Consider the following 55,398-nt stretch of genomic DNA (forward strand, 5'->3'; position numbering starts at 1 on the left):
TCTACTTCTTCTTTTTTGGGATAAGCACCACTTAAAACTATTGTTGATTTTTACTGACCATCTTAAAGTCATTTGGGTAATTTAATCTTCCCTTGTAGTCATTGTTTTAGTTTTAACTTTCGGCTTAATTTATGTACTTGCTTTGGAGGAGATAAGGAAACAGTGACCTGAATAAGGCCCAAGACCACATGTGTCTACATTTTGCGATGCAACCAATAACATGAATGCAACAATAAAATCAAAACCCGAAAAATCGATGGAATCAAATGGTGATCATGGTGATTGCGGCACTCTATATTTGAGACAGATTCGTTCCACCTACGGTACTTAATTACAGTTTGCATGCAGGACATCTCCTTGTATTACTTGATTGAACGCTCCACAGAAGCAGCACTACAATCGATGAGTCTATCATCCAAATTTCTGTATAGTCCCAAGAAGAAAGGAGACACTTCTACTCTACTCATAATAGACGTGTCACGCGTCTGCTAAGGCGAACAAGAGGCATTGAAAAAACATGACTCTGAATGATCAATCCAATTAATATTCACACTGAGAAACAAAATATCATAGTCTAAACATTTTCCAACACCTTTTTAAATTTTCATGAAATTTATAACGTTTTCATTAAATTCACAAATGCATAACATTCTAAAGCCGGATTTTGTTGTGTCAAAGGAAGATTCCTAGAAATATATATCTTATAAAAACCCTCTATGCGGGTTATAGGTTGAAGGGGATTGATTGGTTGTGAGAGAAAAGAATTGAGATTAGTTGTGGAAAAGAATTTGTTGTGAAAGTGGTAGTTTGGTTGGAATAGAGATTGTTACAGAAGGTCTACCCCACCGTTCTGTTTCACTGCTTTCCTCATCGCTCTCAATGTCATCGTTCGAAAGTATTTTGGACAGTCAAATTCTAAAAAAAAAATTCAAGAAACTCTTCCCTAGAAGAATTCTTTTAAAATTCGGATCATTAATTGTTGAGACGGATGATGAGATTGAGCGCTACGGTAAAGAAAGTGGTGAAACAGAGTGGTGGGGGTAGCATCGCTGAGATTGTTATAGTCATGTTTCTTTTGGTTGAGAATGGGAGAATGAGAATGTTGTACCAATTTTAGCTCAATACTCTGAACTAATTACGACCATCCCCTCCTAATCGGTGTGGAAAGACTACCTGTTTGCCCAACCGATCAAATGAATGCTGTGGACCCTACACTCATAGCAGTTCAAACCCATGATTGAAGCTGTCATCAAACAGGTCCTCACGCTATACATGTTGAATGTGAATCATGGAGAAATCAGTGAAAGAAAATGGAAACGGAATTAATAAAAAGTAAGTACAATTTCAATTTTTCTTTAAACTTTGGTCATAAGTAGCGTCAGTGGATTAGTGAGCTAGATAACCATAAGGACTACCTGTCCGCCCAACCAATCAAACGAATGCTATGGGGCCCACACTCATAGCAGTTCAAATCCACGGTTGAAACCGTCATCAAACAGGGCCTTACATTATACATGTTGAATGTGAATCATAAAGAGAACAGTGAAAGAAAACGGAATTAATAAAAATTAAGTACAATTTCAATTTTTCTTTAATCTTTGGTCATAGGTAGCGTCAATGGATTAGTGAGTTAGATTGCCATAAGAGATATCGATGTTGCTTATTAGTTCGAACTTAGAACCTCTCGGCACTTAACTTCTGGTACACCGAAACTTCAATACTGTGATGGAAAATATGTACTAATATCTTTTCTATTCTCTCAATAAAAATGCAGGATCTTCTATGCCGAAAACTCATGTTCCGATAGATTTTTCGGCCATTAAATTTAAAACATAAAAAAAAAAAACCACAAACCAAAAAATTCCTCAGAAGTCCTCTAGAACCACACTGATGAGAACGTGTCCTCTCCTTCGTCGTTTTTCACGTCTATTAATTTATTTCTCGTACTGAGTCTGACAAACTGAGATAGTTTACTCTGGGAAATGGAGGACTTTTGCGTTAGAGGGAGTATTTCGCAATGGCCCTTTGAAAAACTGAGATATTCACTTCTGCTGTACTGGCAGCCAAATGTATACTGTTTCCCGGGCACGCCCAAGCTCCAAATTATTATTATACTTTTCCATTTACCAAAAATTAAAAAAAAGAAAGAAAGAAAGAAAAGGAGGGAAAAAAAAAATCACGTTTGGATTTAGGATGTTATTTAGGATGTTGCAGTTCGAGACGTGCAAAAAATAACCTCTGGTACCTTGCCACTCAGCTGGCTCGACTGTGATACACTAGCCCTTGTGTCATGATGTTGCTCCATGACAATAAAAAAATGGTACAAATTTCAAAAAATGAATCAATAAAAACGGAGGAAAGAGTAATTTACTTTTATGTGTCATGATGTTGCTCCATGACGACAAAGGAGTATGTCTGACACCTCCATTGTCCCCATTCTTTAGGCGAATTTAGGAGAAGTTTTACGGTGCCGGATGGGCAAGGGTCACATTGTCCCCATTATCCAAATTTGTTTAGATAATTTTTTAGTGTAAAATTATCAAAACATCCCCTCAAGCCCAAACAGATTTGGGTCATCCAAAATGCGTTTGGACGGCTCAGATGCGTACTCAGCACCACGTGGCCCGTGTCCACCCGGCACTGAAAAATTTCTCCGAATTTAGGGGTTAGTTTGAGGAAATGTTCCTTTGATCAGTATCAACCTAAAAAAGCAGACGAAAGGGAGCTGCCGAATAGCTCCATGTCGATCCGGCCGTTCGTCTCGGCACGGACTGCTCGGATCAAATCTGAGTGCATACAAATCGCACACAAATTTGAACCATTCATTGCTTGATTAAGATCAAAGCTATCAATTGCCAAGATGATGAGCTGCCGGATCGACTACTTTGCACCGCTTTACAGGATGCTTGGTTGGCAGCATCCTCATCCAAGTGGAAGAGAATTCTCTCCAATCCACCGTCCACATAAGGAACTTTAAGGTGTTGCTAGGGCTATGGGCCGACGATGGGATCCCAATAGTTCGTAGACTTTCTTTGTAAATTATCAATAAACATTTATGTCGATTGGAATGACCACAATTTTATGAAAATCTTATGAACAATTTGAGAAAGAGTAAGAACTTCATTGATAAAAAAGATTACAATCTGTCGTGTGCATCTATGTCATCTAATACTAGTATACAATTGGAAACAGACTAATTGCACATGTGAATGACAAAAAATATATTCAAATCAAATGAAAGATATATTTAGCGATAGATTGATCAAACAGTTAGCTGTTGGAGAAACACATGCAGATTGTCAGTGAGAAACACATGCAGACTGTCAGTGAGCAGTTGTCATGGTAGCTTCGCTGTTGATTGATGTAGATATTTGTAGTACAGCTCTCTACCCACAAATATGCGCACGTACGCATTTCTCTTCTTATCAAGTTGGTCCGGACGGACATCCGGTTGTAAGAAAAAAAGAAAAAAAGGCATTACTTTTCTGGAATGCAGGTGGCCAAAAAAAGACCAATATATATGTATATGCCACGTGGCCTCATCTTCTTATGGAGGTTCAATGGTGGTCCACAGACCCCCCACCTGAATAGTTGAGAGAGTGCCAAATAAGAGCCAGGGCTGCACCCCGGTCCGAGGGAGACAGGGTCCCTCCCACTGAACCATCCATTCCATGTCGGCCTCTTCTCTTTGCCCTCATTGTTAGACCCAGCTGGGATATGTACCTTTTTTTCTCTTATATATGGAAAAATTATTGGGGCCCTTAGGACACTAGCACCGCCACGTACGTGGTTTCCCGAGCAATGTATATTTCAGTGGGGTTTATAATTAAGTGTATAGATTTTGCATGACTACGTGACACGGGAGTTATGGATTGGAATGGTAATGGTTAGTCAGTGTTGAGTGGTGGTGGGTTATGGTTTTAGTATTACTAATATGGACAACACATTTTTCATGTCCAAAAAGTAAAAGATGTTTTTTTTATATAACAAAAATCAAGTTATTTTGACCACGATCTTTTTTCTTTTGGCACGCCAGATGCAAAATACGGTTTTTGGAAAAATGAAATTCGCAAAAAAAAAAAAATGCAACGTGAATAAATATTGGATGCAACGGTCTTACGTGGTATTTTCGAGTAAAAAAACAGTAAGACACTAACCGGTTCAACCAAAAATGAAATAATAATAGATATCTCAAGCATTCGATCTATCGTTAATTTATGATAGCGTCATGAATTATCACCCTTATGCCTAATATTGAAATTTTTTTTTTTTAGTACGTCGGAAATTCGCCTAATATTGATTGGTGCAAAGGACATTGGTGGCAATGATGGAATACCCTTTACGCCAGAATTTCCTTTTACCAAAAATTCTAACAGCAGAGACGATTTGCAGAGAACCACGCAGAGAAAAACGCGTTTGGCCCTATTTCGGGTTCCGAAAAAATCTAGAAAAATATCCATAAATTTTTGACTATTATTTTATGGGGCCCTATAAAAAATCAGCTCCAACGGATATCGGTAAGTATTACTTTTGGATTCGTAGGGGCGAAATTGCTCAATTCGCTCCTACGAATCCAAAAGTAATACTTACCGATATCTACTGGAACTGATTTTTTACAGGACCCCATAAAATAATATTAAAAAATTTATGGATATTTTTCTAGATTTTTTCGAGATCCGAAATGGGGCCAAACGCGTTTTTCTCTGCATGGTTCTCTGCAAGTAAAACTTTCACTTTGTCCCTTTGTTCCCCAAGTCTAGCTCGTCAGTGCAAGTGCATACTTTCACTTTCTCCCTTTGTAGCCGTTTTAGGGTTTAAGATTTTAATCAAAATCTTATTTTTCTTCAATCATTATTTTCATTTTCTCTCTATCTCTCTTCATTCATTATCCATATTTTTAATCATTACTTTATTTCTCTCTAAACTTATTATCTATAAATCCAAATCCAAAATTTCAAAACGAATGGGGCCGGTGTCTTTTCTCTTATCCCCAATCCTTTCCCGAGGGGATGGAGCTCCAGCTTAAAAATCTTTCTATTTTTCAAGTATATCCGTACTGATACTTTTGTGCGTTTTCAATAACCGAGAATACCAGGATACATCTATGCAAAAAAAGAAACAAGTGTTTGAGATTTGAGGAGGCGGAGCTAGAGGTTTCGATAATCATGACATACAAAGTTCCCACCACAGGGCTGTGTGGGGAGGTTTAGATGAAAGATATTCACCATTTTCAGAGTATCAACTCGATGAACTTGTACACATTTATAAGGAGACAAATCACTTGTACCGGATTTGCCTCTTACCCATGTATATATCATTGCAATTTCAATCGCAGAATTGTACAAATATATACTTTTGTGTGATCGATCATTCGACTGGAATAACACGAAAACAAAAGCATAGTGAGATTTCTGTGTACAATGGCCGGATTCTGTAATATAATCCTACTTCCCGATCGAATAACAGGACCACAAGAAGTTATGATAGGCGTGCAGCACCATGTGAAAAAATTTCATTGATCAGAGTCACGATGTGCATATTGTCAATGAGATGCTCTGGAACTACTCCTGGAGATAGTGGTGTCGTATCTCATTACCTTTTCATTTAGGATTGAAACTGTAAGCCAAACAATTTGACAAATTAAAAGGTGTCAAGAAATTCAAATAGCAAGTCTCTCTGATCAGCTTTTGGAACCAAGTTCCCAGGTATGATCACCCACATGGACACGCGACACTCCGATATGGAAATTTGAAAATATTAGTGGACACGACACGTTGCGGACACGTTTTAAATGCATTCGATCATATATAAATAAGAGAGGCTCTAGTTCTAAATGCGTGACAAAATGTGTACTCCAAATCTTCCATAACATCATTCACAAGAGCAATCTAACAAAAGGCGTTTTCTCATCTATGAATTTTTCTATGGTACACAAATCACTTTTTGGTGTATTGTACCTAAAAAATCACTTTCGTGGTAAGTATTCCACATTGAGTTGTAAGTATTCCAGATGTATAATACTTATCACTTAATATGGAATACTCACACTTCATATGAAATAGTTCAACACTAAGTGGTACGTATTTTAAATGTAGTGGTAAGAATTTTACACTTATCACTCTATGTGGGATACTGACCACTTCGATCTTATGAAATACTTACCACTCAATGTTGAATACTTACCACTAAAATGACTTTCTGGGTACCATACAAATTTTTTTTTACTGTGTGTCTTCATAACCAATTAATAATGTATCATGTCACGCAAAGGAAAAAGACTTTTTTAAGCTTTAACACAAGTCTGAACTATTTAATTTCCTTAGAGCATAAGTGTCCGTAGCATTTTCTAGAGTGTCCTCACATTGTCCAAACAAAAAAATTGAGAAAAAAATAAGACACTTGATTAGATTTGAGTGTCAGACACGTATCCGGAGAGTAACGGTGAGTCCGACACCGGTACAGGAACTCCGACGAAGTGTCGATGCTACATTGGAACCAACCCTGGGAAAGCATATAAAAGTAACACAAGATACAAAACATTGCACATGACAAGTTCAATACCTCAGTTACTAGAGTAATCCGTGATCAAACTAGTTTTCACATAATTTCATATGCTTTTTGCACACCCTTTTTTTTTTAATCATCAAAATTTGACCAGAATGACACAACGAATCAATGATTTTTTGCATACCTCGACCACCCTTTAAGCAGTGGTTAGCATTGGCGATGTACATTTTCGGTACAGTCTTGTTTCGGTACCAATGGCCAGGTCCAATATCGAATAAGTAGTTCAAGGGAGACTTTATTGCCCCTAGCTAGGACTCCTAGCCTAGGAAGTTCAAGTTCCACCTACAAAAGTACTACAATTTTGCAGGTTGCGAGAGAGAGAGAAACCAACACATTTGTCCCTCAAAGTTCATTATGGAACTTAAAAGAAACCAACATTTTCAAATGCCCATTTGAGTGCAGTGTCACCTTCATGCCCACAGCCTTTCTGTGATAAGACTATTCCATAGAAAGCCTTTTCTTGCTAAGCTTAAATGTGAACTAGTCCCCCTCCCAATCCTCTTGATACATCCCCCAGGTTATGAATTTATGCCACTTGTAAGAAATTTAGATAACCTGATCTAACAAAAGAAAACATCCTGTGTCCATGATGTAGAACAAGGAGCAGCTATGTCATGGAAGAATCATGGACTTAGAAATTTTTATTTGATGAAAAGTTTTAATACAGGAACGGGAGATGGTGTTGTGCACCATTAGATCTATTCATTCAACTATTCAATGGTCCAAATCTCATCTCCACCGTGCAAGGGTTGTTTTTTACCAAGTGCACACTTGTTTTGGCATAATTTTATTTTCTTCGAGGCGTTCTTGGATTTCATGTAGATTCAAGAGCTGGTAAGCTAGGCCAAGGACCAGCAAAACACATCCATTACATCAATGATTATTTCTGAACTGCAATGAATTTTCATTAATCATAAAGGATCAAAAGATGAAACAACACAATAGGAGAAGAGTGCAACTACTCTTCTATTGTTGCTACTTGCAAAAACTAAACCTACTCTGGCTAGCGCCGATCCCATTTCGGAGCAATTTCATTGACCTGAGCGATTCATAGTATAGAGCTCGTCGAGTACTACAAGCATATTAAAAATGAAGTCAATCGAATACCAACCAATATTTCATTGGAGTGAACGTATTTTGGAAGCGGATCAACAACAACAACAACAAAAAACCCGTATTTTGGAAAAAATAAGTTCCTGAAGTCATAATCCGATGTGACAAAGTCATTTTATTTTTTCATAAAAATGTGTGCTTCGATCGGATAATTTTTGTTATCTGATTTACTTGATTTTTTAAATGACTATAATACTCGACGAGCTGTACAATGCGAACAGATCAGTCAATTGAAATCGATCACCTCGAAATGGGGTCAAGCTAGGCCGGATTGAATTGATTCAGTTCAATCACTAAACGACAGAGAAGCCGTTTACATAAATAAACTGGCAATAAATAGTATTGTTGATAGAAAAAAAGAAAAGCATGGAATAACTTTTGGGAGGTGGGGGTTGCACGTGGTTTGTAGTGAAGGGAGGTCTATTTGGTCATGTGACACCACTACACCCCATCAAGGTATCATTTTCTTCACTTTTTTGGTGACATGTAACATGACTTGCATGTTAGGCCATTCCTCAATCCTCTTTGGGACCTTCGTTCATATTATATGGCTTCCTTCTGGAATTCTTCCCTCAAGGATGTATGCATGTTCAATTCTACAGTCAAGGAAAACTGCATCTACCCACAAGTGAGAGAAAAAGTAGTTTTCACCAAAATGGAATGCTTTTAAGTACCAGAAGAAGGGTAAACTTTTCAAGGTTGCACATAAATGAGTAACTCCAAAATCCAGCACTACTGGCTTTGTAATGCTGTACATGGAGTATGAGTTATGACATATTCAACTACAATCTGCCGCCCTTCGAAGCACAAACAAGACCAACTAGGACTAGCTCAATTGGCTGGGATCTCTGCAGAAGGCAAGAGCATGTGAATCGCATTCAATTGATATTTTCCGCAACATCATCCTTTTTCCGCCAATATGTAGGAGAGTAAAAACAAAATAGAGAAACTTGCGTCTAACTGAACAATCCACCAGATAGGATAGTCCAAGAACATGTCCAATAGAAGAAACCTCCCAATAAATGAAATGACCAACTCAAGAAAGAAATGCAACATTGGAGGAGAAACAAAGGCAAGACTTGACCCTCCCCGCCCGCCACAAAACAACACACACACACCCCCCCCAAATTTCTACTAGTGCCATCGAAGCTGAAACCAAATACATCACAAAGCCTCTTTCTCACCACAAAGTCTTATGACAAAAAACCATATTGTTCATGACACAACAAATACTTGTCACTAGTTCTTTTCTCATAGTAGCTACACCGCAATGGTTCGTAACTTTCACCACAAAATCTCAAAACTTCTTAGGGTACCCTAAAACTCTCCTAAATTCAATACTCCATTTACTTCCTGAAAAAGAGAGAAAATACGAAGTTTCCAGAAAAAGCTGAAACTTAAGCCAATAAATTTGCAAATGACCTTCCAATCCCATCATTCTTGCCTCCCCTTGATGATTTGTCATGCATGAGTTAACAAATAAGAGATCAACTCTATGAAGCCTCTTTTGCAGTCCACACATACCAATACTTAAAATGAAAAAACAACAAACACAACGAGATGAAATAATGTGTACTGCTATTTGCTACTGGGAGCAAGGTTTGACTTATCCGATCAAGATTAGATAAATGTAACAATCAATTCTTCCTCACCCTGTCGAAATAAAACCAATTATTGGAGGTCTCCTTCACGGAAACCAAAAAAGAAAAAGAAACAAGATTCATGTGGTATGTTGAATTGGTTAAGCGACAGTCATATCAAGTCTATTTTCTGATAATGAACGTGCTTAGCATAATAAGAACTCAAAGAAAGGAAATAAGAATCATATGGTATGTTCCATTAGTCAAAGGACAGTCATTTCAGTCCATTTATAAACAAAATGTACTCCTAGGTGTCTAGCATTATATGAACTTTTAACAGGATATTCTAGTATGTAACCTCTGCTTACAAAAAGATACAGGAAGACTGCAGAAGCAGATTTTGCTCGCAAGATTGACATGAAATCGTGTAAGACATAGTCAAATTTTAAGAATAAGCATACTATAGAACACCTGAAATAGAGAAAAAAACTCCGCAAATTCACTTATCTTTATAAGGCTTACAACCATATCTATCATTAAAATAAACAACAAAAACCTTGAATTCTTAAGGAAACTGCTAATTTCAGCTAATCCCTACCTAAGAATAGAGCATTGCCGCAAATAGCTTAATTTAGGCCCAATTTTGGATCTAGGAAGTATGCTAGACTAAACCACATCAAACACTGAATCTTGAACAAACAAAACTTTGCAAGAAGAGAGTTTACTAACACAACAATGTGTACAATAATTTGTACAATATGCTGATGTTGCCTTGCATGATTGGCAACTGGGCAGATAACCACTTACAAATCACCAATCATAGCCACATCCACTTCTTGTGTAAATTGTTGTGCACATTGTTGTGTTGGTAGACTTGCTATTCCAAGAAGATCATATTTGAAAAAGGTAGCCGAAACAAAGCATTTATTGGCTATAAAATTAAGACGTCAGCTAGAAAGAAGACAACTATGATCCCAAAACTTCTTGTTTAGGGGACTTGTGTAAATTAATAGGTATTTTCCAAAGAACCTATTTTTTTTGGTTTGGTTACTCTAAAAGATGAATATGTCCGAGTAAGTTGCTCCTCTGCACATACATCCAGAAGCCAAACAGAGTTTGTCTATGATGAAAAGACTTCTTTTGTCCAAGGTTTGCACATTATCCTGAGTTTGTTCGTCTTTCATGGTGTTTGACATTAACATCTCGGATAATAATGAAAAAAGGCTGAATCCACAAGTACAATAATGGCTCCTTCACAGAAATTGTCGACCTCTAGAGAAGATAAGGACCTTTCTTGTCAATGTGAAATCAAAGTTCAAGTGGCCTTTTTGTTACGAGTCTGAAAATAATGGTCAAGTTGTAATGCCAATCTTGTGTGACTTCTCCATTTTCATCAAAGATCATGCAGAGGAAGACATCTTCCTTATGGTCCAATGTCCATCCAATGAAACTCATTGAACTTAAAATACTGTTTTGTTAGCCTCTCAATATCCACATTTAGTTTTCTATGACATAATTTCAGCGGATGCATATAAGCAGAGATCGTCTTGATACATACTCTCCATCTCATAGAATTTGAACAGTAGAATGTCAAATGGAACATAAATTAACTGGACAGAAGGTGACGAAACTTGTCATGATCAATATTTTGCTAAACTTTCTACATTTCTCTATAAAGAAGATACCTTAGATGAGAGCTGAGCTGTCCAAACTTGTCTGCACTTAGGCTGCTCCGATGCTGATGGAATAATTTCCTATTGAGACATTAATGGTATGACTTGACGTGAAAATTTTGATGGCAGCTTTATTCTTTTCTAGCTTGTCTGAGCAAAATAATGTATTCGCCAAGACTAGCTCCTCTTTTTTTCCTTCAGGCAGGAAAAATCCGTGCAACTGTCATTGTTAGTAAAAATAAGTTCGCTGACATTAAGAGCTGAAAACATACAGCCAGAAAGTTTGATTAGTACAAACACAATAAGCTGACAACCATTAGCTTATTGAGGACAATTAAATTAGATAGCATTCATTCATTAAAACTACTGCAAATGATCATTTCTATCATACCATCGATTTCAAGGACTAAATCTCGGAAGAAAATACCTTCTACAATTTCAGCCTTATAATTTTGACGTCATCTTTTCTATTGGATACTCACACTGTACAGTAGTTGCACGAAGCAGGGGTGCGGGAGCGGAAGGAAGAGCGGGAGCAAGGCAAATAGAACATTGTAAGATTGGGAATGCCAAAAGGAGCATAAATATAGAATTAGGAGATGTGAATATGAGATGTTTAGAAAGTATTATAACATGAGTCACATGACACCAGTAATTCACCAACACTATCACTGGATTGCCCAAAAAAAAAAAATCTTACTTTCCATTGCTAGCTGTAACATAACAACAACAAATTCTCAATTTTCTCTTCATGAAATATGGAAAACAAACAAGGGAATACTCCGCCCTGACTGTATAACTGATGGAAATATATGACGGGAAGCAAAAATTGCGATTAATGAAATCACTTTGGGATGTACTTTGTTCTGGTAATGACTCTTTGAGTTAGATCCACTAGGGCCCGCCTTGATCTTCGCACATCCTCATCGTCACTCTCCGGAAGAGAATCAACTATGGCGGCGGCAAGGGTGGCGTGCTTTGCCACTAGCTCTCGCGTTCTCTGTATCCCCTGGCTCTTTCCGAGGTAATCAAGAGCCTGTATTTCAAATTGAATGTGGTATTCCACTAGTTAAAAAATCTAGTAGGTTAATTTTTGAAAACCACATTGTACATATAAAATAGCGCCAATACAGAAGTGGTTAATTCAAGCCAGGATAAGAGGGAAGGAGACAGTAAACTAGGAATTGCTATGACCGAGCATGTTCATATTTACTGTGGTTAATTAAAACATAAACACATAACCGCCCTGCGTACAATGTTATAAAAATCGACAGGAGCTAGTGAGGCGGAAGAAGGGCACCTAGTGACTAGGACGCGATTAGTTGACGACTAGACATTAGACGGTTTTTCATTTTCTAAAAAAATATTTACTTCCCCAAAATTTGAGTAAGAAATGACGTGATACTAGTAAGAAATGAATTAAGACTACAGTAAACACTAAAAAGCTACACATAATATATATTTCATTTGTTAGTCAATTTAGAGCTTCGATATGTATTAAAATATCTCAAATATTTTTTTTGTTTAAATAGCACATAACACCTTTGTACATTTCCTATTGCACATTTTATCTCAAAATAATTTTGAAATAAATTAAATGTACCCCGCCAACTAATTGCCTCCTAGCCGATTATTACCAGGGTAGCCGATTAATTGGCTAATAATTACCGATTTACTGTAAAAATGCCTAATCACTCCCTAGATCCTAAAATCTAGGCATTGGGGGTCCGCCAAGTGCCTAGAACATTGCTTGTGTACATTTAGTTTGTTGTATCTTTGACGTGTCCATTCCTTGCTACATAGATCATGCATATTATGTTTTGTGTACACTGTACCAAGGAACTTACAAGATCCACATCTGCAGGGTCTTCAAATCCCCGATTAACAACTGCTCGCAATTGCGGGAACTACTCCATGGCAAACAATATAGGAGCTGTTACAATTCCCTGCAAAAGATTTAAAATTTGCTACAGTTATAGTTCGACATTCCCATAGGTATTCTTTATCTATATAGGCTATCACCGTAGGCTAAAGATTACACAGGGAAGCAAGTATAATCATTTGACACATCCATTGCAGCATGTACTGAAAATGGAAACTAGAACCCCCTGTACTTAAAGGGTAGGACAGGACCAAATGCAAACTTATATGCAACAGGAGATCTATTTACCAGTGTGCGCACATGGTAATCTGAAAGATAATGAGGCTTGATCCTGAGTCCAATGTTCTAAAAGTCGCTAGGCGCTAGTCGGGCGGTCGGCCACCTTCGAGCGATTAAACGGAGTAATTGGCAATTAATCGGTGCATATTAATTAGTAATCTGCAATTAATCGTTAGTCGGACCTAATCGGATAGACCCCGCCAGCGATTAATCGGCAATTAACCGCTGATTAATTCCTTTTTTTAGAACACTGCTTGAGTCATGACATAGAAGGTTGGAAGCCCGATCATCAATACGAGACATCTTTGTAATGAGTTCAAAAACATTAATGCATCAACGGCGCATTTTGAAAGCAATGAGATCAAGCGTCAAAACTTAATGACAAAACAATAACCATGACAGGGAAAAAAAAGTCAAAGATATTAACAAATTAGAACTTACATTCGCAATTGATATGATACTAAGATAATAGTGTTTAGACTTATCAGTATCACAATTCCACACAAACAACAAATGCCAACAAAGAGACTTAACCTCAGGACCTTTCATAAACTCCGATGTCATGTTAATCACCACTTGTATCGAAAACTTAAGCTATTATAAAACGGTTCCAACAGTGCGTCTCAAGTTATCTAAGGCAAACTCCTGCGAACCAGACCAACCTGGCTCTCGTTGCTTGGTTTGGGCTTCGGTTTTTGTCCAAAAATCCAAAACCAGCCAGAGTAGTTTCTTATTAGAAAAGTGTGAATGAAAAGTTCCACTATTACAATTTACGAGCAATAATTAGCAATTGTCAGTATAAAGACGAATGTAATTACACATATCACAATAGTCAGGTAAATCAAGGCTGCCCTTGGTCTTGGACAGTCGAAACGCCGAGGGGATCCGAGTGATTGGACGCCAGCCAATACAGCTAACTGCAAACGGGAAATAGAAAACCCATAATAAGAAAAAAGAACCAATTATGTCACCAATTTTCGACAGCTTGTGCTTTTCCAGAAAAGTGATGAACTCTCTAAGAAGTAGTACAAGATGCACTTAAACTATTCTACTTGTTTATTGCAGAACCTGATCAACCAAAGAGAAAGCATAGTTACGGACAAGTACTCCAAGTTTAGCAAATAGATCAACACATTGCTAGACCAACCAAGAATAGAAAAATACACCAACACGCGTGCGCATGCATGCGGACACAAGGAGAGAGAGGGAGAGAGAGAGAGAGCAGCCCCAAAAATAAAAACAGAAAAGCACAACTTTTACATAGTTTACACGAGGATCAGCAGATAATATGGGACTAAGTAATCAAACAGGAACAGAAGCGCAGATTCAACTAATAGAGTTCCTGATGCAGAAGAAGAAAACGAAAACAAGATACCGAAGATAAAAGGGGAAAAAAAAAAGATACCTTATTCCCCATCACAAAGTTTAATGAACCAATGCCACGTCTTGTATCTGCATCATCATGAAGAAGGCAATGGAAACCTTAGCTTCAAAGCATCAACGTACATCTTGAGTTCAACTCAAAGTGGAGTGTCTATCCTCTGATAGGCTAGGGATCAGGTCATTCTTTCTTAAAAGTCATATTGTAAAAAAGAACTCTACCAAAGTAGGAGTCATTAGAACCTCAAACTTGTGTCACAATGTAGGTTTTGTTTCTGGAAAATAGCTTTAAGGGGCATCAGGAGTCGGTCGGTACAAAGGAGGACGGATTTTTTAGGGCAGCTGTTTAGACCGTTAAATAGAGATCTGTTCAAACCAACTTTTTGATGAGCTTGAAAAAACTCTCAAAAGGGAAAATAAAATGGGACAAATCAATCAAAAAGACAGCTGAGTTGGAAATAACCAATTATCCTCTAAAAAAGAAAGCACGATGGTTCTCATAGTCTGGGACTCTGGATATGAGAGGAAAAGATAAGAGAAGGGAAGGAAGGGTGGATTCAGCCTCTTGATGTGAAGTTTTCAAGCTCTGCAAAACTTATTCTTGTGCAAACCATAGAACAAAGCAGAAATTTTTTAAGTTTTGCAAGGAATAACTCTGAACTTTCTCAGTCAAATTGTGAAGTTGATTAACTCATGTTATTTGTCTCGTGCTTGCTTAGCTTTAGGAGTTATTAGCACCTAGTAATTTCTGGATTTCCTTATTAGCAAAAAAAAATAAAAATCCGGATTTCCTCCATGTAGGCCATCATATTTGTCTTTTGTTTTCAATTAGCTCTAGAATGTTCACAGTAATCAAAAAAGTCCAAGTCTCCAATTTTGTATTCTTAGCCCTAGGAGTAGAAATACCAAAAGCTAAAGACACATATATGAAGCTGACACATATATGAAGCTTTCACTACAATTCAACATGTAGCACCAAGATGGACACGTGACATAACACCAACAATTCGATTCGTAAATTTCACGAAAAGTGGAGGACAAGACACGTTGGGCTAAACTTTCCATAAATATGTACATATACTATTATATGGATAAAAAATAAGGCTCTTATTGTCTATATGTCAACACCATATATACTTCAAATCATATTTATCATTACATCATTCACAAAATTATTTCAACAAAAAAGGTTTCATCATTCATGTGTCTGTACACTAAATAAAACATCATCTATCACGCCAAAAAAAAAAAAAACTTCCCTAAGTTATAATTAGAATCTACCATTTCGATTATCACCCCCAACTTGTTTTGCAAGTGTCCAAAAGCGTCCAAAGGGAAACATTGAGAAAAAATCTGACACTTTTGATTTTAGTGTCGGACAATTGTCCAAAGAGTTTCCAGAGAGTGTCCGACAAGTGTATAACACTGGTACATGACCTCCAACAAACTGTCCCTGCTAGTCTGCTACATAGGCCGTCTACTATATCTACAATGTTCACATAAATCGCATTGTTGAATCTCTAATAAGATATGTTTTCTATTCTTAGCCCATCTATCACTCTCCTTTTTTTGTGTGTGTAAGTAAACAAATTGGCGACATTATGTCTAGAATGGTCTTCGGAAACAAATTGTACATTTTGCCCTGCCAGAAGTAGGAAAACTAGAAAACATATGTGCATGATGTTGCTTAACCCTAGAGTAGGTAATGTTGCAGGAACTCTTGGTGAGATTCCTAGGTTATTCTCCTTATTCTTCCCTTCTTTCTCATTTTACGAAGAAACTTGGACGGAAAAAAAAAAAGCAAAAAGAAGGAATATAGAGGCCGGGGAAAACAAGAAAATCCTAAAAGGAGGAAGAAGAAAAAGAACTGACATGGATCATTTCTGTGATTTCAGCTATACGCTGTTATCTTAGACGGATTTCTTCTGATAAAGCATCAACCACCACATCATCAGGAGGCCCAGGTATATGTACATTCAAAGCTGTTCCCATCAATAATAAAACCTGCGCAGACAATAGGTCTGTAATACAGAGTACAGAGTAATTATGAGATCATGGCAGGTAGAGCAGAGTACATAAAGTGTACTGACAGTCTCAGACAAATATCTTCTGATTAAAAAATAACGAGAACTTTCAGGCTGAATCTATTAACCGGTAAAATGAGTCCGATGGATCTACAAGTTGCTAAATGGTTGATAGCGTAGAAGTATGCTATCATGATCCAGGGAAACGTGTGGTCCCTGGACCTTTGCAATAAGACTCTTTAAGTCTTAACAAATCAAAGATATACATGCTTAATATCGTTTGGGCAATCTTTTTGACAGATAAGAGGAATTATTGAAAGCAAAGAACTTGGAAGTTGCACTTCAAGAAAACTAAGTGAACCTATTAGTTTAGACATGAAAATGATACTATCAACTTCATGGACAGTTAACTGACGACTATATCATTGCCACATAAAGGTCTTATTAACCTTATGGCTGCAACATTCCTTGTTGCCCCCAAAGAAAGGACAGGCTACCAAAGCCACCCAAAGATCTATGATGTATGTGGGTGGCAATGAAGCCAAAAGCCCCCATAAGGCGGGACAAGTATGAGACACGGCTGAAAGTATCTATCAATTATTTAAGAAATTCTCGATTTTGGACACAGCAGATACTGCTGAAAAGTATCCATCAATCTTCCCGTTGGTCGAAATCGCTTTCCTTCCACCCCCATTTTGAAGAAGTGCTCGGCAGCTAAGGCAAGCTTTGGGACCTGCAATGCATTAAACCCAAGGATTACCAAAAAGGTTACATCTCCATTCTTTTCATTGATATATTATCCCGAAACAAAAGAAGCGAGAAATAGGTACCTCGGCAACTACCATTGCGCGCAACCTATTTGGAAGGATAGATGGTTCATCTTCAACAAGCAAAAATGGGTCCAATTGATCCTGAAAAGAAAGAAAGGGAAGGGATAAAAAGAATGTGGGTATCCGGAAGAGTGTCGCCAAGTGGTACCAATACCTCCATGGCGAGGCACACAGCTCCTCCGGAATAACAACTCCTCCTGTTCAAGCATAAGACCTCCACATAGGGGCTCCTCTATGGAAGCTCCAAAACCATCGATTCTACGATGCTCATCGACATAGTCAGCCATGTCCATACAATAAATAAGGATCTAATAAGCCTGGCGACTCTTCACAATGTCTTTTCATTGAAATATTATTTTTAAGATCCAAACCAAGTTTATTTCTTTCATTGCTACTTTTTCATTATATAAGTGAAAAATCAAGTCATACCAAATCGACTGCCTTTAGTGTAAAATTATTTTTTTCTCCTGGCCACCACTTGCCACCCCCACCCATACACCTTCGCCCCTGCTGGCTTGCATTCCCGCCCCCAAACCCCCCACCACCCCCACCCCCCCCCCCCCCCCGCCCCCTCGCGTAAATTACCCATTTTAACTGCCTAAAAAAACTGTCAAGGAGGACAAAAAAAACTGCTTTCGTCTCCTCGACTTTCACTAATCAACTTCCGTTAGAGATTAATCTCAATTGGACGTATTAACGTATAAAAGCAAAAAGTGTGAGACTGTTACGATCCTAATGTCTCACATCGGCTAAATATGGGTTTTGCCATGCGCATATAAGCTCTTGGCACCCTCCTCTTGTAAGCGGGTTTTTACTATCCTAATGTCCCACATCGCTAAGGGGCTTGGCCATGTCTTGGGCACCAGGGCCGGGCCGGTGCCTTAAGCCCCCAAGAATGTGTAAAAACTAAGGCCTCCTATTATTTTGGGTACCCATTATATATGTCCAATTTTTTTGGGTATAGCAACACTAGAGGCCCATTTTAATACCCAAACCACTTATTTTACACTTAAGAGACACAGGCCCAATGGTTGGGCCCAACCTGACTTGCTCAATCAAAGGAAACAAAAAAGGAAAAAGAAAATGCAGATTACAGGCCGCTGTCTTCATGTAGAGCCCCTTGGAAAATGATCCCATGTGGTGGATTCCTATATAAGTTTTATGCACATTCTACCATTAACAGCTCTAATCTCCTGAACACACAATAAAATGGAAAAAGATGAATTAGAGATCAAAGAAGAGCAAACAGGATAAGAAATTAGTATTTGTATGGGTTTTTTCCTTGTCGAATACATGCATTTGGCTTTGAAAAAATCATTTAACTACTTGTTATTTTGTTGTCATAAATTTTATTAAGGGCCTCATTGTCTACGTCTGTCTTAGGTCCCCAAAATCTCAGAGCCGGCCCTATTGAGCACCCTCCCCTTGGTCAAGGGTGAGTTCTATACAAACCCTTAGCCAATGAGGGACATTATGATCGTAACAGAGACTTGTACAACTGTAACCTTATCAGTAGAGTCTAGCGGAGAGCGTAAATAGAACAGATGGGACCAGTTGGTGATGCTTGCTGCTTCGAGATGAGAAGACCCGGTGACTAGGGTTCAAGCCCGCTGATCTCGTAATGCGAGAAATTCCCCTTGAAATTAACATCTCAGAGAGAGAGAGAGAGCGAGAGGATCAACCGATCAAAGAGGAAACCCTGGCCCTGGGCACATAAGGGAGACACATGTGAGAAACCCAAATTCGAAGCTAATTTTGGTATATACTACATGCATGGACAGTTATTGGACACGCGTATAATAATGAGAGACAAGCACAGGTGTATATATACGTAGACACAGAGAGGGAGACCTTTATGTGTCTTTTCGACGGTAAAGAGAGAGAGAGAGAGAGAGAGAGTTTTACCATTCTGTGAGAAGAAAACAAGGAGGAGCACCACCCAGTGCACCAACTCCCCTCGCCGGAAATCCAAAACCGCCGCCATCCACCGCGTTTGGAACCTATGGAAAAAGGAAGGGGGGGCGGGGGGCTGGGAGGGAAGACGAAGAAGAAACAATTTTCCGTTACTTGATTTGAAAGGAAAAAAAAAAAAAAAACAGAAGATCCCATCTACCCAAACCCTTCCCGTGTATTACTCCCGTCTCCATTTATACTGTCTCGTTTTATTATAATGGAATAAAATATTAGTTATATTTTTAAATTAGTAATAAATTTTATAACTAATATAAATCTTATTTGATAAATTTCGATTAATTTTATAATAAAATTACATAATACATTATGAATTAAAAGATGGGGTATAAATAATTGAAAAGAGGCACAAGCTCTAGAAAGAAGTCTACAAGACGAATGGGATAAGATGCATATAGAGTTGAAAAAAATGACGTTTCATCGAAAACCGTGCAATGTGAAGAACCAGTCTTCTGACCACATATCTAAACTTTGTGGCCACACGATGGAACCTTGCGGTCTCGTGGTCCAACCTTGCGGCCAATGACGGATGTAGGATTTATGTTTATTTTAATGGGGCCAGAATTACGTGTATTTTTATATTGATAACCAAATATATATTTTACACCTATAGATTGAATGTATTATCCATGCAACTTACAAAAATGATTGATAATTTAAAATTTTGGGAATTTTTACTCCACGCGTAAAATTTTAAGAAATTTTGTTCACGTAAAGGATTTGTACAGGCTAAACCTTGCGGCCACGTACCACCATGGCAAGTGTCTCCAACTCCTCCGAAACGTCGTCGCTTCTCCATCCGTCCTCATCACATCACCGCTTGCCAAAATTTCAAACCCCTTCAAAAAAAAAAAAAAAAAAAACATGCCATCAATTCGGTTCAAATGAGAAATCCGTTGTATATATGTGTTCTTCAACTTGGTTCACATAGGCACCAAATTAAATCATGTCTTTCGTCCTCCTGTGTAATTAGATTTCTTCAGCATCTTTTGCATGGGCTTTGGATTTTGAACAATCTAAGTTTGTTGTCTAACTTGGATACCCACAGATCGAGTATGTAAAAATCCTGAACTCTTTAGCATAGGAGTATATAGTTAGTAAAAATCATGCGTTTCAGATCTGCTATTCAGTACCACTGTGGTTGCTCATCTAGTATCCAATGTGAGTCCATTTAGAGATCTACCATCTTGTAATTTATAATATTTCAAAAAAAATTATTCAATGTACTTCGGGCATGCATTGTCACTGTACCGTTTTGTAATCTATAAGTGTACCTTCTTGTAATTTATAATGCTTCGGAAAAAATTATTCAAAGTACTTGGGGCACCGCCATGAGGTGCCCAGACCATTTTCAACCACACATTGAATGTGGCATGCACATTTGTTTTGGGTCCACACCAAAATGAGAATGTGGCCTACACACTTGTTTTGGGTCCCACACCAAAATTAGCAGTGGAAGGAGGTCTTGGGGCATCACGTAATAGTGCACAAGTGCATTGAATAATTTTTTCCTGTAAGTGTTACACTTTTGAATCTCTTCATGTCACTGAATACAATACAACACAACGCTATTGTAAGAATTAGTTTCACTTTGTTGGTAAAACTAAAATACGAGCTCCTTTTTTTAATAACTCAAAAGACGAGAGCAGGTGACATATTCTTTAAGTAGTTCAACAAACTCATATCAAATCATCCCACACTAAAAGTCTCCCCAAACAAAGCCTTAGCATTTCATAATCGACGAACAAATAACACAAACACACTCACTCACTCACTCTCTCTCTCTCTCTCAATCAAATAGAACGACGGAGTTAAATCAACCATCAACAAACATGAGCGTCGCCTACACAAACAAGTGCCTTCGAGGAATTAACAACGGGGCGGACAAGGGGGCGGGCAAGGGGGCGGACAAGGGGGCGGGCAAGGGGGCGGGCACCAGGACCATGGAAAAATTACTTCTGGACACTTCTTTTCTGTTTTAGGCTCTGGTTTCTTTGGTGGACCAACACTGATGATATTTACTATCTTTCCAGTCTTGCTGATCTGATCTGCGACTCTCCTTGGATCAACCTCTCCAATTACAGTCACAATACCCTTCTCACTGTCCACAGATATCTCATCAATTCCTGTTCGATGATCAAAATCCACTTTTAATAGCATTTGTGCATGGTTATCAAATTCAAAAATTAATATGAAATTGAGTTTTCTTGTATTTGTTATGGGACACTTATCCAGGGGTTAAAGGGTTTTATTTTCCCATACACGTGAATTCGTGAAGTTGGGTTCGGAAGCCCGACTCCATTGCAACTCAAATATCAAAACACAACTTCAATAAACTTCGTTCCGCAATGAGATTTTTGGACCTTCTCACTGATTTTTGCTTATATATGCATTGGCGATATTGTCTGATACATATCCGTGTCACTGATGCTAATACATAAGAGGACTCATCGAAGTTGTGTTTTTACGGTAAAAATCTGAATTAACCTATTTCGAATCTCGTTATGGTCATGTTTTTAAAACATTGCTTCAAACTGAAAACATTGTTTCAAAAAAGACAACTTTAAGAAATCTTGAGTTTGAGCAAATTGAAGTTGAAAATCTCACGTGCTTGAGAAATGAATTCAAAATTAATCACATGTTCTTGACAATGAAAGCAATAATTATAGCTTTCAGAAATTATAAATACTTAATATAATATTACCGTGGGAAATAATTTTCACACTTCCTTGTTAGAAAACTCCAAATTTACCTTTCAACATCTAAAATAATACTAACACAATTTCAAACGACGATAGAAAATAAAATTTGTGGTCCATTTACCAAATAGGGAGATTGTGAAAAATCATTTCCCCTTTTGGAATGAACTCAAATCTTCTGTACCGGAATTGTGCTTGCATCTCTGTTTCCGGTGCATATTCAGCCATCGACTGAACAAAAGACTTGTGTCCCCCGTGGATGAAATTGCACAGGAACAAGAGCCTTTTGTGCAATCTTTTGTCGACATTGTACGGAAATAGATGTACAAGTACAATTGGGTACGGGACTTGAGTTGGTTGGGAATAGGTCAAGATTAACTCAGTTCGTACCTATTAGCTTAGTAGCAGACATGAATACCGTAGTAATGCACTTTTGGCAGTGAATGTCGACCTTCATCTCTGTTTTCTGGAGCATAAATTGTTAAACGATAGAAAAGAAAAGAAAAAAAAAAAACAAATAATTAGTTACATGAACTTGGAAATAAATTAAATCTGGTTGAGACTAACAGAGAGTATTAATTGATTACCAATATCATTGTTTTGCAAAGCAAATCTATGACCAAATTAAGCAAATCTATGACTTGAAAACGAACTCCGTACGTAACTCTTCCCACAATGCAGGAAATGATCATTTAGACAAACATATTTATATAGGACTCAAATGAAGGAAAATAAATTATTTTATTACTAGTAATAAAGAAAGACCTTGACCCATTTAAAATAGGTGGGAAAAGGTGGGTGTGTGTTTGTTCTTAAGAATTTGCACATTGGTGAATTCATTTCAAGGTGGTTGAGCGAATTTAAGGTTTGTGGGTGGAGTATTTTGTTTATTACCGTTCTATACAACTTAGTCGGGATGCTGTAATGATCTGCGCCAACTGACCTGCTAAATTATTAGCCTAACCACGTGGTAAGTTAATCTCAAGTTAACAATAGCTGATCAGCGCTACCCGACATACCATATATAATTTCCTTGAAGTACCGAAGTGGGGCTCCACACCAAAACCAACCTTGAGCAAAGGCGAGCAAGGCTTTCGTTTTGGACTCCCAAAAGTTTGTTATATAGAGGTCTAAACAATTAAAACATTCGTTCAAAATGAGCCCATCAAATAGCCAAGTGGCCTTTGGCCCAATGTAGCACAAGTTGCACTTAAATGCTAGGAGGAGAAAGGTGATCAGGAGTACAATTTCTCATTCATTGTGTTAATTTAACAACAACTCACTTCCGCCGATTAAACACATAAGATAATAAATAAATAAAAGGAGCCCGTGAATTAATAATTAGTATTTTTGCCGTTTAAAATGCAAGAAGAGATCAAACTTTGATGCATAGTTCTGAAGTTTTATCTTTGTTGAATAGTGATCAATACTAATACACCCTCCGTCCTTTTTTAAATGTCCTGCTTCGTAACTCTAACTTATTAAAAAGACATCATCATTACACCTTTCACATCAACTTTTTCCTCAATTTTCCCTACTTACCCATCATCATTACACTTTTACTCACTAACTTTTCAAAATAAAATCTACTTTTAGGGACAAAATAGACAATACACCAACTTTTACCCCCCTAACTTTACAAAATGGACACTTATTAAGGGACAGCCCAAAATGAAATACTGGACACAAAAAAAGGGACGGAGGGAGTAGTTTTTTTTGTAAGTTGACTTATATTTTTATCATTTTGTTAGTGAAATACACAAAAACTTCATCTCTTATGTTCGTCTTGAGCCCCAAAAACACCTGATCGCCGACATTGAGTATTATGTTTCGTCGTAAAATTGTGCACTTGAACTGTTGAACATCGAGATGATTCATTTCTTGCCATGCATACAATGAGATAAAATGGTGATAAAGATGGTCGCATATGTTGAGCGGTTCTCATAACAATAATGGCGAGAGAGAGAGAGAGAGAGAGAGAGAGAGAGAGAGAGAGAGAGAGAGAGAGAGAGAGAGAGTTGGTGTATAAAAGTCAAGTTAGAGAGAGAGAGAGAGAGAGAGAGTTGGTGTATAAAAGTCAAGTTAGAAATTACGTAACTACCAGGGATATGCTAACTAAAGACCCACAAACCAATTATTTGAACGAAGTCCTGACTAATGTACTAGTATATTAGTAGTACATGGCTTAGATTCCCCGGAGTTTGTTGATCTACGTTACTTTATTACTTAAAAAGGAAAACAAAACATGGGTATTTCCGATTCCATAAAACTGATAAAAGGGTTGGCTAATGGTTATTTTTCTCTGAACTCGGTGACAGAGTCGGGATTTTGAATAAGCATATATTCCTTCCGTTTCTATTCTTGTCCCTCGTCCTATCCCAATTGGATAAAAAACTAATTATAACTTTTAATTGGTAATACTATTTATATACAATATGGATCTTGTTTGAGTAGATCTCAATGAACTCTTTTAAACAATGTTTTCAAAATCACCTAAAAAATTATAGATTGCAAGATATAATTAATTGAAAAGTGTCACGGACTCCCAAAAGAGACTAAAGAATGGGAACGGATGGATCGAGTATTTTTTATTGGAATGTATACTTATAGTAGATCATAAAGTTTTTACTTTCCAATATATTATATTTGTACATTGAAATGATTCTAGGCTAATGCATTAAAGATATACCAATCGTTTTATTTTTTTCTTTCAAATACTTCAACAGTCACGTGCTTATTTTTTGTTTATAAAAGAAATAAGAATGTAAAATAACTGATTTTTTATCAAATCAAATCAAATCGAAATTATTAAGATTATAAGTAGAACACGAATAATTATTAATAATATTCAAAATTAGGTCTATACAGAATAAAAAATTTTAAATTCAGGGATCGGGGAGCTTCGGAGCCCCCAGGCCCAACATAGCTCCGCCCCTGCCTGAACCTAATGCTTGGCCAACCTTGTTCTCTTCTCTTCTCAAAAAGAATTTTTCAAAAAATTCCCCCTAAATTCCTCCTAGATTCCTCCTACTTCCACTATTTTTCTCTCTATCTCTCTCCACTTGCTATCCCTACTATTTTTCAAAAAAATTTAAAATTCTGGAATCAGGGAGTGCCGGGTCACGGGGCCAACATACCTCCACCCCTGCCTGAACTACTTAATGCTTGTTTCTGTACAATGTTTCATTGGTTGGAACCAGGTAACAAAGGATACAAGCATATCTATATCTATACAGAAAAAAGAGGCTCAGCCCGTTCCAGAATCGAAATAAGAACTTATTTTTTGTTTAATAATAAGGTGTGTTCCACAAAATGGTGAATAAGTACTTATTTTTTAAAAAGGTAATTTTAAGCTCAAAAATCATGTGCTTACGCAAATAATTTTCCTATCACTATGGATCTTGTTTGATAGATCTCATTGTGATCTTTAATACGGTGCAAAAAAAAATTGAAAATTTGTTTTTCATTTACATTATTTTTAAGTTTGAAAATGTGAAAATAAACTGCTTATTTGGGTTTTGTAGAATAAAGCACCAAAATAAGTACTTATAAAATAAGAAGGTTTCTGGAACGGGCTCTCAAACTTTGTATTGACGCACAGTTTAAAAAAGCAAGTAGAGATCAAAAATTGTATCGATGCACATTTTTTAAATTTTATCTATTTGAGAATACTAATAGTTTTATTTTCTTAAGTGGACTAATCTTTTTATCACTATGTTCGTGAAATGCATAAAAGTTTCATTTTTCCAGTTCGTCTTGTGCCCCCAAAACATTAGGGCCGCCACTGGGTATTATGTTTCGATCGTAACAATTATGCGACTTAATTAGCCAGATGGCGGATCAAAAAAAAATAAAAAATTAGCCAGATGAGTCATAACTTGCGGCCATGCATGCAATATTGAGGTAAAATGGTGGCAAACCCGGTCACATATATAGAGCATTTTTTATAATAGTATATATGGAGAGAGAGAGAGAGAGAGAGAGAGAGAGAGAGAGAGAGAGAGAGAGAGAGAGAGAGAGAGAGAGTACCTGCGTGTGATTTGTCGATCCAACTCTGTGTATAAAAATCAAGTTAGATACTCCGTAGTAACTAACAACTAACTGGAGTATAAGACACATGCTCAGCGGTTCGGGGTGTTCGGGTGGATGCTCAGGTTTTGGGAGTATTTTTCAAAATTTGGGGTTCGATTTTTAAGGTTTGGAGTTCGATTTTTCACAGTGTGATTTTCTTGCAGTAAGTGGAGGGCAGTGACTAATGTGGCCGCGCTAGCTCTCCCGGAAGTTTGGGTTGCGCAGTCAGGTCCATTGAGTGACTTGATCGTAGGGCTGTTTCTCCGTTAAAAAAAAACTGGAAGATAAGTTAACTTTTTTTTGGTCCCAAAAAAAAAAATTTAAACAAGTTAACTGGGATATGGTAAACTAGAGATTAACAAACCAATTCTTCTGAACAAACCCTCACCAAGTATGTAATTTCTTAATTACGAGGTTTAGATTTCCCCAGAGTTTGTTGATCTGCATTTCTGTTAAATTAATTTGTTGGAGCCAGTTAAAAAGGAACAAGCATATATATTTAAAAAGGGCAAAATTGTACTAAACCCCCTCAACTATACCTTTTTAGGAGTTGCCCCTTAAAGTTCAAATTCAGACACTTAATCCCCTCAGGGTCCGTTTAGATGTAGAATAAGGATTGAGAGTATTAGTTATGAATGGGGGATACGATAGTAGGGGATATTATGTAAGAAGGGTAGGCCCACATTGATGCGACAGAGAGATTAAATAGTGCTCCTACTTGGTATGGATGAGGGATAAAATAGGGAAATAAGATTATTTTGTAGTTGAAATGGAAGAAGAGGGGTATTATCCGAGGGTATTATATAATAACACCCCAGAACCTCCACGTAAATAATCCTCTGCTGGGGGTATAGGAGGTACAAAAGAATTCAGAGCTTAGCTAATAACGCCGGCAAAATGTGTTCCCAAACCATGGGCCCACGGTCCTAGGAGAGGATATTACTAATACCCCTTCGATAACCCCCATTCAAACAGGCCCTTAAAGTATAAAAATCAAAAATTAATTCAACTCTGTAAATAGAAAAGTCTAATAGTATCATTTTTACCCTTCAACCATTGCTTTACATGCACATTATCTCTAACACTACCGTATAGTGCTTACCGCTGCATTCCTACCAATTGTAAACCTACACCCCTAGCCACCACCATCGCATACAATCTTCCACGTCGGACGAGATTGCCTAGCACCACATAAGCCAACTCAATGATAAGCAATCAGTGGAAACTGGTCACCGCACTGAAAAAAAGCTTGGGGAAGCTTGCCACAATGGACGGAGGCAAACGTGACCACTGGAAGTAATGGTGGTAATGTGTTATCCTTGAACCTGTTATGATGGGGTTCGGAGGTGAGTTTGTTGTGATGACAATAGAGTGTTGGCAAGGGAGGTCACTCAACGGCTCAAGATTTTCAACGTGGAGTTGGTGGCCAAAAAATAGAGAGTAATAGCATCTCCAACCTTTAACAAACCCTCACCAAGTATGTAATTTCTTAATTATGAGGTTTAGATTTTCCTAGAGTTTGTTGATCTGCATTCCTGTCAAATTAATTTGTTGGAGCCAGTTAAAAAGAAACAAGCGTATATATATTTAAAAAGGGAAAAATTGTACTAAACCCCCTCAACTATATTACCTTTTTAGGAGTTTCCCCTTAAAGTTCAAATCCAGACACTTAATCCCCTTAGGGTCCGTTTAGATGCGGGATAAGGATTAAGAGTATGAATTATGAAGGGGGGATAAGATAGTAGGAGGTATTATGTAAGAAGAGTGGACCCACATTGATGTGACAGGGGGATTAAATAGTACTCCTACTTGGTTTAGATAAGGGATAAAATGGGGGGATAATGTTGTTTTGTAGTTGAAATGGAAGAGAGGGGAGTATTATGTAATAACACCCCAGAACCTTCGCATAAATAATCCTTCCGCTGGGGGTATAGGGGGTACAAGAGAATCCGAGACTTAGCTAATACCACCGGCAAAATTTGTTCCCAAACCATGGCTTAACCATGGGCCCACGGTCTTAGGAGGGGATATTACTAATACCCCTTCGGTAACCCCCGTCCAAACAGGCCCTTAAAGTATAAAGATCAGAAATTAATTCAACTCTGTAAATAGAAAAGTCTAATAGTATCATTTTTTACCCTTCAACCATTGCTTTACATGCACATTATCTCTAACACTACCATATAGTGCTTACCGCAGCATTCCCACCAACTGTCCTAAACCTACACCCCTAGCCGCCGCCACCGTATACAACCTTCCACGCCAGACGAGATTGCCTAGCACCACATAAGCCAACTCAATGATAAGCAATCAATGAAAACTGGTCACCGCATTGAAAAAAGGCTTGGGGAAGCTTGCCACAATGGATGGAGGCAGACGTGACCGCCGGAAGTAATGGTGGTAATGTGTGTATCCTTGGACTTGTTATGATAGGGTTCAGAGGTGTTGCGGTTGTATGAGTTTGTTGTGATGACATTAGAGTGTTGGCAAGGGAGGTTACCAGGGACAGAACCAGGATTTTATTCTAACAGTGACAAAATATATACTAAAAAAATCTAGTGGTGGCGAGACTATATAAGTTGGACATAATTTTTTTGTAACATATAATAATTGTATTTTCTAAAATTCTTGTCGTGGCGGTCGCCGCCACTAGATCCCCCTGATCCCATCCTTGGAGGTCACTCAACAGCTCAAGGTTTTCAGCGTGGAGTTCCCCCCGCCCCACTCTTGCAAAAAAAAAAAATTTTTTTGAGTCAAATACTCAAATTTTGGTTAAAAACCGAATTTTGGGTAATAGCATCTCTGATGCCAAAACACAATTCTTACCCAAAATTATTATTTTAAAATATCCAATGGCATAAATGTAAATAAGAGAGGGGAGCAAATCTCATTTGGAGAGAGAGAGATCAAAGCTCCGGCAACACAAAGCTTCAACGGAAAACACAAAGCTCCGACGAAGAAAGATAACACAAAGCTCTGACAACTCCAACAAAGAAAGCTCACTAACCGTCGGCCAGCTCAGCGACTCCAGCAATAGTTGACCGGCTCTACGAAGCTCAACCATCCCGGCCGCTTCAATAAACATTTTGTATCCTTTTCTCATTACCCTATTCAAAACGAGCTAAACAAAAACAAAAAATTACACGCAAGTACTACGGAAAAAAATACAGAACTACTACTAAATTACGAAGAACTCATCCTAAACGAATTCGAGCACCTTTGAATCTGCAACTTGTCCATCAAACTGGAACCTTTTTCTCCCCATCGCACCTCCACTCCCACACACACCCCGATTCATAATTCCATTTGGTAAAAAGGAATTCCAAATCCTCTGAGGAATAAAAAAAACCTCGAATGCCCAATTCGAAAAACATTGGTCTAGGGCTCATAAATTCAATTCCCACCAACTACTATGCCCGCTCGATGAATAATTTAAGCTCCGAAAGAAACACCCAGATGAGAAACGACGACCACGATGATGACAACCCATTGCCAAACAGCTTTTACTGAAGTTTAATCATAATTTTTTTATGAAGATAGTAAATTTTTATTATTTTTTACTTAGTTTCTCGTTGTAAATTTTGAGATTTATCATTTGTTTTGAAATCCAAAAACATAAAAATAAAAATCAAAGTTGAAAATAGTTTAGATCATAACACTCTAAAGATACCAAAAGAAAACTCTTCAAAAAAAAATGTTAATTTATAGTCAATTTCATTAAAACTTTTGATCCTTTCATCCCAAAAAAAAAATGGACACGTATCTAAATAATACAGTATAACTTATCCAAACACAACCCCCTCTTTTTTTTTTTTGCCACGGTGATATACATCAGTGGAGGTTAGTGGGGGTGTTAAAGTTAGCACAGGGAGACCAGAAGCTATCCATAGCCCTGGTCCCCTAAAGGGCCTGCCCTCTGTGGGGCTCGAACCCAAGACCTTCCACAAAGGGGAGACAATGACTGACCAACTGCATTAAGCAGTGGTTCTCTTTGGGTTATTTCTTAATTATTATTTTAATATTTTTTATGTTTCTCTTTGGGTTATTGATAGAACCATACTATTAAGTTTTTTTGGATTTGCCAGTCATCTCAAGCAGTTAAAAAAATACAATAAAAAAATTATTAAGAATTGTAAAAATACTGAATAATTGTCATTTTTGTTGTTAGTGTCTCTAATAAAAAAATTCAACTTCAATACACATGTTTTTTTTTATCACTTTTTAACTGTTGTAGGCTCTAACGAACGAATAATCTAAAAAATTACTGTGAAAAACTAAAAATAAAATTACAAAGTAATACTGGAAAAAATACACCACAATAAACTACAGCCACGTTCAGGAAAAGTTTTTATTTTTTATTAATTTTTTATTTTTTATTTTACGAGACAAATTATTTATTCATAATATATCATTTTAATTCAAAAAATAATGTGCCTAGCGAGCCTAAAACGAATTCTAGCACCGTTCAATCTGCGAATTGTCAATCAAAACCTGAACCCCTTCTGCCCATCCCACCTCCGCTTCCCCACGCACACGGATTCGTATCTCCTTTGGTAAAATATCATTCCAAGTCCTCTGTGAGGATCAAAAAAAAAAAGTCCTCTGTGGAAAAAAAAAATCGAATACCCAATTGGACAAAGCATTGGTCTAGGGTTTGTAAATTCAATTCCCACCAGCTACTATGCCCACTCGATGAACAATTCAAGCTCCGAAAGAAACACCAAGATGAGAAACAACGACCACGATGATGATAAACCATTGCCAAACAGACCCCGTCAAGAGAAAGCGGAGGATATGAAGCTATGGGGGATTCTCATCTTTGGTTTGATTGGAGCAACCGCCACGACTTTTGCCGTAAGTTGTCGAATACTCCCTGGAATTCGAAACCCATTTCATTTTATTATTGTTTTTCGAGAAAAGTTTTTTGTTTTAGTAGAATTTAGTGAACAGAAGAGTTTGATTTTGTACAAATCATAAGAGCGAGGAGAATTGATGTCAAACTATGGGGAATTCTTGTTTTGGTTCGCCACCGCTAGTGGACGGTGGGTTTGTGGTCCCCAGCATTCGGCAAAAGCTGGCTTGGACACCTGGTTATTGAAAAAAAGAATCTTGTTTTTGGTTTGATTGGAGCAACAGCTACGATTTTCACCGTAAGTTGTTGAAAAGTCCTTGGAATTCAAAACCCATTTCATTTTTTTTTGTTCTTTTTGGAAAAAAAGTGCTGTCTTTTACTAGAATTTAGTGAACATAAGAGTTAATAATCCATAAAACTAGATGCCCGGGCACACACACTGCTTCTGCAAATCATGTTATGCAGAAAGAGGAATATCAACAAATGAGATTATCTGCAATGAAACCTGGGATGTGGAAGTAGAGAAGATGAGAGAAGAAATTTGGAATGACAGGTTTTTTTCTTTCTTCTTGGCAGTTTTTTAGGCAAAAGGGTAGTTTGTGAACAAAAAGTCCTTGGAGTTGGATACCCAATTCATTTTTGAACGTCATGTAGTGTTCCCTTATCAGGTTAATTGATGGATATGATTAGTATGGATTAGTTATAGCCACCTTTAAATATGATAGGATAGTAAAATTGTTGTTAAACAAAAGTACCAAAAGGGGTGCAATCTTGCAGACAAGGAGTATACATCACAACACAACTATATATAAAGATAAGGCAATAAAGATTAGTAAACTGTATGAACTAAAGTATCCTTATCTACTGAGTATAATTATCAAAGCAGTAAAAGCCAATTGATGCTAGATGAACTCAAGAGCCTTGTAGACTTTGAACAGTTTGAACCCATGAATTAGAAGCCGTCTGGATCAATTGGGTACACTTATCGAAGACATTTTCCCCTCTATCGGGTAGGTTTAAAAAGGGGCCAATTTTACACCTGTTATCGTCATGGGCTCATTGCACTCGCAGTTTCCGCTGCTTTATTTACTTTCACAATCGGTGCAATGGTCATCATGGCAAGGCTGCTGCTTTTCGTGGGGAACAAATGGTCTGCATTATTGCTGCTTCATGGAAAAGGAGGAGGCCTTTGCAGCACCCTTTGCACGTGAATTATGCTATGGGGACTTTGTAGTCTCTCTTCCAAGCGATTACTTAAAAACTAGTTATATCGAAGTTATTGGTTACTTGGTTTCTGTGATTTAGTGAATGTAGATCAACTGTTTATTAGAGAAGAGGAAAATGTAAAAGCGCAAAGCACAAGGAAACCTAAAAGATGGGGTTTTGCCAGGGTTTTATTTATTTATTATTGTTTTCTTTTTGGTGTGTGTGTGTGTGGGGGGGGGGGGGGGGGGGGGGGGGGGGGGGGTGGGTGCGGGTTTGGTTGGGGGGAGAAGGGAACAGGAAGAAGTCATAGGGATTAATGCTGATTAGTGCTCTGCACTTCGCCCTTGCTTAGCTGAAAATCTCAGTAGTGTTTGGTGGTATGATCTTTCAGGTTCCTCTTCGTCTTTGGGATCCCATTTCAAAGGTTAGAATATTACTCTAGGATAAAAACCTGCAGAAGTAGATGCTCATCTTATCATTTTTGAAGGCTTAAAGAGTCATGTTAAACTTGAAAGATAAGGTCACCAAACCTACAAGATTGAAAAGTTTAATGAAACTCGAATGAATCCCTTACGATCTTAGAAAGCACGCCACGTTGGATGCATATGCGGCCTTCCTATCTCAAGGTTCTGTAGTTGGTTGGGTTGTAGTTTTATCTTTTTGTAATATATTCGATGGGGCAACTTCTAGTAATTACTTTATTTTTTATCAACAAATCCGGCAGGTGGGACAACTGCGACGGTCGGTTGATTGGTTCTATTCTCAGGTAGTGATTGTTGCCATTTCTTTATCTTTAATCCTTTGTGGTGTTAATGTAGTTTTGACGAGGTCTATCTGCTAATGTCGTGCAATGGCTGATGTTCTCCTTTACAGGATAATGCCATGGAAATTTCATTTTTGTCAATAATTATGTTTGTACAAACGCCTGATGTTTCCATCTTGGAATTGTTTTAATAGTCAGACGGTATTATTATTCAGCCTCCATGAAAAGAAGCCTTACTTGATTTTGGAAATTCTAGATCTCTTTTGCATGATCACGTCTTTTCTCTGCGTACATGCGCTAAAGTTATGGTTGACATAATTATTGGCTTGGTAGCGAGCTGATAGCAGCAACAGTTTTTAGGTTATGGTTTAGCTTGTATAGTAAAACACGTCTTTTTAGGGAGATATAAGATTCTACATTTAGGATTAGAAGCAACATAGTTGGAACCCTTTGACGGTTTGACCAAAGTAAGATGATTAACAGTTTTGTATGGTTATCAATTTAATCTTAACCTTTTTACAGGTTTTGAAGTGGAGGCAGTTACTATATTTTTTTTTTTCCAGTTTGAAACATGTAATAAGCCTTGCATCGCATTATTACGCTGTTGTACAATGTTTTACTTGTTCTAAGTAGGAAGGTTTCATATGCGTGCATTTCATAGCCAGAGTGAAGCAAATCTAATGCTTAGCGGGAACATTGACATTCAATTTCATTTCGAAATCACAACAACTTCATTCGGTTACAAATCCAAGATTTTGACTGGGGAGATCATAGCAGACGAGACCCGATCCCTAGTTTCTCCTTCGCCTGTAGCTCTATGTTCCATATCCAATAGTTCACCCGACTACTATCATCGAGGGAGGGGTGCAAGGCTCGAAGGTGTATGAAGTTTATGGATATGGAACTGTGTATTGTAATACAAGCAAGGATGGATGGTTTACTCTACCTGGCAAGGATGGATTATTGTTTCTGCTTTCTACCACTAGCAAGGAGTTCCTTTAAGAACTTGAATTATTAGAAGTTTTTATTTCATATTGTTCGGGGTATGCTTCTAGAATTGAATTTGTTAAAAACCAATATCGGAAACTCCTCTCTCTTTCTCCCTCTGCGTAAGAGTGGATGCAGTTGTTTAAATTTAGCTTGCATAACTGATTATGCATGTTGCTCCTCCGCTACAGTTGACCAGGTCACAGTCATCATGGAAAAGTGGAACTGGTGGTTCTTTCCGGTCAAGTTTTCAGGAGGAAGCATGGAAAAGATATAATCGTCGAATGCAGGAGGAGTATGAAGAGGAAATGGAAAGAGTGGTGAGACTCCCTTCTGTTTTAACTTTATATTTTATACCTCTCTTTGTTGCTTTGGGCAGGGTGGGAACTTGTTGAATAATGGATTAATGAAGACATGTTATTGTTTTTTCCCTTGGTTCTTCTCTTCCTAGGAGCGTATTAGGCGTATGCAAAGTGTATTTAACAGGGAGAGGAGCAAGTACAAAAGGAGCTATGAGAGCTGGAGAGAAAGTGGTCCAGATGCATATCATCAACATTTCCAGAGGGAAGATTGGTACTGGAAGACCAATACATCAAACAGAGATCAGAGGAGTAACTTCCGGGAAACTCCTCAAGGCAGTGCTACTTATGCATTATCTCATCACTACTCCGTCTTGGGCCTTAACAGGTAATGGTCACTGTTATAGAAATTAGACAGCTATCCAAGCTGGTGACATTGTTTTTTGTTTCCCTATTTTCGTTCAATTAGGCGTTCTAGGATAAGTTGCTAGTGGAAAAGTGAAATTTATAAATTCAACATCAGTGAATCAACATACTTGGGTAAGATGCCGAAAGGAAAATTCCGGAAGAAGGTTAGGTTGAGGTATATAGAATCTCTTGTGCCTCTGATGTCATCAGCAGAGTTGTCTGTTGATGGCAAATCTGAACTCATCCCGTCAATGGGTTAAGCTTTTAAAAAACATGCTGGTTGATCCTTCTGGCTTGTTTCTGTTTTTTCCATATAAAGTGGGTTGCAATAAAGAAAAAAAAATTGCCGTCTTATTTTGTTCGAAAAGGGGGATCCACGATATATGCCTGTCCGCAAGTTTGGCTTATCTAAAAGAGTAGTTGATGTACTTTTTGATGAAGAAAGGCTTAGTTTTATTAATCAACGCAAGTTTGGCTTATCTAAAAGAGTAGTTGATGTACTTTTTGATGAAGAAAGGCTTAGTTTTATTAATCAATTAATAATATGATAATCTACACTTGCGAGAACCTCCTAGAAATAGAAGGTTTGGAGGAGAAAGATAAAGAGGATAGATATTTCTGGACTTATCAATTAATAGCTTAATTCCTGCCCCCGTCATTTTTGTCTTTTTTCATATATATATATATTCATGTGACCAGGGCACTTTCTTTGTGTTTTAACTTTTAAGAAATGGGAAGTCCATACAAAAAGACGGTGTTAGTCAAATAAACTGAAGAAATCTGTACGTTATTCAATCCCATTGTATTAATTGTAGTTATGTGTTACCATTTCTTAAAGTTTGTGCTTGAAGTGTCTAGGTTTTAAATAGGAGCTTAAGCTTTGTTGAAGGCCCCATACTACCTGATTCAATTGAGAATAATGCGTCATACGAGGCCTTCATTTTAAGGTGAACAGCTAGAAGTGACTTGAATTTGTAGAAGTAAATATTACTACTACCTGACACCTCGGTTTTATTTGGTGTAGGTGTGTGAGCCATGGTTTTACTTTCTCTTTGTGTTTTTTCTTTCCATTTGTAAAGATGGTGTTTGTGATTCCATACTAGGAAACATGGAACAAACATAGTGTACCAGGAGAGGTTGACGTTCTTTTCTGTTTATCTTTACCCTTTGTAGTTATGATATGATACTTGTACTTCCATATCGGGAAAATGAGAACGTATTGGATAAATCTGCCGATTTTGTGAGAGCAAGACTGGTATCTGATCTTGATTTTGTAATTCTGTGTCATTGCAACAGGTTGAGAACACAACCTTATACTGACAATGAGATTAAGGTATGCGCCACATCTCATATAAAATACTCCAGATCTATGAGTCTCCCTTCCTCATTTTATTACCATAAGTACTGATAGAATCTGAGGTTTAGTACCTAGTTTTGTGTGATCCTGTTTGATACTTCAAAATTTCTCTATCGTCATGTTATTTGGCCGGCTTTCATAATTACTAATGCTTGTCTCATCGCACATCTTCCCCAGGCATAATTACAATCATCTCTTGATACTTTTCAGACCTCCTGATATAATTTGAGCGGACTTTTATTACATTGGGATGCTTTTTGAATTTTAGGTGCCCTAGGCTTCTCAGACTTCATTCTTGTAAACTTAATTTTCTTCTTCGTTTTGTGTGTTTTGTTCGTCTTTTCTGAATTTTTGTTAGATTCGCGTGATATTTTTTAGATTAATCATCCGTCTAGACGAGAGTAGTCTAAAAAGTACAAAATTATGACAGAAAGCATGAAAAAGTTCACTAAAGACGGAAAAAGTATCAAACAGCAGTCTTATTTGTCTTGTCTGAAGTGCCGTCTTATTTGAATATTTTCAACATCTGTCCATATTTTTATACTTTTCCGATTCGTCTTGTCGAGATGAACAATTACCCCAAAAATTACGACAAAAAGCTAAACAAAAAGTAAAAAATACCGAAATAAGTTCCAGACTTGTAAGTTTACAAGAACGGAGCCTAATAATGCTCGCATCTCCCACTTGATGCATCTGCAAAAAACATGAATTAAGTAGGTTCAAATGCCTCCATTGCATAGAGTCATTTTATTCCCTCCATCCTATTTTTGTCATGTTTTTCAATTTGGGATGTTCCAAAATTCATGTCATCTTCTAATAACTTGAAAATTCTATCACCAAATAGAGCTATTATGAGACAGTTTAAATGACACCAAACCTGGCAAAGCGAACCCCACCAAAAGGGCAGACCTCAAGAAATACAATAATCGTGCCCATATTAACCTCTAATAAAATCAATTGATATATACAACCCTAAGGTCCTTAACCATGGACATACTTAGTCATATCTTTCTAATACATCACTCTGTGGGAGCCGTTTTTGCTTTATTTGCAGAGTTTCACTGTTGGGTAGGTAACATATCTATTCACCGAGTTTGTAACCAACATCAGCATGTACCAAAAAGGAATTTCTAAGAGTCTCCTCATTTTGTCAGAACATATCCATCCTCGTAGGTATAGTCTCGAACTTAGCCTTGAATTAGAACAAAACCATGACAGTGACAACACTGACTAGATCTTTTGGCTTGCCAAGCTGAGGCTAGCGATGACACAGAATCATTAACAACAAAGCATGAGATGAAGCTAGTGAATATGCAAATCCTACGAAGAGGGGTCAATTACGAAGTTCGGAGATATAAAGATGAAACATAAGTTTGTGCTTTATTTCTTCTTTGATAATATGCATTATGCAATTTCAAGACTTCTATGAAATAAGTTGTGGCAAAAATCGTTCATGACAAACACGCGTCATAAATTCGTTTCTATGGCTTTCCATTTCAGTTCAGCACTATTTCGTTTGGATAACAAAAGGTAACCCTTTCACATTACCTCTCAACTGAGGTGGTAACGGCAAGAAGTTAATATGGGCAACTCATGGCTTAAGTCATGATAGCATTTCAACCTTAGCGTGCCTTTCAATATTTTGTTACCCAGGACCCGAGTCCCTTAGGATCATTATTTTGTTCCCTATTCACGAGCGTAGCACAACAGAACATTTGAGACAATATTTTTCCAATTTGAACATCACAACATCAAACCATTTTCCGAGTTGTAGATTTGAACTTTCTTGAGTAAGCATTTAGTTTGATTAGCTCTAGCTATTGACCCCAAGTTGGTTAAAAGATTAAATCTTTAACTGCCGTTTCTGTGAATAAAATAATTGTTCAACCGTCTTTGGCCATGGAAACAGGCTTCAATATTTATGCTTTGTTGTGTGCTATGTAATATGTATTACACTATTACTGTATACAGAATCTTTTTCCAAGAGGGAAAAAACATTTCCTTTTGTTTGCCACGCAGACTGCTTTCAGGGCCAAGGCAATGCAGTACCACCCAGATCAAAATCAGGACAACAAAGGTAGGCATCTGTTTGCCCATTGCTTAGTAGGATCTTACAAATTCTACACTGGATGGTGTAATCTCGCTCCTTGTGCCATTTTGTGGTATTTACAACATTTGGGTGTTGTCTTTTGCTGCAGAGTTAGCTGAGGCAAAGTTCAAAGAGGTCATGACATCATATGAAGCTATTAAGACGGAGAGAAAAAACAATAAAGCGTGAGCTCTTAAAAAAGGAATGCAGTGTGTTGTCAAATAAGAATAAATAAGGAATGCAGTGTTGAGACGAGGATTGTTTAACTTCAACAGGTGGAGTCACTGGTTCACAGCATTACGAGGTGTCCAGTGCATAATCGGCGATTTTCATTTTTTGTGTTGTACTCAAGGGCTTAGTTGCACCGTACACCAGCAGAATATAGCAACATTCTTTTCTTTTCTTTTTTTCTATCATTTTACCGTTTGGATATTCACCACATCTGGCGATTTTTGGGCCGATCGCATAGCTCCCTATGTATTTGTTTGGCTTGCATTGTCACAAGCTATTATGTATAAAAGATTAATAAATCTTCTTCACTAGGTCTGTTCTGTGCCTGAGGTTTTGCTTCGACATGGATCGATACAACTCACGCATTGACGCATAGAATGTAAATTATTGGATGCTCACTCTGATAATTAGGACTAGTAAATAATTGCTAGTAATAAAATCATGTTGATTGGGTTGCCCCTACTTTGTTTTCCTGTAGCAGTTGTTTTGCTTGTTCGAAATCATGGCAGAGCTATTTTTTAGATCAATCATTGCCGTGTTGGTTGCTAGAAGTGATGGATCAATTTCATGTATGGCATCATAGGTTTATTTGCAAGATTAGCAGCCTCTACTTCTACTGGTTCATAAGAGGTGGTGAGTTCTATTTGCCACATTAAGTCTAAACTTGTTAAGCTGCAAGAGTTTTTCTTTCTACCGGATTCACTTAACACCGTTGTTTTCGCTAATTTAGAAACGTACTACCTCTAACCATTTTTAGTGATATGAACATGGCGCCTTGGGTGGTTCGCCACTCTCCCTCTCTTGAATCAGTGTTCGGCTCCCGTTGCAGCTACTAACCATCAAACCGCTACCAACATCCTACTGTTTGGCAGAAAAGAAAGAAAACCGACCAGCGATATGAGCATACTGAATGGAGGAAAACAATGTATGAGAACATGTAATCAACAAAATATAAGTAGTATCTTACTTTTTTATCCCTATTTTTTCCAGAAAAATATATGGAACAGATTTGTAACGGTCCTGATAATGTAATCACAACAGTAACAGCAGAAAAAAATAATAATAATGACATCGTATAGTGCACTGACGTGGTGCCACACATTAAATTATCAACGTTTGGTCACGTATGCTCCGGGCAAGATCCGAGGCCGAATTGGCTGACAATTTTACCATGTCAGCTCGATTGCGAAACCCGCCTCTGGCATACATAGCGGAACATAAATGAATGGGTGACATTGCGTCAACGAGCCACCTGGTGTCACTATTTTGTAAATAGTAGACGTTGGTGCTAAGGGGTGCACTGAAAAAAGTGATGGCAATTGCGGAGGTTTGTTATCAAGATAAGTTGTTAATATGACATTTTAGTAAACAATAATGGAGTTTTTATAATTAATGATGATAATTATGTACTTTAGTTTAGAAGCCGAACATGGAGGCAAAAAAAAAAAAAAAAAATTAAGACAATCCAAACACACACGGAAAATGTTGTGATATTAACAAATCACACAGGGCCGGCCCTGAGATAAAAGCCAGAGGTTCAGCTGCTTTAAGCCCCGAAATTTGATCACATTAACATTTGTTGTGTAGGATTTCCAATAGGTACTGCTTAAGAAATCATGGGTAATCCTCTAGTCTGCTGAATTTATATAAATTCAAAAAACCAAGAAAAAAAGTCATCCATATTTGGTAATATTAAGTTCTCATCCAATAACATAAAGCAAAAGAATCTACTTCTCGAATTCGAGATCACGCAATGCACCATATATTTGCTTAAAATAGAAAATAGAAATTAAAAGGAACAAAAACATTAAATAAAAATTGCTTGAGAATCCTGTGTGAATTTATTCTGTGTGTTTATCACGTTTGTGTTTTTTTTTGCAATTCAAACATGTCCCGATCGCATTCCACTTCAAATATCGTTACGTGCACAAGTTCTTGTGGATTGATGTATCCAGAGCTGTTCAAATGCAAATGCTCACAAATAACGAAAGACCCATGCATCAAATGACTCCGAATAGATGAATACGCATGTTCCGTTTCACGATGGAGGTATACATTGTTTGGAGAAAAAAAAAACAGAGTGAGACGTGTTATGCGAAGGCCTGTAAAACAGGCAATTTGGCCCAGCTTTGTTTGGGGTGCACCTAGCTCAGGCCTAGCCCACATAACTCCAACGAAATCCGGGACCGGCCTCACCCATTCTCCGCAATTTGGCACAGCTATGTTTCCAAATCCTTACTTCCAAAGGTAGAATCTAACTCCTCAAATTTGCATTGTTTTTGGTGAGTAGAACATCAGCTTCTCTATCTCCCAATGGGCATTCTAACGAGCCCAAAATGTCAAACTAAACTTATATGTCAACAATACTATATATGTCCATACACAACTTCCATAGTCAATTGTGCACACATGATTTGTGTTTAGCAAAGGCCCGGATCACATGTATTCCTACCTTGATTATAGAGAAAATATTCGTAAGTGCATATTGTAATTTGTTACGTCTGATGAAGAGACGAAACTATGTGTATATACGTAGCTGCCACTTAATTTTACACATGTAACTAAAAAACAGTTGATAACTCGGACTTTTATGAGGTCTTTTCACACATACGTAGAATTTTAAGAACTTTTAACCCAAAGGAACAGCAAGGGTCAATCCTGTAAAACTTTTTCAAATTCAAATGAATAACCACATCAATTTACGAAAATATTTAAAGTTGTGCAGGATCAAAGCACCATCGGCAACTCCTCATGACCTCCTCTATCTAAATACTTACATAGTACGGAGAACTCATACACAACAGTGGTGAAGCGTGAGTGAGATCCCCTATAGTATCCGAGTGTTTGTGTAATTGTGTGCATTTTGTACGCGGTCGGCGGTTGTTTATATGCAGTCTTTTCCCCCCCTACGGATCCGGGGATGCTACCGAGCAAGTGCAGAGCCATACAAATATGGACCACCATTTCTTGGTTAAGATCCGAGCCATCGATTGCTAAGATGAGCGACCGATCCAACCACTCTGCATCGCTTTACGGGTTCTTCCGCGTTAGAGTTTTGGGTCTGCATCGCTTTTACGGGTTCCTCCGCGTTACAACTATCTTGGTTTTGGGAGATTGTGCAATCAATCTCTTTCACAGTTGTAGATGTCACACAGCCCAAACCATGGAAATATGCTTTATTTTAGTCGCCCCCCCAAGCGTATGAATTAAGCTACACATGTCCTCATCAGTGCATCAGAAAGGGTAATAACACAATTAGCACTTTTTATTTTTTGGTCTTTCAGCAATTTCTGCTGCTGAAATCAAGGCGCTTTCTGCTTTTGACTATATAGTTCACGGATGTAACAATGGATCATCAAAGTTCCCTTGCTTATGGACTACTAGCTAGGGTTTTCCTAATGAAGTGATATGCAATTTTGGCTTTTACCTCTCTTCTTTTCGCACTTTTTTGAGGAAGGTAAGAAACTCATATGATATGAGTTAGAAGGTTAGTGAGTTAGGAGACGCGAAGTCTCGATCGAACTCGAAACCTTGGTGATCAATTTGAAATAACCACCCAATGGGCCAAAATTTTTTTTTTTCTTCTTTATCATTATCGTAGCCTGGAGATGGAGATATATATATATACACACACATTGCCTACAGCAAATTCACAATCCTATTTTCTTCCAAGAAAGCTATGGCGCACATAATGCATATTAGAGTACGGATCGACGGTATACTCATCGATGTGTACTGTAAAAGAGGTGAAATTGGCCTCGTTCTGCTAAGATTCTTATTTTTTAAATACTTATTTTTTGTTTTACGAGACAAGTCATTCTCTCACAATACAATCGTCTTTAATTCAAAAAAAATAAATAGGAGTACTTGTTTGCGTTAGTTTATATAGTTCGTTATAACAAACTTCATTCCTCATGTATTTGTGATCGTATCCGTTTAGCTCATCTCCCCTCTTCAACATTGGGTCTCGGCCTTTCATATTGCTGGTGGATCTAGAAAACTCGAAACGATTTGGTGTTTAATGGTACAAGTTGGCCTGCGGAGGCAGTTAATGGAAAGGCACAAGCATATTTTTTTGAGTTTCTAGAGGCTAATGTCAAGCCTTCCCCTTCTCAAATGGCTTCTTTAAATCCTGAGACTTTGGTTTGGAGGAGACCTGAGGAAGGCATGATAAAAATTAATGTTGATGCAGCGGTATCAAAGGCAACGAGCACTATTGGAACAGGAGCAATTGCTCGGAATGCGAACGGCTCCATTTTGAGAATCTTTATTAAGTCATATGAAGGTCTCACCTCTCCTCGGCTTGCGGAGGCTATGGCAATTAGAAATGGAATGAATTTGGGTGTTGCTCTGAATGTAGGACGTGTTCTTATTGAATCGGATGCGGAATCGATTGTCCGAAGCTGTTCTATGTCAAAAGATCCACCCTCTAATATTGCAGTTTTGGTACAAGATTGTTTAGCATTGAAGGATTCGTTTCAGTTGTGTGAATTTCGTTTTGTTAAACGTGATTGTAATAGGGCTGCACATGCTTGTGCAAAGAAAGCCCTTTCTTGTAGTTTGTCCGGTCTGTGGACTTTACCTTGCCCCTATGGGGTTCCCCTCTCTCTGATGTTTAGGCATTTTTCCGCCTATCAGATTAATAAAATCTTCTCCCTTTTGTAAAAAAAAAAAATGTACAACACATTTTTACATTTTGATTCGTTACTTATCTTTTTAGTTCATTTGTTATGTTTTTTAATAATTTTATTTTTTTTCCCGAACCGATAGCTCCATGAATCGGGATCCTGATGCTATTTCAAAAACAGATAATTTTGTGCCTAACTCTATAACGTTGAGCGGTATTTGGTTTTTATAAATTACCGTAATTTTATTATTAATGTATTGGTCAAAGTTACGGTTCTCCGTTTTTTATTTTTTCATCTTTTGATAGCATGATTTTTTTTTATCGGTGACAGTCAATTTTTTTTAGAATAGTTAGATTAACACTTGGAAGAGGAGTTTAACTCCTCACCTCCTATCTCCTAACACTTGTCTCCTAACACTTACGTGTCAATTCATGAGACACTTTCCAACGCAAACAATTACTACAAGGGGTGGGTTTGGGTAATACAAAAAAAAAAAAATTAGAGAGAGAGGTACTCCCAAGGAAGATTTCTTTTGTAGTTGCATTAATTTCAAGAGCAAAGATAAAATAGCAAAAAGCCTAACAACACAATTGTGTCCGCAGCCGTTTACAACTGTGTAGCATCGCTCCAAAAATTATACTAAGAGAGATTTTTCGGAAAAAAAAGGTATTTTAAAATACCTTTGAACTTCCCAGCTTGGTCTATTCCTACCAGGCCTTGAATCCTAGACTTTGGGGTCTTGAGAAATATCACAACCCACGTGGTGTCAAGGAGGCTCAGTGCCAATGTAGTAGTATTAAAATAATTTATCTCAGCTCACTTCCAGTTACTTGTGAACCTCCTAACTAGGGCAAAAAAAATCATAAATCTCGTATCTAGGGTAGGAGTACTATAATTCCGTTATTTAAGTAGTTGTTATGGGTAATTATCGAGCGATCAATAACTGTTGGATAAAAGAGATTTGGTTGTTTTGATTGAATTTGGTTTTTGATTATTTGAGTTTACGGATGTAACAATGGGATCCATATAAGTTCCCTCTCTTATGGAGTACTGGCTAGCGTTTTTCCAATGATGTGATATGCAATCTTGGCTTTTACCTCCCTTTTTTTGTCGCGTTTTTTTGAGGAAAGCAAGAAACTCATGTGATATAGGTTAGAAGGTTAGTAAGTTAGGAGACGCGAAGTCTCAAACTTGGAAGCTTGGTTAATTTGAAATAACCACCCAATTAACTGGGCTAATGCCTAGCATAATAGCATTGCTCCAAATATTATAGCAGGAGGAGAGATTTTCTTGGAAAAAAAAAAAAAGAGGTATTTTATAATACCTTATAGATCTTTTCTTCTTCTCCTTTTACCAAGCCTTGATCCCTGTACCTTGGGGTTTTGAGAAATAACACAGCCCACATGGTGTCAAGGAGGCTTAGTGCCAATGTGGTAGTATTAAAATAATTTAACTTATCTCAGCTCACTTCCAGTGTAAATTATTACTTGTGAACCTCCTAATTAGGGCAAAAAATCATAAATCTCATGTCTAGGGTTAGGAGTATAATTCCATTATTTCAATAGTTGTTATGGGTAATTACCGAGCGCTCAATAACTCTTGGATAAAAGAGCTTTGCTTGTTTTGATTGAATTTGGTTTTGATTAATTTTCAAACTGTAATTTTCGAACTCGATCACATACTATGCACTAAGAAGAGAAAATATTTACAATGGGTATATAGGCAATTGCTTTTCTTTTCTTTTTTATAGGCAATAAAAGTTTTATTAAGAAAACTTGACAAATAGTACATTAAATTGCTTTACTATAGTGTCGACTTCAACAATTATGACTCGACTTATTTGGGATTGGCATCGTCGTCGATAAAGCTTTGAATTTGGATCTTAGATTCGAAACCTCCAAGATGCTATCAAGTCTTGTGAGGTCAGTTCATAGGGGATTAATGTTGAACCATGAGGGAGGTATCCGCACATGGAGATGGGTGAAAGTAGACTTTGCCCTTTTTAAATCCTACATATCTAACAGCTAGATTGAATACGAATGGCAGAAAAGGATTGGAGAGTAAAAAAATAAACTTCCTGTCCAATATTATATAATCCCACGAATCATATATAAGATGACCTAACCAGTGAGATTGGATTGATATTGATAGGATAGTATCTGCACGAGCGGATGATACGATTTCAAATTTTAGTTCATTTTATAAGATAATTTTTAATTAATTTTACCATTTTAAAATTCAAAATCTATTTAGGCTAAGAAATATGAGCCAACAAACATCGGCGACAGCCGCGATACAGCAAGATTGTATCATCAAAATCTACTTAATGTTACTATTTTCATTTAATTATAAGATGAGGATTGGAGAGGGAGAGAGAACCTCAACTTCGTATCCAAAATTATCTAATCTCTGTACCGGACATTTTAAAGGTCCGTAAGATTGTATCGGATTTTTTAAAGCCCCGGTTGAACCCCTCAAATCCTCCGTACCGAAAATTTGGTGTACCTATGTTCCGGTGTATTTGTTGCCATTGAATTATGTAAAACATTTAAGGAATATAAAATTGTTAACTTAATCGCAACTGCCGAAAATACATAAGAACAGAGGCATAGATGAATTTGGGTGCAGAGAACTTGACCTCAGGTTTGACTGGCACCGTTGGTTGACACTTCAGCTTCTTCTTTTTTTTTACACGGAGAAACAGCTTTACAGTCAAGTCACTAAATGAACACGACTACTCAATCCAAACCTCCAGGAGAGCTAGCGCGGCCACACCAGTCACGGCCCTCCACTTACTTCAGGTTGCTCATCCTTGGGGAATCGAATTCCAAACCTCGAGAAGTACTCACAAAGTCTGGGTATCCGCCCGAACCACAAGGACAACCCGTAGGCGTGTCTTCTTTTTTTTGGTCAAAGTGTCTTCATCTTCTTTGTGTATCCATTAAGGTTTTTCCATTTTCGAATCAATTTTTCTCCACTGGATTAATGGTTCATGAACCTTTTATCTTCCCCAACACGGCCAACATTATTCCAATTCAATCTCTTAAACTTAATTTTTAAAGTTTATTTTCATCATTTTATTTTGTTTAAAGATGTTTAGATAACCATATATTGTATGCATGTTTATTTTGGACTCTAAAATTTCAGGGCCGACCCCGTATATATAGAGACATGTTATGCAACATTACTCATCGAAACCCCAAATCGGTCCAAGATAATAGTCTAAACCGTTTGACAATTAACTAGTACTAATTGGCACTCTAGTTGTGAAGGCACTATCTATGATTAATTCTTGAATGTGATTTAAAAGATTAGTCAAATATTTGTCTATTTTAGAATTCAAAATCCATTTAGGCTATGAAATATGAGCCAACAAACATCGGCGATAGCTGTGATACTGTAAGATTGTATCATCGAAATCTACTTAATGTCCAAACGTCGACATCGTCGATGTTTTCTTTTTTGCTAGAAAATGAATCCGAATTGAAGAAATTGAGGATTGGAGAGAGAGAGAGAGACAAAAAAAAAACCCTCAACTTCATATCCAAAATTAGCTAATCTCTGTACCGGAAATTTTAAAGCCAAGTAAGATTGTATCGGATTTTTTAAAGCCCAGGTTGGAGCTCTCAAATCCTTCGTCCCGAAAATTTGGTGTATCCATGTTCCAGTGTATTTTTCGCCATTGAATTGTGTAAAACTTATAAGAAATATAAAATTGTTAACTTAATCCAACTGCCGAAAATACATCAAGACAGAGGTACAGATGAATTTGGGTGCAGAGGACTTGACCTAAGGTTTGGCCCGGTAGTATTCTTTCTTTGGTTGACACTTCATCCTTTTTTTTTTTTTTTTTAAACGAAGAAATAGCCCTGCAATTAAACCAGGCCACTAAATGAACTTTATTGTGCAATCCAAACCTCCATGGAGGTAGAGCGGCCACATCAGTCACGGCCCCGTTTACCCTAGTGATTAACTTATCCATCACAATTTTTTGGTTTTGTTCTTATTTAAACTTTTTTCGCGTTTGTTAGTTTTATGCCAAACTTTCATGTGATATGGATTCGTCTCGACGAGAGGAATCGGAAAAGTAAAAAATTATGACTTTTACACAAGTATTTTTGGAAAATATCCACACACAAAAAAGCTCAAAACTAATTTTTTGACTTTTTCTTGGATATTTCCCAAAATACTTGTGTAAAAATCATAATTTTTTATTTTTCCAATTTCTCTCATCGAGACAAACCCATATCACATAAAAATTGGCGTAAAACTAACAAACGTGAAAAAAAATTTGAATAAGGACAAAATCAAAAAATTATGCTACATAAGTTAATCACTAGCGTAAACACAATACTTCAAGGTCCTCACCCTATGAGAAATCGAACCCCAAACCTTGAGGAGTATTCACAAAGCCTGGGAAAGCCTAGGTATATACCCGAACCACTGGGGCAATCCTTGAGTGTGTCTTCATCTTCTTTGAGTATCCATTAAGGTTTTTTCATTTTCGAATCAATTTTTCTCCACTGAATTAATGGTTCATGAACCTTTTATCTTCCCCAACGTTATTCCAATTTAATCTCTTAAAATCAATTCTTAAGTTTTATTTTATTTAAAGATGTATAGGTAACCATATATTAATTGCACGTTTATTTTGAACTCTAAAATATCAAGACCGACCCCGTAAATACGGATACACATTATGCAACATTACTCGTCGAAACCCCAAATCGGTCCAAGATAATAGTCTAAACCCTTTGACAATTAACTAGTACTAATTGGCAGTACTCTAAAGCACTATCTATGATTAATTCTCGAGTGTGATTTGAAAGATTGGCCTACTATTGTCTTTGGTTCACACCTATTCCCGTTTGATAATTAAGAAAAAGTAAAAGCCTCAAAAGGGTCGCCACCTGTCCCTTTGTGCCCCGTAATTTGCTACTTTATTATTCTTTCAACCCTATCTCTCTCTCTCTCTCGACCCTATCTCTCTCTTCCTTTCTCTCAACCCTAGCCACCACATCTTCTCGATCTTCTCCCTTCCCCTCCTCCCGAGGGTTCCATACCCGTGTGCGGCGGCGGGAGGGGGAGGCCATGGTACTACCGACTCCATTTCTTTGTGTTTGTTTTTGTTTTTTTTCATTCTTTCTCTCCAGATCTACGACTTATCGTCTGATCTGTGAGAGTTTTGTCTCTCATTCAATAAGAGTTATTAGTTTCGTCTTCGGACGAATTTTGTCTACAGATCAGATTCTCTCAATCGAGATTGTTTCACAACGATATTTATATTTCAGCGTTCTTTCCCTACATGATGTCTTTGGCGAGGCAACCCGTGGTGGCTTGACAGATTTGTAGTTCTTGGGAGTTCATTGGTGCGTTCATACTTGGCTGGAGTGCATCTGATCGTCTGGGTATTTGGTGTCTTTTGTCCTTAACTTTGCACTTTTTCTCGTTTGAGACTCCTAATTGGTTGTTAGGCAGTTTAAAAGTGTCGCTATTGCGTCAGGCTATGTCTGGGTTGGGATGAAAAGACATCGATTGCCTTGTGATTTACTTGTTTTCTATTTGTTAGACGATTAGTTTGGCTTTGTCCAAGTTCTTTGTAATGATCTCCGTTTTGTAAGTGCCGCTAGGCTTTTATCAATACAATCTTCTCACTTTTGTCAAAAAAAAAAAAAAAAAACTATTCTTTTAATCTAGTGCACGAAACTTCGATAATTCCCCTTTTTTTTTATTATTAAGAATAAAATCATGGAATCAATCTTATGGGTTTTGTCTGATCAAAAAAAAAATCTTATGGGTTTTGTCACGCCCAAGAATCTCTTTAAAAAGAGTAGTATCATTGACTAAACGACTACCCCTGCAAAGCTTTTTATGCGCTTTTGGAAAATTTTCATATTTGCGCATGATCTTTTACGCAAATCACACATGGACACTCGATCTTAATAAAACATCGCATAAACACCTGAAGTATTAAAAATTTCATCAATTAAAAACCCCTACCGTTAACCTCCGTCCAAAAACTAACGGAAAACATGTTTCTCTCTCCAATTTTGCTACCCACACTAACTTTTTTTTTCACATATTTTGCACAAATTTTTTTTGGGTTCCATTTTTGGGTCTCACACAAATTATCCGATTTGTTCACTAATTCTAAAATATTTTTTCAAGCGATTTGCGAAAAATCAGCACCATAAAATAAATGTAAGTATATGATCCAATCGTACAGCTTTTTATTCATAATTCTGGATTAAAATTTTGAATGAAAAGTTGCAAGATTTGATCAAACACTTACATTTACCCCGTTGAGCTGATTTTTTTACAAGGTCACGCAAAAAAATATTTTAAAACTAATGAAATGATCAGATCATTTTTAGGAATCCAAAAATGAGCCTCACAAAAAATCTATGTAATACTAATACGTGTGGGAAAGAAAAAAAGATCAAATCATTCGGCGGTTACGATTGTTACGACGGAATCCATGCTGATACTACAGCAATACATACAACCATAAGCAAATCAACAGAATCTAGAGGCAGGAGTGTAAAGATCTAAAGTCGACTAGGGAGATCCGGGAAAAAGAAGAATATACAACTGAAGGCACATGATTGTCGCGGAGTTAGGGTGGTAACCCTATTGAGAGGCTTCTCCCGCTTTGTGATGCGTCTCTGCTCTTGCCCTTCAATCAATTGTAATCCTTGCAATTGATTCATAAAATTTTTTGTTTCACCGTTCGAAAAACGGACACGATCTCAATTACAATCCTTTTGCATGCATGTAGACCTCACTCTATGTTAGTCTCATATTCTTGCGGTGTGACGTATGAGAAGGGACAGATTCAGAAATATAGTCTAGTGGGGGCACTTGTTAATCATAATAGAGAAAAAAAAAATTTGTCAGCCACAGTAAGATCGTACAAAATTAAAGCATACATTAGTAACTACAAAAGTTTATAATGCATACTTTAAATTAAATTAGATTAAAATGAGCATAAAATCTCAGACAAATTTTTAAAGTATGTTTTAAATGAACATCAACAAGTTTTAGAATGATTGAGCTAGTTATGTTAATGATTTTATTTTGAAATATTTCTCACAGACGGTTAAAAATAAAAAGAATTAAAAAAATAGTTTCAAATAGACAAGCAACTCTTAAAACTAATTCTTAAAGCAACAAATATAAACGTATCACATGATGAAATTCAGGCATAAAACTAATTCTATATGTATATATTTGAAATATATACACGTATGTATGTTTATATGTTAGCACACTTTTATAATTATGTTAATTTATAAAAAAAATATAAAAAAATATTTTTTAATTTCGAATAGAGGTACGCGTTTGAGTATGGGCACATGTCGCGCGTGACTCCCTTTGGGTCCGTCCTGCGTATTAGAGGGTTGTGGTTAGTAGTAGTTGTGTACGTGCGTTGCGATAGCGAATTAGCAATAACGTGGCGCCGAAAACCGGCGATTGCGGTGGCTGAAACTCGGCGGCTGGCCTGCCTGCCGTCAGTTGCGGTGGTGGACAGGCTGTTACTACTGTTGTAAAGTGGTGAATGTGATGTGAGCGCAACGGTTTTGGAATTGGGCCCACTCACCTGCCTTACAAACGTGTTTCAATCTCCGTCCGTCAATCGAGCGTAGTTTATACCAACCTGGTCAATCACGTCCGTGCCCTCATGTCAATCGTCTCTTTGTTTTGTTTGACTTGAATATCTCATCACTCATGAATAGTCTCCGTCATCTCTCCTCAGTCCTCGCACCGTTCCAATGGACTCATCCACGCCATAAGAGCATTCATATCAGCCTTTTTAAATTTTAGACTAAATTACATTTTAAAATATCGCTTTATTATTTTAGTTAATCACTTTTTAAATGTCTAGTCCATTAGACTCTCTATATTAAAATTATTCTATTAAAAATATTATTATTTACTCACTTTTTTTTAAATTAAATATTTTTCTTGTCAAGGGTCCTGTTTGGGGCACAACAAATGAACAAGAAATTGATGATTTTTGTGGAGGGCTATTACGGATCCTACAAAAATGATTCAGGCGATCAAGTCATTCTTAAAATATATTTTTATGGATTCCTGAAAAAAAAAATTAGCTCAATCCGATGCCGGTAAGAGTTGTTTCAGAATTCATAGAGCATCCTACGAATTCTGAAACAACCTACGAATTTTGAAATAGTTTTTACCGATATCAGATTGAGCTAATTTTTTTAGGAACCAAATAAAAAATATTTTAAAAATGACTTATGATTTGAATCATTTTTGTAAGACCCGTAATCAGCTCTGTAAAAATCAAAACATTTTATGCTTGAGGGTTTTATTCTTGCTGAAAATAATATTTTATTCAATCACAAGGGAACAGTGTCATGCTTTTCTTAACAAGGTACTGTAGCAAAATTAAATACACCGAATCAATGACGAGGCTGATGTCGTGCAACTTTCAACTTTTGGCTAGTTAAAATAATTTAAAGGGTCATGAGGCGAGTGTGATACAGATGCTCCAACACTCCAATTTATCATCTCTCAGAGCATCTTCAGCACATCTTTAAAAGTTCAAAATAGAGAATGGATGTAACATATTTGAGATAAATTTTATAATTTATTTTCACTTTTTGCACTTTATGAGAGAATCTAAGATGGACCCATCATACTTTTTAGATATTTAGGTCTCCAAATATGAAGATCCTATTCCCATTTTGAAAACAAAATCTCTAAAAGTACGATAGGTCCCTCATATATTCTATCATAAAGTACAAAAAGTAAGAATAAATTACAAAATCTCCTTTCAATATGTCACATCCATTCTCTATTTTAAACTTTTAGAGATAGATTGAAGATGCTCTTGAACTCAATAAAACTAGGCTTTTTATCACTAGGAACAAAAAAATTGTACCTGAGTTTTCATTATGGTATAATACTTTTTAAAATTACCACCAAATATGGGCATATACTGAGAACTTTCTAAGAGCTAAGAATGTCAAAGAACAAATTACTACTAAGTCTAGGCGTGTGTTGAGAATATTTTCAGTGTTGAGAACATTTGAGAATGAATTACCTCTAAGTGCAGGCGTGTGCTGAGAATATTCTCAGTGCTAATAGAATATTCTCATAATTGAGAATGTTAGAGAATGAATTACCAAAAGTCTAGATGTGTGCTGAGAACGTTCTCAGCTTTGAAATATCCAGAGCTGTTAGTATTACCATTAAATCTAGACGTATATGCTGAGAACATCTGCGAACATTCTCAACGATCAACGTCAGTGATCAACACCGATATTTGGTCAACAGTGATCAATAGTAATGAAACAATATTTTTAATATAAATTTTTGACTTACCTGAAGAGTGTAATTAGTAATTTTTTTGTACCTATACATAAATGGCCAAACATAAATACTTAAAAAATAAGAACTTTAAGAAAACGGGGCATTGTGTGGAGAGAAAAAACATTATTCACAGCCCATGCGATTACGTGGGAGATAGAAGCATGCAATATAGACACTGAGTACGATAGTGTACAAATAAGTGGGTGGGCGTGAATATCTCATACATTCCCTTGACAATTATCTTCACACCCAGTACTTATAAGCAGGGACAATTATTTGGTGGTCTTGGGCATTGTTAGGCGGTGTCTTAAAACACTGAAGTCTAATACTGTTAACCCCATGAAATTGTGCGGTGGATAGCGGTGTCCAGGTCTTCACGTGGCGATGTCCCAATACGGTTTAATAATTACTCTTTCTAGCTATAAACATCTCCGACTGCATATTAACAAACACAAGTCCGGCACCTCTCCAATCCTGATCTGTAAAAATTTCTTACGATCTCACGTCAATGATCGAAACAGTTCATTTTGTTTTGCTCATTAAGAGCAAGAAGTATGCCAAAAATCAAGTCTATTGAATATCATTAGATATGAATTTGGAACACATTTGAAACACATTATCTTGCAAAAAACAAGAATGCGAACGATACTCCTTTCTAAATTTTTTGCAATATAAATCTATTTCGAAATCATATCAAATGATAATTGATCAAATTGATTTTTTGCGTGCTTGATGCCCTCAAAGAATAAAAATTAAGAACGGTCCAGGTCATTGAAGTGTGATTGAGCTTTTTTTTTATCCGAGCTGGAATTGAAGAGAGCATTCTCTCCAATTCATCTAAAGGGATTGAAGAGGAGTTGGACTCAACAAACACCACATGAAAAATGTTGAAAATGATGGGATGAGTTCCCGCCGTTTTGCATCTCTTTCTGGTGGGTCCAAAATAGATCCGTAATGATGACGGTTGAATTATTCATTTATCGTATGACATCTAGAAAAACGTTTTTGTTAAAGAATTAATTTCACCAAACATTAATATTTATGTCAATAAATAGGCGTTTGATGTTATACAATGAATGATTTAAATTTAAATATATATACTTTTTCGTTTATTGTTCACACACTTATTTTTAATTTTTTGAACATATTATTATTTTGCAAGAGAGAATAGTTAATTTGTTTCAATCATCTTTACAAGCTGATTCTGAACTCACATAAATAGCAGTGATGCACGAGCCAAAAGAGCTAAGCAAGTGATTATTCAAGTTTAGTTCGACCTTCAAAATATGTTCGAAATAGCAGTGATACACCAGCGTCAATCAAAATGGACAAGAACCAATTTTGTTGGTAAAAAAAACAACAAGAAGAGACGATTTTGATTAGTTTGAATTTGTATATATTATAATCCAAATGAGCTAAGTTGCATATTGATCAAATTTCATTTGAAACTTAATAATTTTTTTAAAAAATGTTCAAGTTTTGTTTGTTCATGTAGCAAATCAATCTTAAATAACAACTCTTGTTCCTCTAAGAGCTTTTAGGGGTTTTTTAGTTTTGTCCTTATTAAAAAAAATTGTGTTTTTTAGTTTTGTGCTAAGTTTTTATGAATTATTGATTCGTCTCGACAAGAGGATTCGAAAAGTAAAAAAATTACTTTTACTCAAATATCTTTGAAAATATCCATGACCGACTTTTGGGGCTTTATATTAGATATTTTCAAAAATATTAGGGTAAAGGTAATAAGTGTAATTTTTTTTATTTTTTTATTTTTCTCGACAAGACTAAATAATAATTTACAAAAGTTTTACACAAAACTACCAAACGCAAACCCCCCCCCCCCCCCCAAAAAAAAAAAAAAAAAACTCTTAGAAGAATAATTGAAGGCGTGCCGCATGTGCAACTGATCTGGCTGCGATCTTCCGGTCCAGATGTGATTTTATTGCAACGGGAGTAGGCTTTCCCTTCTGGATTCCTTGGCGGTTTCCTTGGCCTCTTCGCCCTCCTGGGTTCTCACACCGCTGTTGTATTTTTTTGTTTTGTTGTTTTTTTGTTGTATTTTTGTTGTATTTGATTTTGTTTTACTGTTTCTTTTCGATATTAATATAACTGGAATTATCTTGACGGTCTGAAAAATGGCTATAAGTCATTAGTACTCCACAAACAAAAACAATTTTGATGAAAAAAAAAAATTCAAAGTTTTTAATAGACCGACAAAAAGTCATAGTAGCGTGCAGTTAAAATTGGTGTAGGGCCCAGTCTTCATTACTTTGCTCCAAAGTGCCGAGACCTTATCCTCTCCCTGCTGATTTTCCGAGATTATCCATTCCAAATCTCCGATCTTTCTGTCAGCAACTGTCGGTGCCGCACTCGAGTCGGAGGTTATTTTAGTCTTTACGTACCATTGGATCCTCCACACAAGAATGCGTCAGCTCACTTTTGCACGCTTTTTGAATTTGTCAATAATTACGAGTAAAAGTTTTTATTTTATTTTTATTTTTTATATCTTTCAGAGGAAAAAGGTCTCTGTTACTCTCTCTATAAATTCACGTCATCTTGTTAAAAATTTGGAGTATTATACTCTAATGTCCCATATTATTTATTTATTTATCGTTTAAATTTGTGCTAATTATCATGAATAAAAATAGATCATATTTTTATTAAATGTTTCACCACCATATGGAATACCTAATTAAGTTTCATTGATTGTGCCAAAAAAAAAACAACTACTAAATATTGTGCAAGAAAATACATTATTTTAAATTCTTTGAAATTTTATTAGTGTGCCCTTAGTTCTTTCAGATTACGTATTCATTTTGACGACATTGATTCTAAAAAATAAAAAAATTCTAACAAATTTTCTTTAAAAGGTCTGTAAAGACCAAAATAGTTGAAAACATTTGGATTTTTTGTTCTCTTCTGAAATTTTTAAATTTTTGTTCATAAATTTTTATTTTATTATTTTTCTCAGGAAGACAAATCCAAAAATCTAATATTTTGATAAAAACTAGAAAATCACAAACAACAAAAATAGTCACTTCTTTAAAAAGTACTTAAAATTAGTTCAAACGCCATCAATTACTTAATTGCTAATAAAAAAAACTTCTCTACAAAAGTTAGCATATTCTGGTTCTTGTTTGTAAGGTTTGAATCTCTGTCAAATACACGGGAGT

General features: G+C 36.9%; 2 protein-coding genes and 1 long non-coding RNA gene across 4 annotated transcripts; 1 reads left to right on the plus strand and 2 right to left on the minus strand.

Annotated features, from left to right (window-relative positions):
* Positions 1-9,643: 9,643 nt before the first annotated feature.
* LOC131332013 (uncharacterized) lies at positions 9,644-19,449 on the minus strand. The gene is made up of 9 exons (XR_009201573.1): positions 19,234-19,449; positions 18,834-19,033; positions 17,329-17,409; positions 16,347-17,231; positions 14,500-14,546; positions 13,913-14,011; positions 12,781-12,879; positions 11,361-11,969; positions 9,644-11,153 (listed from the first exon to the last, which is right to left on the minus strand). It is a non-coding gene; the product is annotated as an uncharacterized LOC131332013 (long non-coding RNA).
* Positions 19,450-20,899: 1,450 nt separating this feature from the next.
* LOC131332014 (heavy metal-associated isoprenylated plant protein 2-like) lies at positions 20,900-22,663 on the minus strand. The gene is made up of 3 exons (XM_058366024.1): positions 22,586-22,663; positions 22,389-22,464; positions 20,900-21,425 (listed from the first exon to the last, which is right to left on the minus strand). Exons 1-3 carry the CDS (start codon positions 22,592-22,594, stop codon positions 21,169-21,171), a joined length of 342 nt encoding a protein of 113 aa, XP_058222007.1. The 5' UTR covers positions 22,595-22,663; the 3' UTR covers positions 20,900-21,168.
* Positions 22,664-30,670: 8,007 nt separating this feature from the next.
* LOC131332015 (uncharacterized) lies at positions 30,671-38,723 on the plus strand. 2 transcript variants are annotated; one of them, XM_058366025.1, is made up of 7 exons: positions 30,671-30,923; positions 32,852-32,893; positions 34,069-34,197; positions 34,329-34,564; positions 35,881-35,917; positions 37,961-38,018; positions 38,140-38,723. In XM_058366025.1, exons 1-7 carry the CDS (start codon positions 30,762-30,764, stop codon positions 38,217-38,219), a joined length of 744 nt encoding a protein of 247 aa, XP_058222008.1. In that variant the 5' UTR covers positions 30,671-30,761; the 3' UTR covers positions 38,220-38,723. The 2 variants fall into 2 exon arrangements, with proteins under 2 accessions (XP_058222008.1, XP_058222009.1); XM_058366026.1 differs by lacking the exon at positions 32,852-32,893.
* The last annotated feature ends 16,675 nt before the right edge of the window (positions 38,724-55,398 follow it).

The sequence above is a fragment of the Rhododendron vialii genome, chromosome 7a, assembly GCF_030253575.1.
Source record: "Rhododendron vialii isolate Sample 1 chromosome 7a, ASM3025357v1".
In the NCBI taxonomy this organism is placed as follows: domain Eukaryota; kingdom Viridiplantae; phylum Streptophyta; class Magnoliopsida; order Ericales; family Ericaceae; genus Rhododendron; species Rhododendron vialii.

Coding starts and splice junctions, on each gene's coding strand:
- LOC131332014 (XM_058366024.1), bottom strand. Junction 21,426..22,388: donor GTCTGCTACTAAGCTAATAG/GTACGAACTGAG, acceptor ATCATCGAACAG/GAATTGATGAGATATCTGTG.
- LOC131332015 (XM_058366025.1), top strand. CDS start 30,762: ATGAACAATTCAAGCTCCGAAAGAAACACCAAGATGAGAAACAACGAC. Junction 30,924..32,851: donor CAACCGCCACGACTTTTGCC/GTAAGTTGTCGA, acceptor CAAATCCGGCAG/GTGGGACAACTGCGACGGTC. Junction 34,198..34,328: donor AAGAGGAAATGGAAAGAGTG/GTGAGACTCCCT, acceptor TTCTCTTCCTAG/GAGCGTATTAGGCGTATGCA.